This window comes from Oncorhynchus masou, chromosome 31, assembly GCF_036934945.1.
Source record: "Oncorhynchus masou masou isolate Uvic2021 chromosome 31, UVic_Omas_1.1, whole genome shotgun sequence".
Lineage (NCBI taxonomy): Eukaryota > Metazoa > Chordata > Actinopteri > Salmoniformes > Salmonidae > Oncorhynchus > Oncorhynchus masou.
Genome location: NC_088242.1, coordinates 15162653 through 15234741, shown reverse-complemented (window position 1 = coordinate 15234741; position 72089 = coordinate 15162653). Strand labels below are relative to the sequence as shown.

At 44.8% G+C, this 72089-nt stretch overlaps 2 protein-coding genes across 2 annotated transcripts; one reads left to right on the top strand and one right to left on the bottom strand.

Moving 5' to 3' along the window:
* Nucleotides 1-19087: 19087 nt before the first annotated feature.
* Nucleotides 19088-30695, top strand: LOC135523485 (aspartate aminotransferase, cytoplasmic-like). The gene is made up of 9 exons (XM_064950183.1): nt 19088-19310; nt 24492-24673; nt 24940-25063; nt 26790-26902; nt 27149-27253; nt 27380-27530; nt 27711-27876; nt 28176-28318; nt 28639-30695. Exons 1-9 carry the CDS (start codon nt 19202-19204, stop codon nt 28776-28778), a joined length of 1233 nt encoding a protein of 410 aa, XP_064806255.1. The 5' UTR covers nt 19088-19201; the 3' UTR covers nt 28779-30695.
* Nucleotides 30696-42534: 11839 nt separating this feature from the next.
* LOC135525115 (metal transporter CNNM4-like) lies at nt 42535-69691 on the bottom strand. Its single transcript, XM_064952862.1, has 11 exons — nt 69296-69691; nt 69090-69192; nt 67944-68942; nt 63227-63370; nt 61809-61943; nt 61442-61611; nt 61200-61299; nt 59686-59834; nt 55155-55386; nt 54263-54775; nt 42535-42803 (listed from the first exon to the last, which is right to left on the bottom strand). The coding sequence occupies exons 1-11, from the start codon at nt 69689-69691 to the stop codon at nt 42772-42774; spliced, it is 2973 nt and encodes a 990-aa protein (XP_064808934.1). The 3' UTR covers nt 42535-42771.
* Between the last annotated feature and the right edge of the window lie 2398 nt (nt 69692-72089).

Here is a 72089-nt window from a genome sequence, read left to right as displayed (position 1 = left end):
TACCTGCGTAATTGCGCACCCAACTCACTCAGGTGCTTCGCTATATCACATTTGACATAGTCTGTAAGCTTGAGTTCATTTCCACACAAAATATCATGATCAATGATGGAAAGACTTGTGTGTTGTCCTTGTTAATGAAGACAGAGAAGAGCTCCAACTTCTTAATCATAGCCTCAATTTTGTCCCGCACATTGAATTTAGTTGCAGGGAGTCCCTGTAATCCTAGATTCAGATCATTCAGGTGAGAAAATCATCACCCAGATAGGCCAGTCGTGTGAGAAACTCGTCATCATGCAAGCGGTCAGACAAGTGAAAATGATGTTCAGTAAAGAAAACTTTAAGCTCGTTCTCAATTTTAAAAAATGTCAATACTTTGTCCCTTGATAACCAGCGCACTTCTGTATGTTGTAAAATCATTACACGATCGCTGCCCATATCATACACAAGTGTTCAGGGGCCTTCACAAGTGTTCAGGGGCCTTCACAAGTGTTCAGGGGCCTTGCTTTAATAAAGTTAACCATTTTCACTGTAGTGTCCAAAACCTCTTTCAAGCTGTCAGGCATTCCCTTGGCAGCACAGGCTCTCGGTGGATGCTGCAGTGTACCAAGTGGCGTCGGGAGCAACTAAAGAGTATGTGGGGAAGTGTTCCATAGTCTGTTATAGAGAGAGTATTGTCTGCGTTGTCTTAGATGGAAATAGTACCATATACAGTAAGTGGTGTCTTTTCCCAGAAGAAGATGTAAAGAGCGTCAGGGTGATGGATTGTAGGATTGATGAGGAGGGAGAGGTATCTGGGTTGGAGGACAGGTCTGTAAGATACATTACACCTATGGAGAGTAGCTTGTTATCAAATATTAAACGCATTGGGAAATGTTCCCAAAATGTTCCTCAAAATAGCTTTCTTATTAAAGAGCAATACTCAAATTGTATGAAGTGCAAAGGTGGGCATTGATAGTTTGACATACATCACAAAACCTATCTTCTCCATAACCCTGACCGACCTTGTAAAGAGCTCCTAAGCAATTTTACCTTGGCATCATCCCAGTGAATATGCAGGCCAGAGACCGGACTGTATATCTGTTGTGGTTGAGACACTTCCAGTCCCCTTCCAAGGTGCCGGAAGCTGTGTGTTATCAGCAGGGTGTGTGAGAGGGGCTGAGCACTGGGTAAAAGGCCCAGGCCATTGTGTGTCTGCACGGGCCAGCATGACGGATGGCCTCCGTCTCTCTGGAGGAAAGGACGTGGCTGGAGGGGAACTCGGCCTGGGACCAGAGTTGCAATGCAACCCAGCTCTCGTCCACACTCCTGGGTTGCACTAGCCAGTGGTTCAACCGTTCTCCAATGGTGGGTAGGGAGTGTGGACCCACTGATGAGTTGCAGAACAATCCTGGCTTGGGGATTGGTTCCTGTAGGTTGTAGATTGGTGTCAATACAGTAGAAATACAGCAGAAATACAGTTTTCATTATTTGGTGGGTAAGAAGAAAGGTCAAAAGTTCATCTCATGGGCGAAGTTTACAAACCACAACCGGAACAGCATCAGGGCCGGAGGTCTGTCTGTGAACCAGAGGAGGAAGTGAGGTTAGGACTCCAGACCCCCCAGACCCCGCTGCCCCTGTGGAACTCATCACTCAGGCAGCTGTAGTCTCCAGGCGGCCTTGGTCCGGCAGGTGTGTGTTTGTATATATGACCCACTAGTAGGGGATGTGAGGCCTGTAAGGCTGTGATCTATGACACTGGGAATGAGACATGTTCAGTCTGTGTGTGGGGTTGGGTTGGGGGTCGGGGGTTGGGGGGTGGAATGCAGTAGTATAGGAGGAAGCATGCAACCTAAATATGCTTATCCTCCCCACTGCCTCGCTACAGGGCTATAGAGATACAGAAACTGCTGTGAAAAACACAGTAGAGTGTGTGTGGAAAACAAAAACAATTAACACCCAGAACTTTCCTGCGCTAGCATTTGGCTTATCTTACTAGCACAGACTTTTCACAGCTTTTTTGAGGAAAACATGTCATTACTGATGATATGTGGTGCCCGTACCTAGCTAGCTAACTTACTTTTTTTGTATCGCTTTGGTGCAGTTTTCACAAGTCTGTGATACATTTTCACAGCTCTTAGTACAACACTCAAAACAGATCATCAAAAAGGCAGCTGTTTCAGTCTAAGATCATTTTCAATTGACTAAGTTCAACACACAAAATCATACGGACACTTTTTCACCAAACTTAATAAGTGTTTCATCTAGAAATCCATGTTTCACATTGCAATGTTTATACATTGTAAAGTAATTGCCTTTTACAATGCAAGGCTCACATTACTTTTGATATGATTCTCTTTTCTTTTAAAATACATTTTACTATTACTTAATTCAGTGTTGACACTGCTTTACTAAAATTTAATCGGCTAATACAGCACTGTAGGCAGAGCTCCTCTGTCCAGTGTCTGTGTTCTTTTGCCCATCTTAATCTTTTCTTTTTGTTGGCCAGTCTGAGATATGGCTTTTTCTTTGCAACTCTGCCTAGAAGTCCAGCATCCCGGAGTCGCCTCTTCACTGTTGACGTTGAGACGGGTGTTTTGCAGGTACTATTTAATGTCTACACTGTATTTCTGATCAATGTGATGTTATTGTCATGGACAAAAATTTAGATTTTCTTTCAAAAACAAGGACATTTCTAAGTGACCGCAAACTTTTAAACGGTAATGTATATATAAAATATATAAATATTTTGTAATATATTTTCCTTTATTATTTTCCCCTGACCCCACCATCCCTCCCATAATTGGAGTAAACTAATGGACAACAACTCTTATGCTTCTACTTACAGCTTATACAAACTATATACATTTTACGGATACATATTTTACAATAGTTATCTTTTGTTTGTTTTTAGTCCCAGCCTTCAGCTCCACACAACCCCTCCCATCTATCTCTAAACACCACCCAGTCCCAGCCTTCAGCTCCACACAACCCCTCACATCTATCTCTAAACACCATCCAGTCCCAGCCTTCAGCTCCACACAACCCCTCACATCTATCTCTAAACACCATCCAGTCCCAGCCTTCAGCTCCACACAACCCCTCACATCTATCTCTAAACACCATCCAGTTTTGATTCCTATTTCCCATATATTTTTCTACTTTGCTGTGATGTTTCACAAAAGTTCTGAACCTTTCTATTCTCATAGTTTCTACAGATTGAAAATTAAAGAGAAACATTTTTGCTAAGAGTATTATTATATTATTGATCGATTGACTATGACTTTTTAAATCACCCAGCAGTGCTATTTGCAGAGTTAGCTCCAGTGCTATTTGCAGAATTAGCTCTACTGCTATTTGCAGAGTTAGCTCCAGTGCTATTTGCAGAATTAGCTCTACTGCTATTTGCAGAATTAGCTCCAGTGCTATTTGCAGAATTAGCTCTACTGCTATTTGCAGAATTAGCTCCAGTGCTATTTGCAGAATTAGCTCTACTGCTATTTGCAGAGTTAGCTCCAGTGCTATTTGCAGAATTAGCTCCAGTGCTATTTTCAGAGTTAGCTCTAGTGCTATTTTCAGAGTTAGCTCCAGTGCTATTTGCAGAATTAGCTCCAGTGCTATTTTCAGAGTTAGCTCTACTGCTATTTGCAGAGTTAGCTCCAGTGCTATTTGCAGAATTAGCTCCAGTGCTATTTTCAGAGTTAGCTCCAGTGCTATTTGCAGAATTAGCTCCAGTGCTATTTTCAGAGTTAGCTCTAGTGCTATTTTCAGAGTTAGCTCCAGTGCTATTTTCAGAGTTAGCTCCAGTGCTATTTGCAGAATTAGCTCTAGTGCTATTTTCAGAGTTAGCTCTAGTGCTATTTTCAGAGTTAGCTCCAGTGCTATTTTCAGAGTTAGCTCCAGTGCTATTTGCAGAGTTAGCTCTAGTGCTATTTTCAGAGTAAGCTCCAGTGCTATTTGCAGAGTAAGCTCCAGTGCTATTTGCAGAGTTAGCTCCAGTGCTATTTGCAGAGTTAGCTCCAGTGCTATTTGCAGAGTTAGCTCCCAGTGCTATTTGCAGAGTTAGCTCCAGGTAAATGTCGCAATTCTTTGGCCATACCTGAACCTGCGATCAAAAACAAGCTACATATTTATTTTTTATTTAACCTTTATTTAGCTAGGCAAGTCAGTTCAGAACAAATTATTATTTACAATGACGGCCTACCCCGCCCAAACCCTAACACGGTCGACGCTGGGCCAATTGTCCGCCACCCTATGGGACTCCCAATCACTCTAGCACTGAGATGCAGTGCCTTAGACCGCTGCGCCACTCAGGAGCCCCAAAAATGGACCGTACCAAAACAAACGATCTAATGATTCTGTCTCTTCGCAGCGAAATCTGCAGAGCTGGAATGGTTGTATCCTCCATTTATATAACATTATATTGGTTGCAAGAATTTTGTATAATCACAATTTTCTTTAGCCAATTTTGTTTTTTAATGCAAGGTCGATAGACAAGTTCCTTGCTTTCTCCCCCTTCCACTTGCCTCTTCCATTTTTGCGGTAATGCTGCAATGAGTTGGTTGTAATTTGAGTAGAGCAGACATTTACATATAGAGTGCATTTGAAATATTCACGCCCCTTGATTGTTCCCCACATTTTGTTACATTACAGCGTTATTCTAAAATGGATTCAATCATTTTTTTAAATTTATCAATCTACGCCCCTTAATGACAAAGCAAAAACTGTTTTAAAAAAAAACATTTTTGCAAATGTTTAAAAAATAAAATATCAGATTTACATAAGTATTCAGACCCTTTACTCAGTACTTTGTTGAAGCACTTTTGGCAGTGAATACAGCCTTGAGTCTTGGGTATGACTCTACAAACTTGACACACCTGCAATTGGGAAGTTTCTACGTCATTTTTCTCTGCAGATCCTCTCAAGCTCTGTCAGGTTGGATTGGGTTGAAATCCGGGCTTTGGCTGGGCCACTCAAGGACATTCAGGACCTTGTCCCGAAACCACTCCTGCATTGTCTTGGCAATTGCTTAGTATTGTTGTCCTGTTGGAAGGTGAACCTTCGCCCCAGTCTGAGGTCCTGAATGCTCTGGAGCAGGTTTTCATCAATGATCTCTCTTTACTCTGTACTTTGCTCATACTTTCCATATTTCCCTCGATCCTGACTAGTCTCCCAGTCCCTGTCGCTGAAAACATCCCCACAGCATGATGCTGCCACCATAATGCTTCACCGTAAGGATGCTGCCAGGTTGCTTAAAGACATGCCGCTTGGCATTCAGGCTAAAGAGTTTAATCTTGGTTTCATCAGACCAGACAATCTTGTTTCTCATGGTCTGAGAGTCCTTTAGGAGCCTTTTGGTAAAGTCCAAGCGAGCTGTCATGTGCCTTTTACTGAGGAGTGGCTTTCATCTGGCCACTCTACCATAAAGGCCTGATTGGTGGAGTGTTAATGGGTGTCCTTCTAAAAAGGTTCTCCCATCTGCACAGAGGAACTCTGGAACTGTCAGAGTGACCATCGGGTTCTTGGGCACCTTCATGACAAAAGCCCTTCTCCCCCGATTGCTCAGCTCTAGGAATAGTCTTGATGGAGCCAATGATGGAGGCCACTGTGTTCTTCGGGACCTTCAATGCTGCTTACATTTTTTGCTACCCTTCCCCAGATTTGTGCCTTGACACTTTCCTGTCTCGGAGGTCTACTGACAACTCCTTCGACCTCATGGCTTGGTTTTTGCTCTGACATGCAGAGCCGCCTCACCTGTTTAGCAAAATAATTATATACATTTAAAAATATATATATTGCCTGTTTTGCATATTATTTTGGCATTAACACATGTCACATATCAGTTTGCAAACAAAGTAAAATAACCGCATAAAAACATGGTCTCTTTTTAGCTTTCTTGAGTAAGGCAGCTCTGAAATGCAGGTGTTTCAGCCTATCTCAGTGCTTTCTGTGGTGGTGGGGCAGCCAGTGGACAATATGAATTGTAGGGGTTGGTAATGTTCTCTAGTTGATTGATTGATTGGCTCAGTGTTCTGTCACTCATGGGGACAATACGTCACTGCAAAATATATGGGGAGAGCTCAAAAATTCAACCCCTTGTGTGCTGCCATAACGTTACATTAGATGTGCCCATCCAAGAAGGCTCAAGGTCATTGGCCACAGATAAAATGATGTGAAATTGCATTTTGTCTACCATAGCTTGTATTGGACTGATCGTGTAAACATCATACTTTCAAAATCTTAGCTGGCAAGCTAAACAAGCAGTCATCATCATGAATGACGTCGACAATCTACTTTTCAATCCTTGTCATAAACTCAGCAAAAAAAGAAACGTCCTCTCACTGTCAACTGCGTTTATTTTCAGGAAACTTACCATGTGTAAATATTTGTATGAACATAACAAGATTCAACAACTGAGACATAAACTGAACAAGTTCCACAGGCATGTGACTAACAGAAATGGAATAATGTGTCCCTGAACAAAAGGGGGGGGGGGGGGTCAAAATCAAAAGTAACAGTCAGTATCTGCTGCATTAAGTACTGCAGTGCATCTCCTCCTCATGGACTGCACCAGATTTTCCAGTTCTTTCTGTGAGATGTTACCCCACTCTTCCACCAGGGCACCGGAAAGTTTCCCGGACTTTTCTAGGGGGAATGGCCCTAGCCCTCACCCTCGGATCCACCAGGTCACAGACATTTCTAGGGGGAATGGCCCTAGCCCTCACCCTCCGATCCAACAGGTCACAGACATTTCTGGGGGGAATGGCCCTAGCCCTCACCCTCCAATCCACCAGGTCACAGACATTTCTAGGGGGAATGGCCCTAGCCCTCACCCTCCGATCCAACAGGTCACAGACATTTCTGGGGGGAATGGCCCTAGCCCTCACCCTCCGATCCACCAGGTCCCAGACATTTCTATTGGGAATGGCCCTAGCCCTCACCCTCCAATCCACCAGGTCCCAGACATTTCTAGGGGGAATGGCCCTAGCCCTCACCCTCCGATCCAACAGGTCCCAGACATTTCGGGGTGAAATGGCCCTAGACCTCACCGTCCAATCCAACAGGTCACAGATGTGCTTATTGGGATTGTGATCCGGGCTCTTCGCTGGCCATGGCAGAACACTGACATTCCTGTCTTGCAGGAAATCATGCACAGAACCAGCAGTATGGCTGGTGGCATTGTCATGCTGGAGGGTCATGTCAGGATGAGCCTGCAGGATGAGTACCACATGAGGGAGGAGGATGTCTTCCATGTAACGCACAGCGGTGATATTGCCTGCAATGACAACAAGCTCAGTCCGATGATGCTGTGACACACCGCTCCAGACCATGATGGATCCTCTACCTTCAAATCGATCCCGCTCCAGAGTACAGGCCTCGGTGTAACGCTCATTCCTTCAACGATAAACGCGAATCCGACCATCACCCCTAGTGAGACAAAACTGTGAGACAAAACTGCGACTCATCAGTGAAGAGCACTTTTTGCCAGTCCTGTCTGGTCCAGCGACGGTGGGTTTGTGTCCATAGGCACGTTGTTACCATTGATGTCTGGTGAGGACCTGCCTTACAACAAGCCTACAGTCCCTCAGTCCAGCCTCTCTCAGCCCAATCCGGACAGTCTGAGCACTGAGTGAGGGATTGTGCATTCCTGGTGTTATTTGGGCAGTTGTTGTTGCCATCCTGTACCGTCCCACAGGTGTGATGTTCGGATGTACCGATCCTGTGCAGGTGTTGTTACACTTGGTCTGCCACTGCAAGGATGATCAGCTGTCCGTCCTGTCTCCCTGTAGCACCGTCTTAGGCGTCTCACAGTACGGACATTGCAATTTATTGTCCTGGTCACATCTGCAGTTCTCATGCCTCCTTGCAGCATGCCTAAGACAAGTTCACGCAGATTAACAGGGACCCTGGGCATCTTTCTTTTGGTGTTTTTCAGAGTCAGTAGAAAGGCCTCTTTAGTGTCCTAAGTTTTCATAACTGTGACCTTAACTTCCTACCGTCTGTAAGCTGTTAGTGTCTTAACGACTGTTCCACAGGTGCATGTTCATTAATTGTTTATGGTTCAAGCATGGGAAACAGTGTTTAAACCATGTGAAGGTCTGTGAAGGTTTGTGAAGGTCTGTGAAGTTATTTGGATTTTTACAAATTATCAGGGTCCTGAAAAAGGGACGTTTCTTTTTTTGCTGAGTTTATGAAGGAAATAGGATGCACCTGAGCTCAATTTCGAGTCTCATAGCAAAGGGTCTGAATACTTATGTATACATTTGCAAACATTTCTAAAAACCTGTTTTAGCTTTGCCATTATGGGGAATTGTGTGTAGATTGATGAGGAAAAAAAGATTTAATCAATTTTACAATAAGGCTGTAACAAAATGTCAAAAAAGCGAAGGGGTCTGAATACTTTCTGAATGTCCTGTATTTTTGTTTGCTGCATGTGTGACATAACTGCATCAGTCCTATTTATGATATAATTTACAAACATTGTACCTTTAAAAAAAAAAAATCCAAACATACTGTTTTTTTAACCAATTACTATATTTAAGATTAACCATAATATTTGTTGTAATATTTGATCTGTCTTTTCTGGTGGATTAAACTGAAATTGTAACCAACTTTCTAAGGCTTGTTTTAAAAATAGCAATATTTTGAAGATTATTTCATTTTCAAATAACCAAGGTTGTAATCAGAATGAAGGGAAAAAGTCCATTCTTGAACATGGGGTTCTCTAATCTGCTGGAGAACCAGTTCAGATTTAAGAACAAATTGTGTATGACTGAAGCCTTTAGTAAGAGGTCTAATGCTTTAATATTTAATAATTTCTGCCCTCTGAATTCATATTCATTTTATAAATAGGCCTGTTTAATTTCATCTGGCTTGCTGTTTCAAATAAAATGGAATACTTTTTACTCATATAATTTAAAAAACAAGTCACTAGGTGTAGGCAAGACCATAAGCAAATAGATAAACTGTGATATGACTAAAGAGTTAATCAGGGTGATCTTTCCACAAATATACAGGTATTTTTTTCCCACGGTAACAAGATCTTATCTATTTTTGCTAACTTTCTTAGATTTGTTTTGCAATGACATATTTTCTTTCTTTCGGGATATGGAAACCGAGTATGTCCACTTCGCCGTCAGACATTGCTATTGGTTAACTACACAGTACTGTAAATGTTTTTTGTTGTTGTGATCCAATACATAATATTGTGCATTTACTATAATTTGGTTGTAATCCAGAGAGGTTAGAAAAACTATCTAGATCCTCTATGAAGCTGTGGAGGAATCCAAGTTGTAGATTTAAAAGAAAAACTATCTAGATCCTCTATGAAGCTGTGGAGGGATCCAAGTTGTAGATTTAAAAGAAAAACTATCTAGATCCTCTATGAAGCTGTGGAGGAATCCAAGTTGTGGATTTAAAAGAAAAACTATCTAGATCCTCTATGAAGCTGTGGAGGGATCCAAGTTGTAGATTTAAAAGAAAAACTATCTAGATCCTCTATGAAGCTGTGGAGGGATCCAAGTTGTGGATTTAAAAGAAAACATGAATCATCAGCGTACTATGGCACCTTTGTTTTTAAGCCCTGTATTTCTAGGAACTTGATATTATTGTTGAATCTGATTTTAATAGCTAACATTTCGATGGCCATAATATATAAATTTAAGTCGATAGTGGACAACCCTGGTTTTTGTATTTTGTATTTATTATGGATCCCCATTAGATGCAGCAGCTACTCTTCCTGGGATTAAGGCAGTTTATACAATTTTCAAAACATTACAATACATTCACAGATTTCACAACACTCTGTGTCCCCTCGGGCCCCTACTCCACCTCTACCACATATCAACAGTACTAAATCCATGTGTATGTATAGTGCGTATGGTATCATGCATGTGTGTGTGTGTGTGTGTGTGTGTGTGTGTCTGTGCCAATGTTTGTGTTGCTTCACAGTCCCCCACTGTTCCATAAGGTGTTTTTTATCTGTTTTTTAAATCAAATGTTACTGCTTGCGTCAGTTACTTGATGTGGAATAGAGTTCCATGCAGTCATGGCTCTATGTAGTACTGTGTGCCTCCCATAGTCTGTTCTGGACTTGGGGACTGTGAAGAGACCTCTGGTGGCATGTCTTATGGGGTATGCATGGGTGTCCGAGCTGTTTGCCAGTAGTTTAGACAGACAGCTCGGTGCATTCAACATGTCAATAATACCTCTCATAAATAAAAGTAGTGATGAAGTCAATCTCCCCCCCACTTTCAGCCAGGAGAGATTGACATGCATATTATTAATATTAGCTCTCCGTGCACATCCAGCCATGTTGCCCTGTTCTGATGCAATAGCAATTTTCCGAAGTCCTTTTTTGTGGCACCTGACCACACAACTGAACAGTAGTCAAGGTGTGACAATACTAGAGCCTGTAGGACCTTCCTTGTTGATAGTGTTGTTAAAGAAGGCAGAGTAGCGCTTTATTATAGACAGACTTCTCCCTATATTAGATACTACTGCATTAATATGTTTTGACCATGACAGTTTACAATCTATGGTTACTCCAAGCAGTTTAGTCATCTCAACTTGCTCAATTTTCACATTATTTATTACAAGATTTAGTTGAGGTTCAGGGTTTAGGGAGAATTTTGCTCAAAATACAATGCTTTTAGTTTTAGAAATATTTAGAGTTAACTTATTCCTTGCCACTCACTCTGAAACTAACTGCAGCTCTTTGTTGAGTGTTGCAGTCATTTCAGTCGCTGTAGTAGCTGAAGTATATAGCGCTGAGTCATCCGCATAAATAGACACTCTGGCTTTACTCAAAGTCAGTGGCATGTCGTTAGTAAAAATGTAAAAAAGCAAGGGGCCTAAACAGCTACCCTGGGAAATTCCTGATTCTAACTGGATCATATTTGAGAGGCTGAACCTTTCTGGCGCAGGCATTCGGCTAGCGACCCACCTCGACAACATCCGGTGAAATTGCAGAGCGCCAAATTCAAATGACAGAAATAGAAATATTTAACATTCATGAAAATACAAGTGTCATACATCAAAATAAAGCTTAACTTCTTGTTAATCCAGCCGCTGTGTCAGATTTCAAAAATGCTTTATGGCGAAAGCACACCATGCGATTATCAGAGGACAGCGCCCCACTTACAAAAGCATGAAAAACGTTTTTCAACCGGGCAGGTGCTCCATGAAAGTCAGAAATAACGATATAATAAATGCCTTACCTTTGAAGATATTCTTCTGATGGTACTCCAAAAGGTCCCAGCTACATCACAAATGGTCCTTTTGTTCGATAAAGTTCTTCTTTATATCCCCAAAAACTCTTCATTCAATAATCCACCGGTTTCCCTCCTTCAAAATGCATACAAAAGGAATCCCAAATGTTACCAATAAACTTCTCCAAACAAGTCAAACAACGTTTATCATCAAACCTCAGGTACCATAATACGTGAATAAATTATACAATTTAAGACAGAGAATCGTTATTGTCTTTACCGGAGATAAACAACAAAGAACGTGCTCTCATCCACGCGCATGAAAACACTACAGCCAAAATGGGAGCCACTTCGAAAAACTACAAATTTTAGCTCATTTTTCCAAAACCAAGCCTGAAACTCCTTCTAAAGACTGTTGACATCTAGTGGAAGCCATAGGAACTTCAATCTGGGAGGATTTCACCTCATAATAAACATGACAGCCATTGGAAACAGTGGTAGGCTGAAATTATAATTTTCTGGGATGGTTTGTCCTCGGGGTTTCGCCTGCCATATCATTTCTGTTATACCCCAAGACATTATTTTAACAGTTTTAGAAACTTTTGAGCGTTTTCTATCCAAATCTACCAATACATGTTCTAGCTTCTGGGCCTGAGTAACAGGCAGTTTACTTTGGGAACACTTTTCATCCGTAAGTCAAAATACTGTCCCCTATCCTTAGTTAAATGTATTTAACCCAAAGAGGTTAAGAACACCCTCTGTGTCAGTTAGACAAGTAACTCTTTATCTACATTATAACAGGGGGTGTAAGCCATAACACATCAGATTTTCCAGCAGCAGACTGTGATCGATAATGTCAAAAGCTAAACAGAATTCTAACAAAGTCCCCAAAATAATTTTTTCATCAATTTATCTCAGCCAATCATTTGTGTAAATGCTGTGATTGTTGAATGTCCTTCCCTATAAGCATGCTGACATTCTGTTGTCAATTTGTTTACTGTGAAATAGCATTGCATCTGGTCAAACACAATTTTTTTCCGGAAGTTTACTAAGGGTTGGTAACAGGCTGATTGGACGGCTATTTGAGCCAGTAAAGGGGGCTTTACTATTCTTGGGTAGCAGAATGATTTTAGCTTCCCTCCAGGCCTGAGGGCACACGCTCTCTAGTCGGCTTAAATTGAAGATGTGGCAAATAGGAGTGGCAATATCATCTGCTATTATCCTCAGTAATTTTCCATCCAGATTGTCAGACCCCGGTGGCTTGTCATTGGTGATAGACAACAATCACTTTCTTTCACCTTTTCCACACTGACTTTATGGAATTCAAATGTACAGTTCTTGTCTTTCATAATTTGGTCCGATATACTTGGATGTGTAGTGTCAGCGTCACTCTTTGTCTTTCTTGAATAAGTTCCTCCATTTATTTTACCTCTAACGTATTCTGTGCCTCTATGGTTCAGTTTTTATTGCTATCTATCTGTACTTTTGGTCCCTCTATTTTCTTTCTTAAAATGGATTCTCTTGACTTGAATTGCTTCTGCTTTAAAGATGAGGCTTGAATTGCATGGGCTCTAAAGGCACATTTAAGTGTCCCATACAAGAAGGGGATCTGCTGTACCTACTGTATGTTATGTTGGAAAAAGTCAGTTATAAATACTTCTGTCCTTGTTAAAAACAAGTTGTCATCCAGTAGGCTTTGATTACGTTTCCAATATCCTCGCCCACGTGGAAATTCCGTAAGAGTAAAGTATATGCCAATTATGTGATGGTCCGATCGCATTCTGTCCCCTATCAACACTTATTCATTTTTTTAAACTTTTGGTGCCAGCGAGAATTACATAAGAAAGTATTCAAGACGACTAGCTTGATTGATTGAGCCTCCACCATGTATATCTCACTAGGTCTGGATATTTAAGCCTCCACCATGTATATCTCACGAGGTCAGGATATTTAAGCCTCCACCATGTATATCTCACTAGGTCAGGATATTTAAGCCTCCACCATGTATATCTCACTAGGTCAGGATATTTAAGCCTCCACCATGTATATCTCACTAGGACAGGATATTTAAGCCTCCACCATGTATATCTCACTAGGTCAGGATATTTAAGCCTCCACCATGTATATCTCACTAGGTCAGCATATTTAAGCCTCCACCATGTATATCTCACTAGGTCAGGATATTTAAGCCTCCAAATATCCACTAGCTTCATTATATATCCACCATATCCATGATCTTCGTTATTTGCATAATTCTTTGTTTGATTTCCTTTACTGTCCATTGAGGTATATAAAACCATATTATAATCTCCCACCATAATAATAGAGTCTGGTATTGCTTGTAGGCTTGATACATTGTTATATATATTTTCAAATAAGCGTGGATCATAATTATTTGGACTGTATGGATTAATTATCCAAATCTGTTTATGGTCAAATAACATATTTAAAACAGCTCTGGTTTTGCTAGTGCAATGCTCTTATGAACTGAGCTACATACAGGACCGCTTAAACATGTACAGTGCCTTCGAGAAGTATTCAGACCACTTGGCATTTTCCACATTTAGTTATGTTACATCCTTATTCTAAAATCTAAGATTACATTTGAAAAAAGTCCTCACTACACACAATACCCCAAAATGACAAAGCGAAAAATGCTCTGCCAAGCATCACGTCTAGAGGAAATCTGGCACCATCCCTACGGTGAAGCATGGTGGTGGCAGCATCACGTCTAGAGGAAATCTGGCACCATCCCTACGGTGAAGCATGGTTGTGGCAGCATCATGCTGTGTTTTTTTTTCAGTGGTAGGAACTGGGAGACTAGTCAGGATTGAGGGAAAGATGAACAGAGAAAAGTACAGAGAGATCCTTGATGAAAACCTGCTCCAGAGCGCTCAGGACCTCAGACAGGGGCGAAGGTTTACCTTCCAACAGAACAACGACCATAAGCACACAGCCAAGACAATGCAGGAGCGGCTTCAGGACAAGTCTCTGAATGTCCTTGATTGGCCCAGCCAGAAACCTGACTTGAACCTGATCGAACATCTCTGGAGAGACCTGAAAATAGCTGTGCAGCAACACTCCCCATCCAACCTGACAGAGCTTGAGAGGATCTGCAGAGAAGAATAGAAGAAACTCCCCAAGTACAGGTGTGCCAAGTTTGTAGCGTCATACCCAAGAAGACTTGAGACTGTAATTGCTGCCAAAGGTGCTTAAACAAAGTACTGAGTAAAGGGTCTGAATACTTATGTAAACGTGATATTTCAGTTTTTTATTTGTAATAAATTTGCAACAATTTCTAAAAACCTGTTTGCTTTGTCATTATGGGATATTGTGGGTAGATTAATGAGGGGGAAAAAAACGATTGAATCCATTTTAGAATCAGGCTGTAACTTGACAAAACGTAGAATAAGTCAAGGGGTCTGAATACTTTCTGAAGGTGATGTATATTCTACATTGAGAATATATAATTATGTTGTGTTTTGGTGATTAAATCAATGTACTCCTTTTATTTCATAGTCACATTTTTGATCAATGATTGTGTGGTGAAAGATGTCTAGAAACAAAATGAATGCACAATGAAAGGTTTTGAAGGTAAGACTGGCTGCGTTAAGTGTTTCCAGTTTGGATTTTTGTGCTAAGAGTTTTTAAAATTCACCACATAATTGTGAAAATAGTACCAAAGCGATTAAAAAAACTGTAAGATGAATACAAGTCGCTCTGGATAAGATGGTCTGCTAAATGTAAATGTTAAAATGTGTTCATAGGATGTGTGGACAGAGGTTCCCAGTCTTTGGCCTGCTGCTGCTGTGTTTCTGTATCAATAAAACATCTGTCTGGTCTGGACAGCAATGTTGGAACAAAATCGAAAGGTTGACTTGAGTTCATCTGGCCACAGGCATGTAGGACAGTTTATAGCAATGGTTGCACTCAAACACGGTTGTTATGAATCACACACACACACACACACACACACACACACACACACACACACACACACACACACACACACACACACACACACACACACACACACACACACACACAAGGTAAACATCTTGCTGAGAAAATGCTTGTGTTGCTCCATTACTATGACAGCTTATTTACTTTAAGTCATGACGTCCCATTCTTAAGTATTTAACTCTGTAAATAAATACCGAACTGGAAGAGAAGAACACAGTGCTCTCTCTCTCTCTCTGTAAATTTCAATACAGCAACGATGAGGCATTAACATCATTGTTCATTGTTTAAAATCGATCAGGTTGAATTATGAGCTGTTTGGAGTGAAAGGATGAATTGAAGACCATGGTTATAGGTCAAATATAATATAATTCATAGAGATGTACAGTCAAAGGATGGACGTAGAAACGCAGACATGATCCTACCACTTCCTCCTATTGTTACAGCAGTGCATAGCTACACTGATCTCAGGTCTGGTCACTCAGAGTCAGCTAAACTAAACACTACATCAATCAATTACTGTAGAAGTAAATTTAGTAGGAATCCACGCCTACTACTTTCCCACTTGTGGAGGTCAGGGCTAGTGTGACCGACTGGGTTCAAATCCAGGTTTCCTGCGTTCCACAAGACTATGTTCACTTGGGGACCTGAAGCCTAGACAATAGTTCAGGTAAAAAACATGTTTACGAAGGGTATTTGTTGAAGAGGGAGAAAAAGAGAGACAGTTATAGAAGTAGTGAGGGAGAGAAAGAGAGGCTTGCAGGCCAACATTACTGTATGCTACATTGAATATCCCTCTCAAAGCCATCCCAACCTTTGAAAAGTATTACAACATACATGTAAACATCCTATGTAAACCATTGTCATCTAATGTGGTTTGAAGCTATTGCAACAATGTGGTGAGTTTGTCAGAGTCACTTCCATATATTCTAATATACAAGCATCCCCTGGTCTATATTTGCATTGCAAATCATGTTAAATGGTGTGTTGTAAATGCGTGAGGTGATGTCTGGGATTTCTCAGGTGTGACGGAATGTGTAGACAACTAGGTTTGCATACCTTTGATCAATGGGCCCTGGAAGGGAAGACACGTCTAGCTACTGCATGGATGCAACATCCGTCACTGAACACACACACACACCCACACACACTGAGGCATGTCTGGCTACTGCATGGATGCAACATCCGTCACTGAACACACACACACACCCACACACACTGAGGCATGTCTGGCTACTGCATGGATGCACCATTATTCAGGATCGCTGCATACAAGGGAGGTCCCCGTGTCTCTGTTGTTGGTGTGTCTGATCCCTTGTTGCAGAATTGATGACACTGTCTCAGGAAAACAAACAGTGCGGGAAGCTGAAAGACAGTCACTCAACACAGATCACTGACCCACAGACACACAAGGGCAACACAACATGTGAGCCACGCCAAAAGGTCCCCGCTAGAATTCAGCAGTGTGTGTGTGTGTGTATTCTCGTGGTTGTGTTCTATACCTCCCGTGGAATGTGGTTGTGGCTGTGTGTGTTTGGGCACACGTTTGTGTGTGTGTGTGTTTGGGCACACGTTTGTGTGTGTGAGTGTTTGGTGTCATTGTCTGACATCCGACACAGTCCCTGATAACCTGAAACTCAAATAAAATCACTCTATGAAACAAACAATATTTTCTTCATAATTCTTTCTCTAAATGTTATTGGACTGAGTAGAAACGAAAACTCACTCACTCACTCACTCACCCACCCACTTCCACACGCCCACACCTGCACCCGCCCACGCCCATGCCCACAAGCAGACACACACACACCCAGTGACTGACAGGGGAGGGACTGACAGCCCAGACCTTGGCCCCCCTTGTCTTCTCGGTTGTTTCCAGGCTCCTCTTGGCCCCAGGCCTGAAGCCTGCTCTGCTCAGGGAGCTCAAATCCTATAATTGCTGGCCTGACAGTAACAGGTAACACACACACTGATACCTGGTCCCACCTGGTCGGAAATAATGAAAACATCTGTGTGGGGGGGGGGGGGGGGCCTTCACCATGGCCTTCGAAAAGCCAGACCTTCTTCTGGCAGGAAGGCCCACTGGGGTTACCCTGCACCTGCACCTGGCCTGGGAAGTGAGGTGAAGACCATAGAAATCCCTAAACCTAGAAGCCTTTTTGGGTCAGATGTTGCCTTTCAATAGTGGCCCCAAACAAATGTAATCCAGTATGCTAAGTAAGCTACAGTAAATGACCTTATACGGTACCATGAGTTGGTTAGTATACCATCAGACCAGCCTTCCAGATACCAATAATAACAGTACTGTCAATAGAATGTTATTTGAAGTAACCCACTAACAACACAGAGAGAGTATTGAAGCGTTGAAGCATGACACATGGTGACTCTTCTACTGAGACCTGAGAAATGTTCCGTTCTAGTCCAGGAGACCCGAGGGATGACAGAGCAGAGTAAAGTGGCCTTCATTTATCAACCACTTCACCTCAGACAGACAGCTGAGGGAGAGAGTACACACACACACACACACACACACACACACACACACACACACACACACACACACACACACACACACACACACACACACACACACACACACACACACACACACACACACACACACACACACACACACACGTGAGCGCACACACATGAACAAATACTGCTCTGGAATCAACACGGTTTGGGTTGGATTCAAATCTGCATTGGCATGTTTGCATTCAAACAGAGTTGAAACAGGGATTTTAAACCTGTCAATGGAGCCATGCTGGAAATGTGTCATCATTATTAAGGTGTACTACAGTAGGCTACCTGCACCTAAAGCTTATAGTTCAGTGAAGGTGGTACTTGGTGGAATGAGGAAGAAACAAAAAAACGTATTATGTTTCTCTGTTGAAGAAGTTGCCATAAACATGTTAATGTTGTGTTCCTTGACCAAGATATGATGTCCCTTGGACAACATATAGTAAGTACAAAGAGAGGCTGATGTGTGGCCCAGGGCAGAAATCATGGTGGATCACGAATAACAAGCTTAGGGTGCCACCTTGTGGTTAGATAGAGAAGTGATTTCAAAAGGTTGGGGTGTGTGACGTTACATTTTGACATAGCGTAGCAGAGGTCGTGTTCCCCTGTTCAGATCTCACAACGCCTAGAAAGGAATTTTACGTATCAGTTTACCACATGATATGTTATAGCAATCTGGTGCGCAACGGCGTCGTCGATTACGTGGCACGCAACCACTGATTGATGCATGCAACCCCTGAGCAGAGGAATACGACACAAATATTTTTGATTAAAATGCGAATTAACAAGTGAACACCTTTATCTACAGTGGATGTTATGAGGCGTTGTATTTCCCTGCAAAATGTAGAAACCTCTTAGAAATAAATGTTATTACATAACTATGCAATAACATTGTAGTTATTTTCTAGAGGTTTGTACATTGAAGGGAATCGATTAAATTGCCCCGGGTTGAACTAGTTTATGGCCCGTCATTTGACCGGGCGATACCAGCATCAAGGCATTTTTGTCAGAAAGTAAATCACTTTTACATATGAAAACACAGAATCCTATTAATTACTTTGCTTTTAATTGGCCAGAACTGGGTACCTTGCTCACGGTTCCAAATCAAACGCAATCAACGCTAACACGGTCACTGGGTCATGCCCGGGGTATTCATCGAATCCCCTCCTTTTTGAAGGAAAAAAACAAAACATCGTTAAACCCGTTTATTCATATTCATATTCATATTCAGCGACCGAGATTTGCATATGAACATGTCAATCTCCAATAATGTTTAGTCATTGACACAAACTGTCATTCACGTCACATTATTTCCCCCTTTTCAATCGTCGCTAAGATTGGCTGATGTTTTATCAGCTGGTTGCCCTCAATTTCTATTGGTCAAATCTCTCACACCCATTTTCCACTGACCAAATCCATCCAAATTGAAGGTGAAATTATTTTCCTACCTCGTCCATTAGACTGAACAGCGGGTTGTCACCGGTTGTTTTTCCGTTCTAGCTAACAATTCCGCCTCGGTAATATTCATCATCATGTCATTATTCGGTGAAGTTCCCCAAGCCACTCCAGTGGCGGTTTTCAAACTGTCGAATGATTTCAAAGAGGACCCGAACCCCATGAAGGTGAACCTCGGTGTTGGAGGTAAGAAATGTGATATGACCAGTCCCCCCCTCTTTCTAATTTCCTTAATTTTGTCACTAGAGTCAAATACTTTCTGTTGAAAGAATTTCAAGTAGACAACTGAAATTAATAATGAATGTATGTGTGTTATATTACAACATAGAGTAGGGAGTAAAATGTAGGCAAGCAATACACATTTCAGAACAACTACTAGTCGAATAAGACATGGGGGAGATTACGAATTTTGGGAAAGAATTTTATTTATAGACTAATACACTTCAAACAATTAGCCAAACCCAAAACTGCAGACATTACTATTGCCTCCCCCGCGATCAAACCGCCATAATAAAATTGTATTTATTTCACCTTTATTTAACCAGGTAGGCAAGTTGAGGACAAGTTCTCAATTACAATTGCGACCTGGCCAAGATAAAGCAAAGCAGTTCGACACATACAACAAAACAGAGTTACACATGGAGTAAAACAAACATACAGTCAATAATACAGTAGAAAAATAAGTCTATATACAATGTGAGCAAATGAGGTGAGATAAAGGGGGTAAAGGCAAAAAAAGGCCATGGTGGCGAAGTAAATACAATATAGCAAGTAAAACACTGGAATTGTAGATTTGCAGTGGAAGAATGTGGAAAGTAGAAATAATGGGGTGCGAAGGAGCTAAATAAATAAATACAGTAGGGGAAGAGGTTGTTGTTTCGGCTAAATTATAGATGGGCTATGTACAGGTGCAGTAATCTGTGAGCTGTTCTGACAGCTGGTGCTTAAAGCTAGTGAGGGAGATAAGTGTTTCCAGTTTTCAGAGATTTTTGAAGTTCGTTCCAGTCATTGGCAGCAGAGAACTGGAAGGAGAGGCAGCCAAAGGAGGAATTGGCTTTGGGGGTGACCAGAGAGATATATCTGCTGGAGCGCGTGCTACAGGTGGGTGCTGCAATGGTGACCAGTGAGCTAGGATAAGGGGGGATTTTACCAAGCAGGGTCTTGCAGATGACCTGGAGCCAGTGGTTTTGGCGACAAGTATGAAGCAAGGGCCAGCCAATGAGAGCGTACAGGTCGCAGTGGTGGGTAGTATATGGGGCTTTGGTGACAAAACGGATGGCACTGTGATAGACTGCATCCAATTTATTGAGTAGATTATTGGAGGCTATTTTTTTCAAATGACATCGCCGAAGTTGAGGATGGGTAGGATGGTCAGTTTTACAAGGGTATGTTTGGCAGCATGAGTGAAGGATGCTTTGTAGCGAAATAGGATGCCAATTCTAGATTTAACTTTGGATTGGAGATGTTTGATGTGAGTCTGGAAGGAGAGTTTACAGTCTAACCAGACACCTAGGTATTTGTAGTTGTCCACATATTCTAAGTCAGAACCGTCCAGAGTAGTGATGCTGGATGGGCGGGCAGGTGCAGGCAGCGATCGGTTGAAGAGCATGCATTTAATTTTACTTGTATTTAAGAGTAATTGGAGGCCACGGAAGGAGAGTTGTATGGCATTGAAGCTCATCTGGAGGTTAGTTAACACAGTGTCCAAAGAAGCGCCAGAAGTATACAGAATGGTGTCGTCTGCGTAGAGGTGTAATAGAGAATCACCAGCATCAAGAGCAACATCATTGATGTATACAGAGAAGAAGTCGGCCCAAGAATTGAACCCTGTGGCACCCCCATAGAGACTGCCAGAGGCCCGGACAACAGGCCCTCCGATTTGACACACTGAACTCTATCAGAGAAGTAGTTGGTGAAGCAATCATTTGAGAAACCAAGGCTAACGTTTTTTTATTTAAAAAATGAAATGCAGCCTAACGTGATCATTGATAGCTGCCTTGAAGGACACAAAAAAATGTTCTCTGCTACTAAGATCAGTGAATGTAGGCTAAACTGACAACGGAGTGAAGAGTAGAAATCTCAACTAGCAAGCAACTCATAGCGGTGAAAAAAGTAGTGCGTTCACGCGATGGGGGGGGGTATTCTGGGGGGGGGCGTATTCTGGGGGGGAGATTTTCGGCACAACAGTTATCAAGTAAACAGATGCTAAACAGTAACTAGCCATCTAACGCTACTAGTTGACTGTTAGCTAGCTAATCCTGTATGATTAACTACAATATCCGAAAGACCACCTGAGTTGTCTAGCGGTCTAAGACACTGCATCTCAGTGCTAGAGGCGTCACAACAGACGGGTTCGAAACCAGGCTGTATAACAACTGGCTGTGATTGGGAGTCCCATAGGGCGGCGCGTAATTGGCCCAGTGCCGTCCGGGTTTGACCGGTGTAGGCCTTCATTGTAAATAAGATTTTTTTTCTTAACTGATTTGCCTAGTTATATAAAAGTAAATAAAATGTTGCTGTGGTGCTGCTCCCTGTTTGAAAAAATGTGACCGAATGCATCATCCCTCATCCCTCCCTGTGACATGACTGGATCTGTTCTATGTGGTAAAACCTTTTCACCTATCCAATCAATCATGTTATCCAGATCAGTGTTTAGGCTAGCATACTTCTTCAAAGGAGAAGGTAAGGATGGACTCAGGCTGGACCTGACATGCATGATGTTCTTGCTTGCTCTGCTGATTGATTGTGCAGAATCTACTGTCAAATTTCAATCACATTTATTTTATAAAGCCCTTTTTACATCAGCAGTAGTCACAAAGTACTTGAAACACCAAATGGCAACCAATGCAGATGTAGAAGCACAGTTGCTAGGAAAAACTCTCGAGACAGCTAGGATCCTAGGAAGAAACCTAGAGAAACCAGGCTCTTAGAGGTGGCTGGTCCTCATCTGGCTGTGCCAGTTGTAGATTATAAGAGTACATGGCCATTAAGGCCATGTCATTCTTCAAGAAGTTCAAACGTCCATTGTTGACCAGCAGTGTCAAATAATAGTCTGTGGTTATAGAGGGTGCAACAGGTCAGCACCTCAGGAGTAAATGTCAGTTGACCTTTCATAGCTGAACATTCAGAGGTCGAAATAGCAGGTCCAGGACACGGTAGCACGTCCGATGAACAAGTCAGGGTTCCATAGCTGCAGGCAGAACAGCAGAAACTGGATCAGCAGCACGACCAGGTGGACTGGGGATGGGGACAGCCAAAGTTCATCAGGCCAGGTAGTCCTGAGGCAGGGTCCTATCTCTCAGGTCCTCCGAGAAGAGATGAAAGCGAGAGACAGATTGGAGAATTAGAGGGAGCATACTTAAGATCACACAGGACACCAGATAAGGCAGGAGAATTACACTAGATAGGACAGACTGACCTGAGCCGCCTGGCACATAGACTATTGCAGCATAGATACTGGAGACTGAGACAGGAAGGGTCGGCACAGATAGCATAGCAAGGTCTATAACCTGTAGTTGGCAGTCATCCAAGGAAGTGGCTCTGTCACTGGTGCAGGAACAGACTGGAACAGGCCGGTAGTTGTTGATGTAGATGAATGCGTCATGGTCATATCAGTATTAGTTGTAGCTAGATCAATGGACCGTGGTCATAGAGCAATTCACTCCCATTCACGCTCTCTACGCTGATCCTATGAGAACACTACCCAGAATACACCCCAGTAGTGCACTTTGGGGTGGAATGGAACCACTTCACACTTTGTGACTGTTCTTCTTTCTGGATGTGTGTGTGGAGTGCTGTTAATATGTAACACTGCAGGGCAGAGGCCAAAAGGCTGAAGTCCTGGTGTGTGTGCTGCCTGTGACTGCTTGCTTGGCCTCTCAGGACTACAGGGTTAGCATTGCGCTACGCTAGAGAAATACCATGACATATTCATCTCATAATTCCACTGTCCCGCAGCCCAGGCAGGAAATTCATAAACTTAATCTCCCTCAGGCCTCAGAACAACCAGGAGTTCCTGGGTTCTCAGGCATTATTGCTTAAGTAATCCCTTTCTGTAGTAGGCTAACACTGTGGCTGAAAATAGCCTAGATAACCTAGCTACACCATGTGTTAGCATGCTCAGATATCTTTTTATTTTACTAGGCAAGTCAGTTAAGAACAAATTCTTATTTTCATTGACGGCCTATAAACAGTGGGTTAAATGCCTTGTTCAGGGGCAGAACGACAGATTGCACCTTGTCAGCTCGGCTTGATCTTACAACCTTTCGGTTACTAGTCCAACGCTCTAACCACTAGGCTACCTGCCGCCCCAATAGAGGAGATGGACCCATGTCCACTTAGGAAAATATCTGTTTTCTCTTGAACTTCAGTCACAACTGATACAGTTAGGCCTCGTGCTCTGTTAGAAAGTGGATGTGAATGGAAGTATGTCTACAGACTATTGCTGTCAGTAAGTGAACAGATAAAAGCCTGTTAGACAGGAGTGCCCTGTCCTCATTAGCTCAACACTGTTCACTAGTAAGTTACTAGTGTTGCTGTCTTATCAGTGGTGGCTGGCTGGGGTTTAGGACCACAGGGGAAAGTGCAAGGCTATAGTCTGACATTTGTATCCGGTTGTATCCTGATCTGATAAAACCACTAAAACAAACCTTTGCAAAGTTGGAATTTTATTTCACTTTTATTTATACAGGTAAGTCAATTAGGAAACAAGTTGTTATTTACAATGTGGACCTGTCAGGTAGCGAGTGCAGCACGTATAACACACACAGGTTAAACAATATCATACAATTAACAGTCAAAAATACACATGAAGTTGCCCGCCAGAGACCGAAGGTAGGGAGAGACCGAAGGTAGGGAGAGACCGAAGGTAGGGAGAGACCGAAGGTAGGGAGAGACCGAAGGTAGGCCTAATTACCAATCAGTCTACTTGGGTCTTGCAGAGCAATAATGGGTACTAGTAATAGTGGGTTACTCAACAGGGCAGTAATGCTCCTCTTGGGTGGATTTCTCAACATGCCAGTAATTCTCCTCCTGGGTGGGTTTCTCAACAGGGCAGTAATTATTCTCCTGGGTGGGTTTCTCACCAGGGCAGTAATGCTCCTCCTGGGTGGGTTGCTCAACAGGGCAGCAATGCTCCTACTGAGTGGGTTGCTCAACAGGGCAGTAATGCTCCTCCTGGGTGGGTTGCTCAACAGGGCAGTAATGCCAGCTGCAGAGAAAGCCAGTGTTGGGTTACTGCAAAATGTACAACATCAAGTAAACACAACTCTAGTAAAAACACTTAGCTAGTAGGCTATATTAGGCCCAAATATTGGAAACACTGTATCCCTCCTCAGCCGCTATAGCTAGCCTGTCTCTCCCCTCCAGCCTACAGGACAGATGAGGGCCAGCCCTGGGTGCTGCCCGTGGTTAAGAAGGTGGAAAAGCTCATCGTAGCAGACAACCGTCTGAACCATGAGTACCTCCCCATCCTGGGTCTGCCTGAGTTTAGGTCCTCTGCATCCAAGATCGCCCTGGGAGAAGACAGCCCTGCCATCCAGGAGAACAGGGTAGGGTGGTTCATGAGTTTGTGTTGGTGGGTTGTGTGTGTGTGCTCGATCGTACATATATTGAGTTGAATTTGCATTTAAATTAGTACTGGTGAGCTACATTGCTCTTAAGCAGTTAAGTCATTTATCTAGTCTCTCTCCTCCTCTGTCGCTCTCTCTCTCACCTCTCCCTATCGCTCTCTCACTCTTTCCCGCTCTTCTCTCCCTATCCTCCTCTCTCTCGCTCACTTTCATTCTGTATGTCTGTCTCTCTCTCTCTTTGTCAGGTGGGAGCGGTGCAATGTCTGGGGGGTACAGGTGCTCTGAAGATGGGGGCTGAGTTTCTCAGACGCTGGTACAACGGGCACGACAACATGAAAACACCTGTCTACGTCTCAGCGCCAACCTGGGGTAGGCACACACTGGAACGACAGAACTTAAACAGCTGTCTACATCTCTGATCGTACAGTTGATCCGGAGCTGTATAATCAGACAGATATGACGTGGCAGGGCATGCAAACTATCACAGATTACAAAGGGAAACCCAGCCAACAACTGGAGCCCAGTGACTGGAGCCGACCAGACGAGCTAAATTCCAACACTGAATCATGCATGAGAGCACCAGCTGTAAGACCTTAAAATAGGTTAATATTCACAAGACCGCAGGACCAGGATGTGTATTCAGAACATGCGCTGACCAACTGGAAAACGTCTTCACTGACATTTTCAACCTCTTTCTGACCCAGCCTGTATTACCTACATGGTTCAAGCAGGCCACCATAGTTCATGTGTCCAAGAATGCCAAAGTAACCTGTCTAAATGACTATTGTCCCGTAGCACTCACATCTGTAGCCATGAAATGCTTTGAAAGGCTGGTCATGGCTCACATCAACACCATCATCCTGGCAACAACATATCTGCTACTCTGACCCTTAACCTCTTATTGCTGGATCCCTTTGTTCTCAATTTCCACCTGAAGACATACCCTAATCTAACTGCCTGTAGCTCAGCCCCAGAGGCAGGGATATGCATATTCTTGGTATCACTTGAATGGAAGCATTCTGAAGTTTGTGGAAATGTTAATTGAATGTAGGAGAATATAACACAGTAGATCTGGTGGAAGAAAAGAGACGTTTTCTGTTTTTTATTGTTGTCGCATCATCTTTCACATGTACTAGAATAGGATGCTGGAGATCATTTTGATGGATAACACAAGAGGGCAACTGTAGGTGTGCAATGTTTCAGACTGATAACTTCAGGAATGGGTGAGCTACATGATATTTAGCATGAAGTCACCCAGGTGTCCCACACAAGTTTCCCAAATGTACCCAAGTGGCCGAATTGGTGAAATTACCTAGGGGTGTGTGCTTAGTCCCCTCCTATACTTCTTGTTCACCCTCAACTGTGTGACTCCAACACCATCATTAAGTTTGCTGATGAGACAGCTTACAGGGAGGAGGTCAGTGACTAGCCAAGTTATTATTACTCATTGTGTATTTATTCTTTGTTTTATTCTATTATTATTGATCTTTTTGTCGAGAGCCGTGTGTCCTCCGAAAAACAACCCTGCCAAGCCACACTGCTTATTGACACGCTGCTCACTTAACCTGGAAGCCAGTCACACCAATGTGTTGGAGGAAACACCGTACAACTGGCGATCGAAGTCAGCGTGCATGTGCCCAGCCCGCCACAAGGAGTCGCTAGAGCACGATGGGACAAAAACATTCCGGGCCGGCCAAACCCTCCTCTAACCCGGACGACACTTGGCCAATTGTGTGCTGCCTCATGGGTCTCCCGGCTGTGGCAGGCTGCGACACAGCCTGGGAATAAACCTGGGTGTGTAGGGACGCCTCTAGCACTGCGATGCAGTGCCTTAGACCGCTGCACCACTCGAGAGGCCTTGATATGTTATGTTATCTGGAACTTATACTGCTGGGTTGTCCTCTTAACATTTAACTTTTAGGTGATTTACAAATACAGCATGTTACTTTTTATTTTGGTTCATGGCTCTGCAGTAGAGCCATCAAATAATTTCAGCTAATGTTACAAAGGAGGACTCAAGAAACATGATTTGGAAAATAATTATCTATTAGGGAAAAGGCAGAGTGTTGTAAAACCTGCTCTGTTTTGTTTCTAGAAAACCACAACTCTGTGTTTGCCAACGCTGGGTTTGAGGATGTCCGTCCCTATAAGTACTGGGACGCAGAGAAGCGGGGACTGGATCTTTCCGGTTTCCTAGGTGTCCTGGAGGTGAGCCGCTGACCTCTTAACAGGTGGTGTTGACATGGAGACCAGACCGGCTCCCGAACTCTGAGTTGACCTCACAATAGTGAATATTTAATATCAGAAATGGTCATGTCTACCTTGAAAGTAAATTAGCTTTTTACACACTGTTGAAAATATATGTTCAGCGATACCAACTTCCTGTATCTGCTCCCAGTACTCTGTCATTTAGCTGTCATGTAGTCTAACACTGACCTTTGACCCCGGTCCCAGACTGCACCAAAGCATTCCATCTTCGTTTTGCACGCTTGTGCCCACAACCCCACCGGCACAGACCCTACACACGTGGAGTGGATGCAGGTGGCTGAGGTCATGAAGGTAAAACTGTGTTTGTGTACACGTTATTATAAGAAAATACAATTTTTGTTTTTGGCATGACATCTTTTCTAATTTCTGAAGATTTTTTAAATCTTTGTCCTTTTTCCTTTCTCTCTCTCCCTCCAGAGGAGGAAGCTGTTTGTGTTCTTTGACTCTGCGTATCAGGGCTTTGCGTCAGGCTGTCTGGATAAGGATGCATGGGCAGTGCGCTACTTTGTCACCCAGGGCTTTGAGATGTTCTGTGCCCAGTCCTTCTCCAAGAACTTTGGCCTTTACAGTGAGACAGACCCCCCCCCCCCCACACACACACACACACTCAGTAAGATGCAGGGAAACATAAATGAAACCAAACTGCAGTATGTATTCCTACTCCCACCTCTCACGTTTCACATTACATTCTACATAATGCAATCTGTAAACTGCAGAGACCCGAAATGAAGATTCTGTCTCCTTTCAGATGAACGTGTGGGGAACCTGACCATCGTAGCTCGTGATGCTGACAACGTGAGGAGGGTTCTGTCTCAGATGGAGAAGATTGTCAGGGTAACCTGGTCCAACCCTCCCTCCCAGGGTGCCAGGCTAGTCGCCATTACACTCAACACAGCTGAACTCTTCGCTGAATGGTGGGAACACACACAGGTCCATAGTAGTGTATCCACTCCCAACAGTTCTACATGAGTGTTCAGAGTAATGGCTGGAAGACAATCAACGGATTGGCACTTAACACCTCAAACACATGGTTTGCACCTGTTTGATGCCATTCCAGACATTACTATGAGGCACCCACCCGCAACCTCCTGTAATTTGAAATATATCCTCTCTTAATCCCCTTCTCGTTCTCTCATCCCTTCCTCTCTCTCTCTCCCTCTCCCTCCATCTTCCTTCTCTCCTCCTCTATCCCTCCCCCCTCTCCCTGTTGTAGGAAGGATAATGTGAAGACCATGGCAGACCGTGTGTTGTTGATGAGGGCTTCACTCCAGGCTAAACTGCAGGCTCTGGGAACACCAGGAACATGGGACCACATCACACAGCAGATCGGCATGTTCAGCTTCACTGGCCTCAACCGTGAGTACACACGTACACACACACACACCTTTTGTCTCATCACATACGCTGCTGTTACTGTTTATTATCTGTCCTGTTGCCTGGTGACTCTACCTATATGTACAGTACCCGTCAAAAGTTTGGTCACACCTACTCATTCAATGGTTTTTCTTTATTTGTACTATTTTCTGCATTGTAGAATAATAGTGAAGACAAACTATGAAATAACATATGGAATCCTACAGTAAAGAGCCCTGCTAGTCTACACCTGTTGTTTATGAAGCATTTGATAAATACCATTTGATTTGTTCATACCTTTTTAATATTTTGTCTCTCTCCAGCTAAACAAGTGGAGTACATGATCAAGGAGAGGAGTATCTACCTAATGGCCAGCGGTCGTATCAACATGTGTGGTCTGACCACTAAGAACATCGACTATGTGGCCGAGTCTATCCACGAGACTGTTGTCAACGTCCAGTAGAAGACAACAATACCCTCAGCACTGGCCCCTGTCCACCACCAGCAGTGTGTGCGTATAATGTATTAGACCAAGGGGGAGCCAGCTACGGGCCACATCTGGCCTGCGAGACATTGAAAAAATAAATATATATTTTTTTATAAATCTTTTTTTTTTCTCCCCAATTTCATGGTATCCAATTGGTAGTTATAGTCTTGTCCCATCGCTGCAACTTCCGTACGGACTCGGGAGAGGCGAAGGTCGAGAGCTGTGCATCCTCCGAAACATGCCCCGACCGAGCCAACCGACCATGACCCGACCGACCCAGAAGCCAGCCGCACCAATGTGTCTGAAGAAACACTGAACACCTGGCGACAGTGTCAGTGCGCATGCGCCTGGCCCGCCAAACGAGTCGCTAGAGCGCGATGGGACAAGGAAATTTCGGGCCTGCCAAACCCTCTCCTAACCCGGACGACACTGGGCCAATGCCTCATGGGTCTCCCAGTCACTGCCAGCTGTGACACAGCCTGGGATCGAACCCAGGTCTGTAGTGGCGCCTCAGGCACTGTGATGCAGTGCCTTAGACCGCTGCATCACTCAATGTTAACAAACAATTGGTCCCCCAAAAAATGCGGCGTTCCGTTGAATTTCAAAATCCCAATTTGTCACTCGAGACAAAGTTTGCCCACCCCTGTGTTAGACCAAGCACACAGAAGCCCCCTTCCTAACTCCTAGCGCATCACTGTACGCTGAGCTGATAATGTCACTGCTTGTCTAAAGATATATTCTATTTTAACCCTTAAACTAATGCACAAGGCAGCGTAACAGTTAAAGAGAAGTCTTAATCATTTGTCTGTGTGTCTCTGTGTGTTTGTCATCCCTGTGTGTTTGTCATCCCTGTGTGTTTGTCATCCCTGTGTGTTTGTCATCCCTGTGTGTTTGTCATCCCTGTGTGTTTGTCATCCCTGTGTGTCTTCATCAATACTGCTCGCAGTGGAGAGGGGTGTCATTTCCTTTTGAGTGTTTGTGTTCAGTGGTGTCACGAATAAGCAGTCTGTGTCAGGACATTGTAGATGCTGTGTGGTTCCACACTAAGGCACTGACTGGGTGTCTCTCGACACTTTGAAATGGCTTCCTTTCCTCATCTCCTTCATTGAAACTGATGTTTCTTCCACCTGTCATGTTCAGCCAGATCAGTGATCACGGAGGGAAGGACACAAGGAAAGGAGATATGGAAAATAAGCTATAGTGTTTAAACTATTGAGACACAGGCCAAGTGTGTCTGGGTGTATTAGACTAGCTGGTAATGATGATCTTCCATTGCTTAATCATGTTATTAACATTACAATGTGATTAGTATTGCTGGAGTCGTTCTTGAATTGCTGTGGCATTGGGGACTGGCGTTTTGGCAAAAGAATCTACTTAATTATTCTGGATTGTTTGTTTATTTAAATGTGTTTTGGTATATCCTCCCATTCAACTAAGATGACTGCTTAATGACATTATGATAACATTGTGCCATCGGTAGGAGTAGTAACACCAATGACGGTAACACTAATAACACATTTTAGGTTATTTTCTTAAATTGATGCAACATATACTCAAATCTAAAGTCATTAGCTCTTTGAAAATAATTTTTGACATGATTAATCATTTAGCTCACGGTGTAATTTCCCCACATTTTAACTTGAATAACACAGAGGGACACTTTGGATTTCGACATACCAAAGTATCAATGGAATCTTTCAAATGTATGACATACTGGGTGTGATTAATTAACAATTCTCTTCAATATAGACCCCTCCCTGATAAGTTTACCACTGGAGGGAATGTTCAAGGTTCTTGTTTATATTTGCAATGAGTGATTGTCAAGGCAGGAACACCAAAGACAGACACTTGAGGGACAGACATACTATTTTAAAATAAATAGTTATTTTAATAGCCTCTTTTTGTTTTTATTGATGTATATGATACATTTTTTTTCTCACTTTCTAGCATTAAAAGTAATACATCTAAATCCCAAAAACATGTCTAAACAACTCTACACATCACTACTGGGACAAGCCAATGTCTAAACAACTCTACACATCACTACTGGGACAAGCCAATGTCCAAACAACTCTACACATCACTACTGGGACAAGCCAATGTCTGTACAACTCTACACATCACTACTGGGACAAGCCAATGTCTAAACAACTCTACACATCACTACTGGGACAAGCCAATGTCTAAACAACTCTACACATCACTACTGGGACAAGCCAATGTCCAAACAACTCTACACATCACTACTGGGACAAGCCAATGTCTAAACAACTCTACACATCACTACTGGGACAAGCCAACGTCCAAACAACTCTACACATCACTACTGGGACAAGCCAATGTCTAAACAACTCTACACATCACTACTGGGACAAGCCAATGTCTAAACAACTCTACACATCACTACTGGGACAAGCCAATGTCTGTACAACTCTACACATCACTACTGGGACAAGCCAATGTCTAAACAACTCTACAAATCACTACTGGGACAAGCCAATGTCTAAACAACTCTACACATCACTACTGGGACAAGACAATGTCTGTACAACTCTACACATCACTACTGGGACAAGCCAATGTCTAAACAACTCTACACATCACTACTGGGACAAGCCAATGTCTGTACAACTCTACACATCACTACTGGGACAAGACAATGTCTGTACAACTCTACACATCACTACTGGGACAAGCCAATGTCTAAACAACTCTACACATCACTACTGGGACAAGCCAATGTCTGTACAACTCTACACATCACTACTGGGACAAGCCAATGTCTGTACAACTCTACACATCACTACTGGGACAAGCCAATGTCTGTACAACTCTACACATCACTACTGGGACAAGCCAATGTCTGTACAACTCTACACATCACTACTGGGACAAGCCAATGTCTGTACAACTCTACACATCACTACTGGGACAAGCCAATGTCTGTACAACTCTACACATCACTACTGGGACAAGCCAATGTCTGTACAACTCTACACATCACTACTGGGACAAGCCAATTTGCTTACCCTAAATACTTTAAAAACAATGCATAAACAAAGTTCTGCAGTATAAAGGATAACATATATGTTTAATCATAGATAAACAGTTCAAAACGTTTTTGGTTACATTGATGTGTAACTATTTGTCATTTTAAAGTGATTTTCATGGTTGCAAGAGATGCAAGGATAAGTAATCCTTCTCACCCCCTCCCCCTTAATGATTTAGATGCACTATTGTAAAGTGGCTGCTCCACTGGATGTCAGAAGGTGAATTCACCAATTTGTAAGTCGCTCTGGATAAGAGCGTCTGCTAAATGACTTAAATGTAAATGTAATGCAAATACCACCACATTTCAAGAACGACCCGGTGAGGATGATTCCATTCCTATTGTAAAATGCACATTCCCTATTCTGTTTGACTTACCACCTGAATACGTTTTATAGGAGGAGTTGTTTGGGTCCACTTGAGAGTGAATGCCGCAAAATATTAACTGTGACCCCAAGTAAACAGTATTTGACTTGGAAAATTACTAGAGTGAAACAATCAATTGACCAAATCAGTCACACACTAAATATATGTAGGACGTTATATTTAAAATCCTGTTTGTTTTAGTGCAACGGGACTTGAAGTAAAAATCCTGTATTACCTCAGACCTTAGCTGTATGGAGCGCTCTGTTGAGGAAGCTGTTCTCAAAGTCCCGGGGTGCGTTCAATAGGGACAAATAGGACTGTTCTCAAAGTCCCGGGGTGCGTTCAATAGGGACAAATAGGACTGTTCTCAAAGTCCCGGGGTGCGTTCAATAGGGACAAATAGGACTGTTCTCAAAGTCCCGGGGTGCGTTCAATAGGGACAAATAGGACTGTTCTCAAAGTCCCGGGGTGCGTTCAATAGGGACAAATAGGACTGTTCTCAAAGTCCCGGGGTGCGTTCAATAGGGACAAATAGGACTGTTCTCAAAGTCCCGGGGTGCGTTCAATAGGGACAAATAGGACTGTTCTCAGAGAGCAATAATCCATTTTTTCTTTTTCTTTTCAGCATTTTAATTAAGGGTCTGCTCAATGTGGATGTGCAATCATTCTGTTCTGATGCTGTCTCTGTCTGTAGCATTATTATTGCACTATTATCAGTAGCTACCATCTCAATGATATACATGTAATGTTCAAAATTGCACAAATGAAAAGCGCTCACAGCTCGTGTCTGTAAGTGTATACCTATGTATCACAAGGGGCTTTGACTGAAGCCTTGAATAAACATCTACACACCACCATGTGTCATAGTCAGGGAATGCTGTTACAACATAGAAACAACCTGGAATCAAAACAGGGTTGTTATGTGGTTATCCGTGTGTGTAGTGTTTTGGCCCAGTCAGTATAGGTCACTGCCCTCCAGTTTCTCACAGTATGTTGTAATTCTGAGGAAAGTTCTTCTGAGAGCCAGGACAGAATATTTTGTTCGTGCAAGTTCTCTTTTTTTGAGTGTTTCTCATGACATTGGGAATGAAAGTGCAGGAAACAAAGAAAACTGTCAATACAGGAGTCCAGAATAATATTTTTATTGAGGAGTTTTTAAAACATTCATTGGGAGGTCTGATATCCTGAACCCTGATATTCTGAAGATCTTGTAAACTGTTGAACCATCGCTAAATTCCCACATAATCTATATAACAGAGAATTGGATATAATGATGAGAACTACAGTAACAGTCAATAGTTTGGATACACTTATTCAATGGCTGCATCACAACCGGCCGTGATTAGGAGTCCCATAGGGCGGCACACAATTGGCCCAGCGTCGTCCGGCTTAGGGTTTGACCGGGGTAGGCCGTCATTGTAAATAAGAATTTCTTCTTAGTTGACATGCCTAGTTCAATAAAGGTTAAATAAATAAAATAAAGATGTGTTATTTCATAGTTTTGTGGTGTTCAATATTATTCTACAATGTAGAAAAGAGTAAAAATCCAGAATAACCTTTGAATGAGTAGCTGTGTCCAAACCTTTGACTGATACTGTATGTCTCCATAACAATGGGATTTGTCCACAGAGTGGAACGACGGCTGAGCGTCTATTCCTCTCTTTGGATTGGTGGATACATCTCGTTACTTTAATACTTTTTAAAATATTTGATGAGGGTTGTTGATGTCAACCGCCTTATGTCATGAATAGGCATAGCCATCTCGAGACGACTGATATAAAGTGTTTTTTCTCAAAGTTGACCGGATTTCACGTATCCTACTTCTATCAGAACTCTCATAACAACATAAGCGTTACAAAACTTGATTAGATCAAGTAAACCTCAGGTAGAAAATAAGCCATACATTTTTTAGTTAACCAAATTCAACACACATTGACCTCCATACAAAAACTCTTTGCTTGGTGAGTGAAAGAAACAAAATAGCACCACCTGCTGGAGAACATAGATATTTGACCCAGTTATCCCTCCCGCTTCACCTCTTCATCTCTGATCTATATATATATACATCTATATCTGCTGAATCTCTGTCTCCCTCACCAATAAATATCTTCTCTGAGAGCATGAGACTGAGTTGCTTGGTTTCTCTGTTCTTTGATTTCTCCAGCTCAGTTATTTGTCAGGTCATAAGGATGTGTGTGGGAGGGGCAAAGCGGTTACAGGCAAAGTAAATCAATGCCACTGAGTCTCCCCATAGATCACCCCCGTGTTTGTGTGCGTCAAGGAAAGCACTGGCTTGAAGTCAGAGTGCATCACATCTCCACCCACCTTCCCTGCAGTGCAGCGCTGTGACGTAGGATCTCTCTTCATTTGTTTCTCTCTACTTCCCTATCACTCTCCCTCTGTATATGCTGTCTGTAAATCAGTCATCTGTCAGTATTAGACAATCCAGAGCAGCTCATTCTAAGCTCAGTCTAATAGCAGCTAACCAGTAGTGAATAGTGATGGCCCCAGGTCGGACTACCTATATATTAAAGTAAGGGCACTATAAAACCTCTTCCTCTCTCTATACATCTCTAACTCCAAACCCCTGTGTACATTGGCATACATTCCTATCAAACAACATCCATTCCTCTCATCTGAGCCTGTTTGACATTACAGGGGTGTCTGTCTGTCCTTGGAAATGTTACACTGTCCTGATATCCTGACTGTGCTCTTCAGCTGTCAGCTTATATTAGACAGGTCTTTTTCTCTCATGCTTATCTGATTTGTATAGACTATAACTCCTCCACTAAAAATACACATCCAATTCAGCCTGGCTTTTCATAAGCCCAGGTCTGTGTCCTGCTCCTCTCTGCATCAAGCTGAGTCCCATCCCAGTCTCCAAGGTAGGAGTTGTCCTTAAATACAGTGGCTTGTGATAGTATTCACCCTCCTTGGCATTTTTCCTATTTTGTTGCCTTACAACCTGGAATTAAAATATATTTTGGGGGGTTTGTATCATTTGATTTACACAACATGCCTACCACTTTGAAGATGCAAAATATTTTTTATTGTGAAACAAACATGAAACAAGACAAAAAAAACTGAAAACTTGACCATGCATAACTATTCCCCCCCAAAGTCAATACTTTGTAGAGCCACTTTTTGCAGAAATTACAGCTGCAAGTCCACTGGGAGTTTTGCCCATTCTTCAAGGCAAAACTGCTCCAGCTCCTTCAAGTTGGATGGGTTCTGCTGGTGTACTGCAATCTTTAAGTCATACCACAGATTTTCAATTGGATTGAGGTCTGGGCTTTGACGAGGCAATTCCAAGACATTTAAATGTTTCCCCTTAAACCACTCGAGTGTTGCTTTAGCAGTATGCTTAGGGTCATTGTCCTGCTGGAAGGTGAACCTCCGTCCCAGTCTCAAATCTCTGGAAGACTGAAACAGGTTTCACCTCAAGAATTTCCCTGTACTTAGCGCCATCCATCATTGGCTTGTCCCATCCATCATTCCTTTTTTTTTGATCAGTTTCCCAGTCCCTGCTGATGGAAAAACATCCCCACAGCATGATGCTGGAGATGTTGTTCTCGGGGTGATGAGAGGTGTTGGGTTTGCGCCAGACGTAGCGTTTTGCTTGATTTCCAAAAAGCTCCATTTTAGTCTCATCTGACCAGAGTACCTTCTTCCATATGTTTGGGGGAGGCTCCCACATAACTTGTTTGCTTATTTTTTCTTTAAAGCAATGGCTTTTTTTCTGGTCACTCTTCCGTAAAGCCCAGCTCTGAGGAGTGTACAGCTCCTTCAGGGTTATCTTTGGTCTCTTTGTTGCCTCTCTGATTAATGCCCTCTTTGACTGGTCCGTGAGTTTTGGTGGGTGGCCCTCTCTTGGCAGGTTTATTGTGGTGTCATATTCTTTCCATTTTTTTATAATGGATTTAATGGTGCCCCGTGGGATGTTCAAAGTTTCTGATATTTTTTTATAACCCAACCCTGTTCTGTACTTCTCCACAACTTTGTCCCTGACCTGTTTGGAGACCTCATTGGTCTTCATGGTGCTGCTTACTTGGTGTTTCAGACTCTGGGGTCTTTCAGAACAGGTGTATATATACTGAGATCATGTGACAGATCATGTGACACTTAGATTGCCCACTAACTGTGTGACTTCTGAAGGTAATTGGTTGCACCAGATCTTATTGAGGGGCTTCGATGCAAAGGGGGTGAATACATATGCAGGCACAACTTGTCCATTTAAAAAAATAAAATTATAGCAAGACATTGTTTTCATTTCACTTCACCAATTTGGACTATTTTGTGTGTCCATAGCATGAAATCCAAATAAAATCCATTTAAATCCCAGGTTGTAATGCAACAAAATAGGAAAAACTCCAATGGGGATGAATACTTTTGCAAGGCACTGTAGGCACAGATCGAGCATCAGCTTCCCAATACACAATCCTAACCTTACTATTTGGGGATAAAACGCAAAGTGACCTTTGATTAGTGTCTAGGGGAAACATCATTGTACACCAAGCTCTCTGATTCGTGCATGCAGATAGTTATAGCAGAACTAAGGGAATTTGGGCTAATATTCTACAGGGAAAGCAGTAAGCAGTGCATTCCATACACCCAGTCCATGTGCTCCTGTACAAACCCAACCCCCCTAGCCCCCAGCCCCCTGTATCCGCATCCTCTCAGCCCAGAAGCTAAACCCTCAGCCCCCTGTGTTCCTATGCCCTTGTGCGTCCCTGGATAGGTCACTTGACAGAGAATAGTTCAAGGGAAATTTCAAAAAGATTCAACTTCATCATCTCCAGAATCCCTCCACCATCAACAGTATATAAAATATGGAAAATGTCTGTGTTATGTAGTAAAAAGGATAGAGGAAGATAACTGTTTCCAATGACATCGTCAGTGTGCATTGTGTCATTTTAAACAATTATGAGTTGGCTTTGTTTACTAAATGTCTACTAATTGATTGATGATGTCATTGGAAACACGTATCGTCCTCTATAAAATTGTGAAATTTCCAATGAAACTGTCGTGTTGACATCTGCAGTAGTTCATGCATGTGGGAGTAACACTTCACTTTGGCATGGGGCTCTGCACAGACAGATAGGGTTTTACTACTGTAATGTCACAGTTCCATAGGATGGGACATTGCAGTAGTAGGTAACAGTTGTAACTATGGCAAGCCATTTTTAAATGCATTCCCTGGAACTAAGTCATGGTGATATGGAGATGACATACTGTACATGTCTCTGGTTTAAACCATGCAGGAACATATTGTGTGTGTTATGATGATATGGAGATGACAGCAAAGGGGCGGCAGGGTAGCCTAGTGGTTAGAGTGTTGGACTAGTAACCGGAAGGTTGCAAGTTCAAACCCCTGAGCTGACAAGGTACAAATCTGTCGTTCTGCCACTGAACAGGCAGTTAACCAACTGTTCCTAGGCCGTCATTGAAAATAAGAATTTGTTCTTAACTGACTTGCCAAGTTAAATAAAGGTTAATATATATATATATATATATATACTGTAAATGTCTCTGGTTTAAACCATGCAGGAACATATTGTGTGTGTTATGATATGATAGACGTGAGTTTCTCTATCATCCAGAAGCAGGCTGTTAAAACAGCCTATTCATTACACATAAAACCAAAGAATCACCATTTTATAAATCAAATCTGCTCATTAATGAATATCAAATCACCATTAATATATCATATTATCTATTCATAATAAAATGCCTTTGCAAATGTAGGTCAAACGTTGTGCCGTACGTTTTGGGGATTTTGTACATATTGCATATCCCCTGTTTCAGGTGGCAGGTTTGTTGGAACTCAGTTACAGTTATTATACATCTGGATTAAAGCTGCAATCTGCAGATTAACATCTGGTAACAAGTATAGATCCGGTAGGACTGGGAGTCCATTGACTTCAATGGAACTGTGTGTATGTGTGTATGTATGTATGTATGTATGTATGTGTGTATATGTATGTATGTATGTATGTGTGTGTGTGTATATGTATGTGTGTGTGTGTATATGTGTGTGTATATGTATGTGGGTGTGTGTATATGTATGTATGTGTATATGTATGTATGTGGGTGTGTGTGTGTATGTATGTGGGTGGGTGTGTATGTATGTGGGTATGTATGTATGTGGGTATGTATGTATGTATGTGGGTATGTATGTATGTATGTATGTATGGGTGTGTGTGTGTATGTATGTATGTATGTATGTATGTATGTGGGTGTGTGTGTGTATGTATGTATGTGGGTGTGTGTGTATGTATGTACAGTGCCTTGCGAAAGTATTCGGCCCCCTTGAACTTTGCGACCTTTTGCCACATTTCAGGCTTCAAACATAAAGATATAAAACTGTATTTTTTTGTGAAGAATCAACAACAAGTGGGACACAATCATGAAGTGGAACGACATTTATTGGATATTTCAAACTTTTTTAACAAATCAAAAACTGAAAAATTGGGCGTGCAAAATTATTCAGCCCCTTTACTTTCAGTGCAGCAAACTCTCTCCAGAAGTTCAGTGAGGATTTCTGAATGATCCAATGTTGGCCGAAATGACTTATGATGATAAATACAATCCACCTGTGTGTAATCAAGTCTCCGTATAAATGCACCTGCACTGTGATAGTCTCAGAGGTCTGTTAAAAGCACAGAGAGCATCATGAAGAACAAGGAACACACCAGGCAGGTCCGAGATACTGTTGTGTAGAAGTTTAAAGCCGGATTTGGATTCAAAAAGATTTCCCAAGCTTTAAACATCCCAAAGAGCACTGTGCAAGCGATAATATCGAGATGGAAGGAGTATCAGACCACTGCAAATCTACCAAGACCTGGCCGTCCCTCTAAACTTTCAGCTCATACAAGGAGAAGACTGATCAGAGATGCAGCCAAGAGGCCCATGATCACTCTGGATGAACTGCAGAGATCTACAGCTGAGGTGGGAGACTCTGTCCATAGGACAACAATCAGTCGTATATTGCACAAATCTAGCCTTTATGGAAGAGTGGCAAGAAGAAAGCCATTTCTTAAAGATAGCCATAAAAAGTGTTGTTTAAAGTTTGCCACAAGCCACCTGGGAGACACACCAAACATGTGCTCTGGTCAGATGAAACCAAAATTTTACTTTTTGGCAACAATGAAAAACGTTATGTTTGGCGTAAAAGCAACACAGCTCATCACCCTGAACACACCATGCCCACTGTCAAACATGGTGGTGGCAGCATCATGGTTTGGGCCTGGATTTCTTCAGCAGGGACAGGGAAGATGGTTAAAATTGATGGGAAGATGGATGGAGCCATATACAGGACCATTCTGGAAGAAAACCTGAAGGAGTCTGCAAAAGACCTGAGACTGGGACGGAGATTTGTCTTCCAACAAGACAATGATCCAAAACATAAAGCAAAATCTACAATGGAATGGTTCAAAAAATAAACATATCCAGGTGTTAGAATGGCCAAGTCAAAGTCCAGACCTGAATCCAATCGAGAATCTGTGGAAAGAACTGAAAACTGCTGTTCACAAATGCTCTCCATCCAACCTCACTGAGCTCGAGCTGTTTTGCAAGGAGGAATGGGAAAAAATGTCAGTCTCTCGATGTACAAAACTGATAGAGACATACCCCAAGCGACTTACAGCTGTAATCGCAGCAAAAGGTGGCGCTACAAAGTATTAACTTAAGGGGGCTGAATAATTTTGCACGCCCAATTTTTCAGTTTTTGATTTGTTAAAAAAGTTTGAAATATCCAATAAATGTTGTTCCACTTCATGATTGTGTCCCACTTGTTGTTGATTCTTCACAAAAAAATACAGTTTTATATCTTTATGTTTGAAGCCTGAAATGTGGCAAAAGGTCGCAAAGTTCAAGGGGGCCGAATACTTTTGCAAGGCACTGACTGTATGACTGTATGTATGACTGTATGACTGTATGTATGACTGTATGACTGTATGTATGACTGTATGTATGTATGTATGTATGACTGTATGTATGTATGTATGACTGTATGTATGTATGTATGACTGTATGACTGTATGTATGACTGTATGACTGTATGTATGACTGTATGTATGTATGACTGTATGTATGACTGTATGTATGACTGTATGTATGACTGTATGTATGACTGTATGTGTGTGTACGCGTGTGTATGCGTGTGTATGCGTGTACGTGTGTGTACGTGTATGTGTACGTGTGTGCGCATGTGTGTTGCCTGAGACTTGACTGTTTGTGCATTTCTTCCAGTGGCCACATGTGACAAAGAAAAGACAGACTGCTCCTTTGAATCAGTATAAAGTCCCTGTGGTTGTAGACATTGTGCTTGTTCTCATGGCTGGTGTGTGTTTCTTCCCTTTGTGTGGCCAGAACACTGGCAGTGAGGATGGCATTCACATGGCAGGACTCCTACCAGCCATCGGTGATTGACTGATAGAAATATTATATGATAAGGACAGTTCCCTTAAAAAACTGTCTGATGGTAGAACAGACATTTTCGTCTTCTTGGTTGACAAAACAAAATATTTCTAAGATGGCTCAGGTCTAGACATGCTATTTCCCTCTTTTGTTCCTCTTCATTTAGTTTCTTCTTCTTCCCCTGTAGAGATGGGTGGATGAAAGGTAACTTAACAGAAATATACAGAAAAGTACATCAATTAATTTAAGTCATAATGTTTCAGTAGTCTGTTACCCAGACAATTCAAAGGAGAGCGCCTCCAGGGTTAGGGGGTTGGGTCTGGGGAGTGGACAGAGGTTATCCAGGGTCTGGGGAGTGGACAGAGGTTATCCAGGGTCTGGGGAGTGGACAGAGGTTATCCAGGGTCTGGGGAGTGGACAGAGGTTATCCAGGGTCTGGGGAGTGGACAGAGGTTATCCAGGGTCTGGGGAGTGGACAGAGGTTGTCCAGGGTCTAGGGAGTGGACAGAGGTTGTCCAGGGTCTGGGGAGTGGACAGAGGTTATCCAGGGTCTGGGGAGTGGACAGAGGTTATACAGGGTCTAGGGAGTGGACAGAGGTTGTCCAGGGTTAGGGGGTTGGGTCTGGGGAGTGGACAGAGGTTGTCCAGGGTCTGGGGGGTGGACAGAGGTTATCCAGGGTCTGGGGAGTGGACAGAGGTTATCCAGGGTTAGTGGAGTGGACAGAGGTTATCCAGGGTTAGTGGAGTGGACAGAGGTTATCCAGGGTCTGGGGAGTGGACAGAGGTTATCCAGGGTTAGTGGAGTGGACAGAGGTTATCCAGGGTCTGGGGAGTGGACAGAGGTTATCCAGGGTCTGGGGAGTGGACAGAGGTTATCCAGGGTCTGGGGAGTGGACAGAGGTTATCCAGGGTCTGGGGAGTGGACAGAGGTTATCCAGGGTTAGTGGAGTGGACAGAGGTTATACAGGGTCTAGGGAGAGGACAGAGGTTATACAGGGTCTGGGGAGTGGACAGAGGTTATCCAGGGTCTGGGGAGTGGACAGAGGTTATACAGGGTCTGGGGAGTGGACAGAGGTTATCCAGGGTCTGGGGAGTGGACAGAGGTTATCCAGGGTCTGGGGAGTGGACAGAGGTTATCCAGGGTCTGGGGAGTGGACAGAGGTTATCCAGGGTTAGTGGAGTGGACAGAGGTTATACAGGGTCTAGGGAGAGGACAGAGGTTATACAGGGTCTGGGGAGTGGACAGAGGTTATCCAGGGTCTGGGGAGTGGACAGAGGTTATCCAGGGTCTGGGGAGTGGACAGAGGTTATCCAGGGTCTGGGGAGTGGACAGAGGTTATCCAGGGTCTGGGGAGAGGACAGAGGTTATACAGGGTCTGGGGAGTGGACAGAGGTTATCCAGGGTCTGGGGAGTGGACAGAGGTTATCCAGGGTCTGGGGAGTGGACAGAGGTTATCCAGGGTCTGGGGAGTGGACAGAGGTTATCCAGGGTCTGGGGAGTGGACAGAGGTTATCCAGGGTTAGTGGAGTGGACAGAGGTTATCCAGGGTCTGGGGAGTGGACAGAGGTTATCCAGGGTCTGGACAGAGGGGGAGTGGACAGAGGTTATCCAGGGTTAGTGGAGTGGACAGAGGTTATCCAGGGTCTGGGGAGTGGACAGAGGTTATCCAGGGTCTGGGGAGTGGACAGAGGTTATCCAGGGTCTGGGGAGTGGACAGAGGTTATCCAGGGTCTGGGGAGTGGACAGAGGTTATCCAGGGTCTGGGGAGTGGACAGAGGTTATCCAGGGTCTGGGGAGTGGACAGAGGTTATACAGGGTCTGGGGAGTGGACAGAGGTTATACAGGGTCTGGGGAGTGGACAGAGGTTATCCAGGGTCTGGACAGAGGTTATCCAGGGTTAGGGGGTTGGGTCTGGGGAGTGGACAGTTCAGATAAAGGTCTTGAGCTTCTGGATGTCTAAGTACTACAGTGTGATCCCAACTAAACGTCTACCCCAGTACCCAGTGGGTAGAAGACTGGGAGGAAGGGAAAAGAGAGAGAGACAGTTTATTATCTGTGCTAGATCTTCCCTGTTGTCTCTTCTCTCTGGCTTTGTGCTGGGTGGTCGACGATGACTGCTCCATGCCTTCCTCCACCTTATTCTCCCATCAAAGAACTCCTCTTGTTACCTGGAAGGGTAGGACACAGTGTCAATCTCTGCACATGACACATAATATTTTGATATTCTTATATTTACAATATAAAATATCATCTTTGATTGAATAATTACACAAATCTTAAAAACAAATTTGTCATTCAGAGACCCATGAGCCCTTTTGTCTTTAAACAATACATGCCAGGCCTCCCGGGTGGTGCAGTGGTCTAAGGTACTGCGTGCCACCAGAGAGTCTGGGTTCGCGCCCAGGCTCTGTCGTAACCGGCCGCGACCGGGGGGTCCATGGGGCGACGCACAATTGGCCTAGCGTCGTCCGGGTTGGGGAGGGTTTGGCCGGTAGGGATATCCTTGTCTCATCGCGCACTAGTGACTCCTGTGGCGTGCCGGGCGCAGTACACGCTGACCAGGACGCAAGGTGCACTGTGTTTCCTCCGACACATTGGTGCGGCTGGCTTCCGGGTTGGATGCGCGCTGTGTTAAGAAGCAGTGCGGCTTGGTTGGGTTGTGTTTCAGAGGATGCATGGCTCTCGACCTTCAGCTCTCCCGAGCCCTTATGGGAGTTGTAGCGATTAGACAAGATAGTAACTACTAACAATTGGACACCACAAAATTGGGGAGAAAAAGGGGGTAAAAGTGTGTAACGCAGGAAAGTGAGGAAATGTGACGCAGCGAAAGATAAAACACAAAGTTCTGTTGCTATGATATGCCTGCTGTCACTATAGTCTGGCACCTAAAACCCTCAAACTTATACAGATGCACAATTGAGAGCATCCTGTCAGGCTGTATCACATCACCTGGTATGGCAAACCCCGCAACCGCAAGGCTCTCCAGAGGGTGGTGCTGTCTGCCCAACGCATCACCGGGGGCAAACTACCTGTCCTCCAGGACACCTACAGCACTCGATGTCACAGGAAGACCAAAAAGATCATCAAGGATAACAACCACCCGAGCCACTGCCTGTTCACCCCGCTATCATTCAGAAGTCGAGGTAAGTACAGGTGCATCAAAGCTGGAACCAAGAGACTGAAAAACAACTTCTGTCTCAAGGCCATCAGACTGTTTAATAGCCATCACTAGGCGGCTTCCACCCGGTTATGTAACCCTGCACCTTAGAGGCTGCTGCCCCATTTACATAGATTTGAAATCACTGGCCACTTAATAATGGAACACGAGTCACTTTAATAATGATTTCATGTTTTCAGAGTAGAGGAGAGGGGTGTAGAGTAGAGGACAGAGAGAGAGGTGTAGAGTAAAGAGAGAGAGGTGTATAGTAAAGAGAGAAAGGTGTAGAGTAGAGGACAGAGAGAGAGATGTAGAGGAGAGGAGAGAGAGAGAGAGGTGTAGAGTAGAGGACAGAGAGAGGTGTAGAGTAAAGAGAGAGGTGTATAGTAAAGAGAGAAAGGTGTAGAGTAGAGGAGAGAGAGAGAAGTGTAGAGTAGAGGAGAGAGAGAGATGGAGAGGAGAGAGAGAGAGAGAGAGAGAGGTGTAGAGTAGACGACAGAGAGAGAGAGAGAGAGAGGTGTAGAGTAGAGGACAAAGAGAGAGGTGTAGAGGACAGAGAGAGGTGTAGAGTAGAGGAGAGAGAGGGGTGTAGAGTAGAGGACAGAGAGAGAGGTGTAGAGGAGAGAGAGAAGGGTGTAGAGTAGAGGACAGAGGGAGAGAGGTGTAGAGTAGAGGACAGAGGGAGAGAGGTGTAGAGTAGAGGACAGAGAGAGAGGTAGAGCAGAGGACAGAGGGAGAGAGGTAGAGCAGAGGACAGAGGGAGAGAGGTAGAGCAGAGGACAGAGGGAGAGAGGTGTAGAGCAGAGGACAGAGGGAGAGAGGTGTAGAGCAGAGGAGAGAGGTGTAGAGCAGAGGAGTGAGGGAGAGAGGTGTAGCGTAGAGGACAGAGGGAGAGAGGTGTAGAGGAGAGAGAGAGGTGTAGAGGAGAGGACAGAGAGAGAGGAGTAGAGGAGAGAGAGGTGTAGAGTAGAGGGCAGAGAGAGAGAGGTGTAGAGTAGAGGAGAGAGAGAGGTGTAGAGTAGAGGAGAGAGAGAGGTGTAGAGTAGAGGACAGAGAGAGATGTAGAGTAGAGGACAGAGAGAGATGTAGAGTAGAGGACAGAGAGAGATGTAGAGTAGAGGACAGAGAGAGATGTAGAGTAGAGGACAGAGAGAGAGGTGTAGAGGACAGTGAGAGAGGTGTAGAGGACAGGGAGAGAGAGGTGTAGAGTAGAGGAGAGAGAGAGGTGTAGAGTAGAGGAGAGAGAGGTGTAGAGTAGAGGACAGAGGGAGAGAGGTGTAGAGTAGAGGACAGAGGGAGAGAGGTGCAGAGTAGAGGACAGAGGGAGAGAGGTGCAGAGTAGAGGACAGAGGGAGAGAGGTGTAGAGTAGAGGACAGAGGGAGAGAGGTGTAGAGTAGAGGAGAGAGAGAGAGGTGTAGAGGACAGAGGGAGAGAGGTGTAGAATAGAGGACAGAGAGAGAGAAGGGTGTAGAGTAGAGGACAGAGGGAGAGAGGTGTAGAGTAGAGGAGAGAGAGAGGGAGACAGGTGTAGAGTAAAGAGAGAGGTGTAGAGTAGAGGATAGAGAGAGAGGTGTAGAGTAGAGGAGAGAGAGAGAGGTGTAGAGGAGAGAGAGAGTTATAGAGTAGAGGACAGAGAGAGAGGTGTAGAGTAAAGAGAAGAGTAGAGTAAAGAGAGAGGTGTAGAGTAGAGTAAAGAGAGAGGTGTAGAGTAGACAGAGAGAGAGAAGGGTGTAGAGTAGAGGACAGAGAGAGGTGTAGAGTAGAGGACAGTGGGAGAGAGGTGTAGAGGAGAGAGAGAGGTGTAGAGTAGAGGACAGAGGGAGATAGGTGTAGAGTAGAGGAGAGAGAGAGGGAGAGAGAGGTGTAGAGTAAAGAGAGAGGTGTAGAGTAGAGGACAGAGAGAGAGGCGTAGAGTAAAGAGAGAGGTGTAGAGGAGAGAGAGAGGTGTAGAGTAAAGAGAGAGGTGTAGAGTAGAGTAAAGAGAGAGGTGTAGAGTAGACAGAGAGAGAAGGGTGTAGAGTAGAGGACAGAGAGAGAGGTGTAGAGTAGAGGACAGAGGGAGAGAGGTGTAGAGTAGAGGACAGTGGGAGATAGGTGTAGAGGAGAGAGAGAGGTGTAGAGTAGAGGACAGAGGGAGATAGGTGTAGAGTAGAGGAGAGAGAGAGGGAGAGAGAGGTGTAGAGTAAAGAGAGAGGTGTAGAGTAGAGGACAGAGAGAGAGGCGTAGAGTAAAGAGAGAGGTGTAGAGGAGAGAGAGAGGTGTAGAGTAAAGAGAGAGGTGTAGAGTAGACAGAGAGAGAAGGGTGTAGAGTAGAGGACAGAGAGAGAGGTGTAGAGTAGAGGACAGAGGGAGAGAGGTGTAGAGTAGAGGACAGAGGGAGAGAGGTGTAGAGTAGAGGAGAGAGAGAGAGAGGTGGAGTAAAGAGAGAGGTGTAGAGTAAAGAGAGAGGTGTAGAGTAGAGGACAGAGAGAGAGGTGTAGAGTAAAGAGAGAGAGAGAGGTGTAGAGTAGAGGAGAGAGAGAGAGAGAGGTATAGAGTAGAGGACAGAGAGAGAGGTGTAAAGTAAAGAGAGAGGAGTAAAGAGAGAGGTGTAGAGTAGAGTAAAGAGAGAGGAGTAAAGAGAGAGGTGTAGAGTAGAGTAAAGAGAGAGGTGTAGAGTAGAGTAAAGAGAGAGAGGTATAGAGTAGAGGACAGAGAGAGAGGTGTAGAGTAGAGGAAAGAGAGAGAGAGAGGTGTAGAGGAGAGAGAGGTGTAGAGAGTAAAGAGAGAGAGTTGGAGAGGAGAGTAAAGAGAGAGAGGTGTAGAGTAGAGAGAGGTGGAGAGGAGAGAGAGGGAGCATAGAGTGTAGAGAAATGAGAAGTGTTTGAACAAAACCCATTACACAATCTGCTACAACCTTCAAGACTACAAATAAATACCATGCAACTATGCAAACCATGGCCTTGTTACTACACCTGACTTGTGAAGACTAAGTAAATACCTGGAGTCAACTTGTGCAATACTTAGGAGATGAAGCAGATTGCTTTCTTCATTTCAGCAGCTTACCGTACCGTAGATCCCCAGAACAGTTGAGCCAGTTGTTTGTTTGTAAAGAGCACAATGGGAGAAAGCAGGAGCAGGTGAGTCCAGTTGTTTGTTTGTAAAGAGCACAATGGGATAAAGCAGGAGCAGGTGAGTCCAGCTGTTTGTTTGTAAAGAGCACAATGGGAGAAAGCAGGAGCAGGTGAGTCCAGTTGTGTGTTTGTAAAGAGCACAATGGGAGAAAGCAGGAGCAGGTGAGTCCAGCTGTTTGTTTGTAAAGAGCACAATGGGAGCAAGCAGGAGCAGGTGAGTCCAGTTGTGTGTTTGTAAAGAGCACAATGGGAGAAAGCAGGAGCAGGTGAGTCCAGCTGTGTGTTTGTAAAGAGCACAATGGGAGAAAGCAGGAGCAGGTGAGTCCAGTTGTGTGTTTGTAAAGAGCACAATGGGAGAAAGCAGGAGCAGGTGAGTCCAGCTGTGTGTTTGTAAAGAGCACAATGGGAGAAAGCAGGAGCAGGTGAGTCCAGTTGTGTGTTTGTAAAGAGCACAATGGGAGAAAGCAGGAGCAGGTGAGTCCAGCTGTTTGTTTGTAAAGAGCACAATGGGAGAAAGCAGGAGCAGGTGAGTCCAGTTGTGTGTTTGTAAAGAGCACAATGGGAGAAAGCAGGAGCAGGTGAGTCCAGCTGTTTGTTTGTAACGAGCACAATGGGAGAAAGCAGGAGCAGGTGAGTCCAGCTGTGTGTTTGTAAAGAGCACAATGGGAGAAAGCAGGAGCAGGTGAGTCCAGTTGTGTGTTTGTAAAGAGCACAATGGGAGAAAGCAGGAGCAGGTGAGTCCAGCTGTTTGTTTGTAAAGAGCACAATGGGAGAAAGCAGGAGCAGGTGAGTCCAGTTGTGCGTTTGTAAAGAGCACAATGGGATAAAGCAGGAGCAGGTGAGTCCAGCTGTTTGTTTGTAAAGAGCACAATGGGAGAAAGCAGGAGCAGGTGAGTCCAGCTGTGCGTTTGTAAAGAGCACAATGGGAGAAAGCAGGAGCAGGTGAGTCCAGCTGTTTGTTTGTAAAGAGCACAATGGGATAAAGCAGGAGCAGGTGAGTCCAGCTGTGTGTTTGTAAAGAGCACAATGGGAGAAAGCAGGAGCAGGTGAGTCCAGCTGTTTGTTTGTAAAGAGCACAATGGGATAAAGCAGGAGCAGGTGAGTCCAGCTGTGTGTTTGTAAAGAGCACAATGGGAGAAAGCAGGAGCAGGTGAGTCCAGCTGTGTGTTTGTAAAGAGCACAATGGGAGAAAGCAGGAGCAGGTGAGTCCAGCTGTGTGTTTGTAAAGAGCACAATGGGAGATAGCAGGAGCAGGTGAGTCCAGCTGTTTGTTTGTAAAGAGCACAATGGGATAAAGCAGGAGCAGGTGAGTCCAGCTGTGTGTTTGTAAAGAGCACAATGGGAGAAAGCAGGAGCAAGTGAGTCCAGCTGTGTGTTTGTAAAGAGCACAATGGGAGAAAGCAGGAGCAGGTGAGTCCAGCTGTTTGTTTGTAAAGTGCACAATGGGAGAAAGCAGGAGCAGGTGAGTCCAGCTGTTTGTTTGTAAAGAGCACAATGGGAGAAAGCAGGAGCAGGTGAGTCCAGCTGTGTGTTTGTAAAGAGCACAATGGGAGAAAGCAGGAGCAGGTGAGTCCAGCTGTGTGTTTGTAAAGAGCACAATGGGAGAAAGCAGGAGCAGGTGAGTCCAGCTGTGTGTTTGTAAAGAGCACAATGGGAGAAAGCAGGAGCAGGTGAGTCCAGCTGTGTGTTTGTAAAGAGCACAATGGGAGAAAGCAGGAGCAGGTGAGTCCAGCTGTTTGTTTGTAAAGAGCACAATGGGAGAAAGCAGGAGCAGGTGAGTCCAGCTGTGTGTTTGTAAACAGCACAATGGGAGAAAGCAGGAGCAGGTGAGTCCAGCTGTTTGTTTGTAAAGAGCACAATGGGAGAAAGCAGGAGCAGGTGAGTCCAGCTGTGTGTTTGTAAAGAGCACAATGGGAGAAAGCAGGAGCAGGTGAGTCCAGCTGTGTGTTTGTAAAGAGCACAATGGGAGAAAGCAGGAGCAGGTGAGTCCAGCTGTTTGTTTGTAAAGAGCACAATGGGAGAAAGCAGGAGCAGGTGAGTCCAGCTGTGTGTTTGTAAAGAGCACAATGAGAGAAAGCAGGAGCAGGTGAGTCCAGCTGTTTGTTTGTAAAGAGCACAATGGGAGAAAGCAGGAGCAGGTGAGTCCAGCTGTTTGTTTGTAAAGAGCACAATGGGAGAAAGCAGGAGCAGGTGAGTCCAGTTGTTTGTTTGTAAAGAGCACAAAGTGAGAAAGCAGGAGCAGGTGAGTCCAGCTGTTTGTTTGTAAAGAGCACAATGGGAGAAAGCAGGAGCAGGTGAGTCCAGCTGTTTGTTTGTAAAGAGCACAATGGGAGAAAGCAGGAGCAGGTGAGTCCAGCTGTGTGTTGACAGGGGTCACATTTTATATTCAACGTCAAGTGTTTTGTTTTCTTCAATAGAGTGATCAGGGATGTGCAACTAGTTTTCCTTCACAGAAAATATATTAGTGCGACACATTTAGCAGAAAATAGCTTCATTTTCATCTGATGACAAAAGAAATGCAATGCTATTTGGCTGGCTGCCACACAAGTAAATCAGCTTAATGAAAAACCAAAGTATTTTTTTCAAAAACGATGCATGGCCATCATAAATATGTCTAATGTTTATCATAGAAAGAACGTAGCCAGCTACATTTCCTGATGTTTTGCTTGAATTTAATCTGGTATTTTACCAGAGAACTAGGCTGGCCACACTGAGAAGTACAGGAGAAACGTAGCTACACATCAGTCAGAGCTCTGTCTGCTGATAGAATGCCTGATCATGAATTCTCCTCTGAGTGGAGAAGTGCAACAGAAGCACAGAATTAGTCTGATGTTGAGCAGAAATTACAATGAGAAGCATTTTAAATCTGCGTTTACAAAACGCAGCAAGATATTTCTGCATTAACACGACCCTTAAATTTAATTTGCAAGTTAATCTAAGTGGCTGAATTAATAAAGTGATGGGGCATCATATTGTGTTAGCTTTCTTCCGTGTTTGAGAAGTAAACCCCTATGGAGTTATTTGTACAGCTGTCACCATCTTGACTTCCTTGCATTTTTTTGTCCACTCCACTCTCAGCCTCTCCTCTCCTCTCCTCCCTCCTCTCCTCTCCCTCTCCCCCTCCCCTCCTCTCCTCTCCTCTCCCTCTCCTCTCCCCCCCCCTCCTCTCCCTCCCCCCCTCCTCCTCTCCCCTCCTCTCCTCCCCCTCCCCTCTCCTCCCCTCCTCCGTCCTCTCCTCTCCTGTCCTCCCCCTCCTCTCCTCTCCTCTCCCCTCCCCCTCTCCCCCCTCCCCCTCCTCCCCCTCCTCCCTCTCCCCCTCTCCTCTCCCCCTCCTCTCCCTCTCCCTCGACCCCTCTCCTCTCCTCCCCTCTCCTCTCCTCTCCCCCTCCCTCTCCTCTCCTCCCTCCCTCTCCTCTCCCCCCTCCTCTCCCCCCCCCCCCCTCCTCTCCTCTCCCCTCCCTCCTCTCCTCTCCTCTCCTCTCCTCTCCTCTCCCTCTCCTCCACCTCTCCTCCCCCTCCTCTCCTCTCCCCTCCTCCCCCTCTCCCCCTCTCCTCTCCCCTCCCCCCTCCTCTCCCTCCCTCCTCCCCCTCCTCCCCTCTCCTCCTCCCCCCTCTCTCCTCCTCCCTGTCCTCCTCCCCCTCCTCCCTCCCTCCCCCCTCCCCTCCTCCCCTGTCCCTCCCCCCCCCCCCCCTCCCTCTCCCCCTCCTCCTCTCCTCCCCCCTCCCTCCTCCTCTTCCTCCCTCCCCCCTCCTCTCCCTCTCCCTCTCCCCTCCTCCTCCTCCCCCCTCCCCCTCCCTCCTCCTTCCCTCTCCCTCCCCCTCCTCTCAGTCTCCCCCTCCTCCTCCCTCCCCCCTCCTCTCCTCCTCTCCTCCCCCTCCCCCTCTCCCCCTCCTCCCTCCCCCTCCTCTCCCTCCCCCCTCCTCTCCTTTCCTCTCCCTCCCCCCTCCTCTCCCTCTCCCTCTCCCCCTCCTCCTCCTCTCCTCCCCCCTCCTCTCCTTTCCTCTCCCTCCCTCCTCTCAGTCTCCCCCTCCTCCTCCTCCCCCCTCCTCTCCTCTCCCTCCCCCTCCCCTCTCCCCCTCCTCTCCTCTCCCTCCTTTCCCTCCTCCCCCTCCTCTCCCCCTCCTCTCCTCTCCTCCCCCCTCCCTCTCCTCCCTCTCCTCTCCTCCCCCCTCTCCTCTCCCTCCTCCCCTCCTCCCTCCCCTCCTCCCCCTCTCCCCTCCCTCCCCCCCCTCTCCTCTCCCCCTCTCCCTCTCCCTCCTCTCCCCCTCTCCCCTCCCCCCCCCTCTCTCCTCTCCAGCTCCTCTCCCTCTCCCTCTCCCCCCCTCTCCCCCCCCTCTCCTCTCCTCCCCCCCTCTCCCCCTCCTCTCCTCCCCCCTCCTCTCCTCTCCTCCCCCCTCTCTCCTCTCTCCTCCCCCCCCTCTCCTCTCCTCTCCTCCCCCCCTCTCTCCTCCTCCCTCCCCCCTCTCTCCCTCCTCCCCCTCCTCTCCTGAGTCTCTCTCCTCTCCTCCCCCTCTCTCCTCTCCTCCCCCCCCATCCTCTCCTCCTCCCTCTCTCCCTCTCCCCCATCCTCTCCCTCCCCCCATCCTCTCCTCCCCCCATCCTCTCCTCCCCCCCTCTCCTCCTCTCTCCTCCTCCCCCTCCTCCTCTCCCTCCCCCTCTCCTCTCCCCTCTCCTCCCCCCCCTCTCCTCTCCTCCCCCTCCTCTCCCCTCCCCCTCTCCTTCCCCCTCTCCTCATCTCCCTCCTCCCTCTCCCCCTCTCCTCTCCCTCCTCCCCCCCCCCCCCCTCTCCTCCTCCTCCCCCCCTCTCCTCCTCCTCTCCTCCCCCCTCCCCTCTCCCCCTCCCCCCCTCCTCCCCCCCCCTCCTCTCCCCCTCATCTCATCTCCCTTCTCCTCTCCCCCCCCTCTCCTCTCCTCCTCTCCTCTCCCCCTCCCCCCCCCCCTCTCCTCTCCCTCCTCCCCTCCCCCCTCTCCCTCCCCCTCTCTCCTCCTCCCCCCTCCCCTCCCCCTCTCCTCCTCCCTCCTCCCTTCTCCCTCTCCCCCTCTCCTCTCCTCTCCCCCCTCTCCTCTCCCCCTCTCCTCATCTCCCTCCTCTCCCTCTCCCCCCCTCTCCCCTCTCCTCCCTCCCCCTCCTCCCTCCCCCCCCTCCCCCTCTCCCCCCTCCCCCTCTCCTCTCCTCTCCCTCTCCTCTCCTCCCCCCTCCCCTCTCCCCCCCTCCTCTCCTCTCCCCTCTCCCCCCTCTCCTCTCCTCCTCCTCTCCTCTCCCCCCCCCCCTCCCCCCCTCCCCTCTCCCCCCCCTCCCCCTCTCCCCCCCCCCCCCTCTCCCCCCTCCCCTCTCCCCCCCCTCCCCCTCTCCCTCCCCCCTCCCCCTCTCCCCCCCTCCCCCTCTCCCCCCCCCTCCCCCTCTCTCTCCCCCTCCCCCCCCCCCCCCCCTCTCCCCCCCTCCCCCTCTCCCTCCCCCCCCTCCCTCTCCTCTCCCCCCCTCCCCCCCCCCCCCCCCTCCCCCTCTCCCCCCCCTCCCCCTCTCCCTCCCCCCCTCCCCTCTCCTCTCCCCCCCCCTCCCCCCCCCCTCCCTCCCTCCCCCTCTCCCCCCCCCTCTCCTCTCCTCTCCTCTCCTCCCCCCCCTCTCCTCTTAGAACAGGGCAGGCAGGCCTGTTGCCCTAGCGACTCGACACAGACAACTTGTAGCCTACACATGCTGCTTCAGAGCCAGTACTGTTCTTCCTTCAGACAAGCATGAGTCTTGTATATTAGCACAATGTGTCTCGTTCACATTCGATTGTAAATGTTCAAACTCACCAAAAGGACATGTTGTATCTCCTGATATGTGTACAGCTTTATGAGCTGGATTGCCTGTTTTTGCAATTTGTTTTTCATTTATGTCCTTTATCATTTTAAGCAAACAGCCTCCATTGAGAATGTTGGCATCCCCCTTGTGTACTAAGCCAGTAATACCATATATCCTGGTTTGAGAGGAGGACGGTATGAACATCTGCATACAGCCAACCCTACTAGAGGGTGTTAGCACTCATGTACAGTTGAAGTTGGAAGTTGAGTCATTAAAACTAGTTTTTCAACCACTCCACACATTTCTTGTAAACAAACTGTAGTTTTGGCAAGTCAGATAGGACATCTACTTTGTGCATGACACAAGTCATTTTTCTAACAATTGTTTACAGACAGATTATTTCAATTATAATTCATTGTATCACAATCCCAGTGGGTCAGAAGTTTACATACACTAAGTTTACTGTGACTTTCAACAGCTTGGAAAATAAAATGATGTCATGGCTTTAGAAGCTTCTGATAGGCTAATTTACATAATTTGAGTCAAGGCCTACATTAAAACTCAGTGCCTCTTTCTTTGACATCGTGGGAAGATCAAAAGAAATCAGCCAAGACCTCAGAAAACTAATTGTAACCTCCATAAGTCTGGTTCATCCTTGGGAGCAATTTCCAAACGTCTGAAGGTACCACGTTCATCTGTACAAACAATAGTACGCAAGTATAAACACCATGTGACCACGCCGTCGTCATACTGCTCAGGAAGGAGACGGGTTCTGTCTCCTAGAGATGAACGTACTTTGGTGCGAAAAGTACAAATAAATCCCAGAACAACAGCAAAGGTCCTTGTGAAGATGATGGAGGAAACAGGTACAAAAGTATCTATGTCCACAGTAAAACGAGTCGTAAATCGACATAACCTGAAAGGCGGTTCAGCAACATCTCATGACATCAGTCAGGAAGTTGAAGCTTGGTCGCAAATGGGTCTTCCAAATGGACAATGACCCCAAGCTTACTTTCAAAGTTGTGGCAAAATGGCTTAAGGACAACAAAGTGAAGGTATTGGAATGTCCATCATAAGGCCCTGACCTCAATCCTATAGAAAATGTGTGGGCAGAACTGAAAAAGTGTGTGCGAGCAAGGAGGCCTACAAACCTGACTCAGTTACACCAGCTCTGTCAGGACGAATGGGCCAAAATTCACCCAACTTATTGTGGGAAGCTTGTGGAAGGCTACTCGAAACGTTTGAAGGCAATGCTACCAAATACAAATTGAGTGTATGTAAACTTCTATCCCACTGGGAATGTGATAAAAGAAATAAAAGCTGAAATAAATAATTATCTCGTTATTATTCTGACATTTTACATTCTTAAAATAAAGTGGTGATCCCAACTGACCTAAGACGGGAATTTTTACTCGGATTAAATGTCAGGAATTGTGAAAAACTGAGTTTAAATTTATTTGGCTAAAGTGTGTGTAAACTTCCGACTTCAACTGTATATAACAGCTATAGAAGTTTACAACTCACACTCACGGCTTGTAAGTTGGGTGTAATATAACACAGGTCTCCTCACCTTTCCCTTCTTGGATTTCCAGTTGGTATTTCAGACGGTCTTCTTGCCTGTCTTCCAGCCGGTCTTCTTGCCTGTCTTCCAGCTGGTCTTCTTGCCTGTCTTCCAGCTGGTCTTCTTGCCTGTCTTCCAGCTGGTCTTCTTGCCTGTCTTCCAGCTGGTCTTCTTGCCTGTCTTCCAGCTGGTCTTCTTGCCTGTCTTCCAGCTGGTCTTCTTGCCTGTCTTCCAGCTGGTCTTCTTGCCTGTCTTCCTGCTGGTCTTCTGGACATTCTACCTGCTGGTCTTCTGGACATTCTACTAGCCATTTTCCCGGATGGCCTTCCAGACAATCTGTCAGACGGTCTTCTGGACAGTCTTTTGTTCGATCTTCCGGGAGGTCTCCCGGTTCCTTCTCTGGTGGGTCCTCTGGTTGGTCTTCCTGACAGTCTTCCGGTCGGTCCTCTCGGATGTAGGGAATGTCATCCATCCGTAGAAACACTGAGTCACTGGGGCTCCTCTGTCCATCTGACTTACTGCCTGGAGAGGGAGACATAGTACTATTGTGAGAATCAGGACAGAGGCTGCATCTCAGTGAAGTGGTAACCCGTTTTCAGTCTCCAAATCTCCCCCCTTGTCCCCTCCTTCCAACCCCTGTGCATAGAAGTGATCTATCTTCAGATAGAAGATTTCTCAAATGACCCATTAGCTGCAAACAGTGAGGTATTGAGCATGAGGGAAGCGGCTAGAGATGGTTATCATGCTGGACACGTCTGCATCATGATCGATTCCCTCCATGGTTTAACTCAATAACAGAGAGGATAGACCAATTCAATGAGAGGTCTCTCTCACACACACACACACACACACACACACACACACACACACACACACACACACACACACACACACCACTTACGGACTATGTGACTCCTTTCATTGAGCTGTGAGGTGAGCGGTCCAGTGTTGTCCTCTGTGTGCGTGTGTCGTTCCAGGACAGGTTGCAGATGAGTGTATGTGTGTGTCAGGGGCAGGGCGATGCTGTGGGAGCGGGTCTCAGGGAGGGTGGGTCTCCCCTCAGGATCGGGGGTCTGGGGTACACTGTCCATAAGACTGGCTGTTACTGCATTCTGGTAGTGGTTCCTCGAGATCTAGGAGACAGGAACACAGTCCACAAATACAATATCAACACATCATCATCACACTCCACAAATACAGTATTAATAGATTATCATCATCACACTCCACAAATACAGTATCAACACATCAACACACTCCACAAATACAGTATCAACACATCATCATCACACTCCACAAATACAGTATCAACACATCATCACACTCCACAAATACAGTATTAATAGATTATCATCACACTCCACAAATACAGTATCAACACATCATCATCATCACACTCCACAAATACAGTATCAACACATCATCATCATCACACTCCACAAATACAGTATCAACACATCAACACCACACTCCACAAATACAGTATCAACACATCAACACACTCCACAAATACAGTATCAACACATCATCAACACACTCCACAAATACTGTATCAACACATCAACACACTCCACAAATACAGTATTAATGGATTATCATCAACACACTCCACAAATACTGTATCAACACATCATCAACACACTCCACAAATACAGTATTAATGGATTATCATCAACACACTCCACAAATACAGTATCAACACATCATCAACACACTCCACAAATACAGTATTAATGGATTATCATCAACACACTCCACAAATACTGTATCAACACACTCCACAAATACAGTATTAATGGATTATCATCAACACACTCCACAAATACAGTATCAACACATCATCATCACACTCCACAAATACAGTATCAACACATCATCACACTCCACAAATACAGTATTAATGGATTATCATCAACACACTCCACAAATACAGTATCAACACATCATCAACACACTCCACAAATACAGTATTAATGGATTATCATCAACACACTCCACAAATACTGTATCAACACACTCCACAAATACAGTATTAATGGATTATCATCAACACACTCCACAAATACAGTATCAACACATCATCATCACACTCCACAAATACAGTATCAACACATCATCATCACACTCCACAAATACAGTATTAATAGATTATCATCAACACACTCCACAAATACTGTATCAACACATCAACACACTCCACAAATACAGTATTAATGGATTATCATCAACACACTCCACAAATACAGTATTAATAGATTATCATCACACTCCACAAATACAGTATCAACACATCATCATCATCACACTCCACAAATACAGTATCAACACATCATCATCATCACACTCCACAAATACAGTATCAACACATCATCATCATCACACTCCACAAATACAGTATCAACACATCATCAACACACTCCACAAATACTGTATCAACACATCAACACACTCCACAAATACAGTATTATTGGATTATCATCAACACACTCCACAAATACTGTATCAACACATCATCAACACACTCCACAAATACAGTATTAATGGATTATCATCAACACACTCCACAAATACAGTATCAACACATCATCAACACACTCCACAAATACAGTATTAATGGATTATCATCAACACACTCCACAAATACTGTATCAACACATCATCATCACACTCCACAAATACAGTATTAATAGATTATCATCAACACACTCCACAAATACTGTATCAACACATCATCAACACACTCCACAAATACAGTATTAATGGATTATCATCAACACACTCCACAAATACAGTATCAACACATCATCATCATCACACTCCACAAATACAGTATCAACACATCATCACACTCCACAAATACAGTATTAATGGATTATCATCAACACACTCCACAAATACAGTATCAACACATCATCAACACACTCCACAAATACAGTATTAATGGATTATCATCAACACACTCCACAAATACTGTATCAACACATCATCATCACACTCCACAAATACAGTATCAACACATCATCAACACACTCCACAAATACAGTATTAATGGATTATCATCAACACACTCCACAAATACTGTATCAACACATCATCAACACACTCCACAAATACAGTATTAATGGATTATCATCAACACACTCCACAAATACAGTATCAACACATCATCATCACACTCCACAAATACAGTATCAACACATCATCACACTCCACAAATACAGTATTAATGGATTATCATCAACACACTCCACAAATACAGTATCAACACATCATCAACACACTCCACAAATACAGTATTAATGGATTATCATCAACACACTCCACAAATACTGTATCAACACACTCTACAAATACAGTATTAATGGATTATCATCAACACACTCCACAAATACTGTATCAACACATCAACACACTCCACAAATACAGTATCAACACATCATCATCACACTCCACAAATACAGTATTAATAGATTATCATCAACACACTCCACAAATACTGTATCAACACATCATCAACACACTCCACAAATACAGTATTAATGGATTATCATCAACACACTCCACAAATACAGTATCAACACATCATCATCATCAACACACTCCACAAATACAGTATTAACACATCATCATCACATCATCATTAACACACAATATAAACTAATATAAGCAAATGGCAATATATAGACACACACACACACACACCACCCAGTTGTTTCTCTATGTAGATGCTACGTTTGTGTGTGTCTGTGCGTGCTAGTGATCTTTCTTTCTCAAACTATATCTATAACCTGGGGGAGGGGTGAGTGAGTTCTCAGGATCTACATCCATCACTGTAAGTCTAAATTATTCATACTGAAAATGGAGGTCATTTATCCCCAATGATTAAAGTTAAACTAAGAGAGATTAAAAGGAAAACGAGGGAAGAAGGGAGAGAGGGAAGGAAGGATAGAGGGAGAGGGAGAGAGGATGTGTCTGTGTTTAGTCAAAATCAGGGATTAAGACGTTTTAAAGGGAAATGAAAAATGAGAAGCAGTATGGTTCTGGGTAGTTAGAATTGTAGGTCTATTTTAAGTGTTGTGCGTGCACGTCAGTGGTGGTCGGTGACGTTAAAGATGAGGGAGGCCTTCTTTCTACTACATGATACTCTAATTTTCCCTATACACATCATGAGGTTGCTACAACCTAGCCTACCCATGAACATTTACAATGTAGGTACGCACAGGTCGAGATATAGATTTGTGTAATCAATGTGACAGAGTGACACATTCAATACCGCCTTGCACACTCTTGCCTGCATCTAGGGTGTAATCATTAGTCGAATGGATGCAAACAAGAGTTTCTATTGGACAAATTCAGGTATGTTCATCCCCATTTCGTTCCATTTGCTTCCGTTTAGAAATGTTTTTCAACAGAATCGGCGGAATGAATACACCCCTGATCACCCGCAAACACAGATAACTTTCATAGCAGCCAGATACAAACAGCATGATCACTTTGCTCATTGTATAATTCCTACTCGCATTTACACACGCTTCTCCTCTCCCATTACTTGTGGACTCCATTGCACAACACCACAGCTGTCTGTGACCAGGCGAAAACACCTTTCCAAGCCAAACCTTTATACCATAACCGCTAACCACTACACAGCCTACATCTTTGTCACCATATTAGCTAATGTCAAAGTAGTCAACATAGCTACTAGAACTAACGCATTAGTAAACCCGCTACAATCATGCAGTACAGTGTACAGCTAGCAGTTTAGCAGTTACACCGGTAGGCCCTGGTGGCAATACATTTATAAAACCAAAAGCTTACCTTGACTTGGAAGGGTTCCAGTGTTGGATAGCCATAGCCAGATAGCTAACATAGCATCCCTCTGTTTGAGCCAGGTTTTTGAGTAGGCTAAACTAGCGAGCTTCATTCTCTAACTAAGTAAGTGAAAGCTAAAAAAAAATGCTATGAAAAATAGCTAGCACTGTCTCTCTCTTGCTTCTCCTTCATTTTTGAAGAGATTAATTTATTAAAAACTGTTCAACTATTGTCTTTCTCTGAGTCAACTACTCACCACATTTCATGCACTGCAGTGCTAACTAGCTGTAGCTTATGCTTTCGGAACTAAATTCACTCTCTGATGCTTTGATTTGGTGGACAACATGTCAGTTCATGCTGCAAGAACTCTGATAGGTTGGAGGACGTCCTCTGGAAGTTGTCATAATTACTATGTAAGTCTATGGAAGGTGGTGAGAAGTCAGTGTACCCGGAGGAGAATGTAAACTCGCTGTCCTCCGGCTACACCATGGTGCTACCCTACAGGGTTCTGTTGAGGATACTGTAGACCTTCATTGCAAAACTGTGTGTTTCAATTATATGGTCACATGAATATATTTAGTGTAATTTTGTGGATGTTGCAGGTGTGTGTGGGTATGTGTTACCTTTATAATCTGTAGGTCAGTGAGTTGTCTGACAGAGAAGTCAGGTAGGTAGACTCCTCCCCCTCCTATACTCAGCTGACCCACACTGCCTTCTGATAGGACAGAGTCTGACTGGTTCAACCCACTGCTACCAGAACCAAACCTGTTGACTGGAGATGAGTTTGATTAGATTCTGTCCCTTTTTTTCTCTTACTCACTCTCTTCTTGCTCTTTCTGTCTCTCTCTTTCTCTATTTTAGACCAGAACAAACACATGCATGTACACACACACACACACACACACACTGTGACGGCCCTGAATTTTTCTGAACCGTCTCAGTGCAGCTCCGTCCAATAGGTCGCTTTCCCTTTAATTCCCAATTAAATAGCCAGCATCAGCTGCGCAAAAGTGGGGTTGTGATGGAGACGTGAATGAGGATGTGTTCAAACCTCAGTTCCCGACGCTTCGCTATTCCGTTGTTTTGTAGCCTAATAGAGTTTACGCAGGATGGGTCCACTCTTTGCGTCCGTGGACTACACCTCTCAGTTCTTCGTGGCCTTTCTCCGCTGGAGATCTATTGGCGGATTGGATTGTCTGACTGACCACCACCTTTTTGTATACGGTATTTCATTTGTTTTGATGTCATGTATACGGTGATGATTTATGTAGTTAGTTGTAGTTGAGGACTTTTAAGAGTTGATACGCTTTAAAGTTCTGTGGTAAAATAATTGTTATATTGATTGTATGATTAATACTGGGTTTACGCTACACTTGAATGAACGGACAAACATTGCGTGACTAAGGTCACGGGAGTTCCCTGAACTCCTTTACCGGGCTGGACTCTTTAAGCCCGAGGTACAGGACATTTCTAGAAGAACCAGAACTCATTGTGATATAATAATGTGTGTGTAATCATTGATGTTGCTAATACAACCCACGCAAAATAGTTGTTTTTGAAGTTCTTTCCAATGTTTTAAGGGTTCATTAAAAGTTTATTTCCATCCTGACTTTTGCATAAGTCCTTTGTATTGGTGTAGACTTGACGGACCAGATGGGACTCATACCCTCCCAAACTAAAAGGAGAAACCAATGTTTTCTCTGGTAGACACAACCTACCTGGCACCCCTATAAATAATAACCTCAAGTCAAAACCGTTACAACCCACACACACACACTGGGCTGGCCCTTTTGTGTCTGCTTCTCAGTGTAAACTGGGTGTTATATAACCCAGGTCAGGACATGTCTTTCTATAGAACCATCTCCTTAAACAGCTTTAATCACTGCAGTTACATAGGTTCCACTGCAGCCATCTTACCCCACGGATTCCAGGGAAATCGACTGGATTTCACGCACACACATAACATAGAAACACTGTGCCACTGTAGCATTTAGCACAGGGGAAGCTGGGGTAAGAATGTCCTATTCAATAAATCCTCTTCATCAACGTCATCACCATTATCATCAACAACATTCTAATCACTAACACCAACTGATAAAATCCCATTGTGTGTTGTTGGGGCCGGGGGTGTATTTACCTATGGATGATGGTGGTATGAGGGCTGGCATTCCATAATAGGAGAAGGCTTCGTTCTCAAAACGAAGAGCCTCCTTACCAATCTCCACCTCAACTTTACCCTGCAATGACATAACATACAGACAGACTATTAAAACAGCAAAGTTTTCATAGATTTCCAAACTTTGGTAAAATACTGGTTTTGCAACCCTAGGTGTATCTGTAGAACCAAGACAGTGTAGTATCAGTGTGTATGGTGTGTACCTGTAAAATCAGGACAAAGTAGTCGACAGGTTTGTTCCTCATATACAGGAAGTGCTGTGGTGCTCCTTTGTTCGTCCTGTCAAACTTAAGTTCCTGAACGACACTGGGGTGTTTGATCAGACAAAGGAGAATCTTCTCTGAGAGATGACATGGCTTGAAGGGCTCCACTTCTACACACACACACACACACACACACCACACACACCACACACACACACACACACACACACACACACAGAGAGAGAGACAGAGACAGACAGACAAAGAAGAAAGATTGAGAGTAGAAAAAGAGAAGTGTAAACACACACCCACCCACACACATCCATCCACCCAACCATACACACACATCCATACACAGAGGTCTTACCTGTGGCCAGGAAACGGTGTGTAGCTAGCAGCAGTTGAGGAGATATCTTCATCTCATTCTCTGACATTTTAAAGATAGAGAAGTCGTGTTGCTTCCTCTCATGGTGAGACACACGCCTCTTAGTCCTTTTATCAGCTACGGAACAATCAATTAACCAATCAATCAATCCATCCAGCACCAAAACGTTTGTCTCTCTCTTTGTCAGACACACACACACACACACACACACACACACACACACTGCAGAGAGAGCGTTAAGCCCTGATTAAGCCAGTGGTAATTATTTATGGGATAAGTTAATTACTTCTGATTAATTATGCATCAGATCACATTATGGGAGCAGCAGAGGGGGGGGGATAAGGGGCGATCAATAGCTTAGAGGGTGATAGGAAGAGAGAGCGAAAGATGCACTATATATACAAAAGTATATGGACACTTCTTCAAATGAGTGAATCAGGCTATTTCAGCCACATCAGTTGCTGACAGGTGTATAAAATCTAACACACATCCATGAAATCTCCATAGACAGCAAACGTTGGCAGTAGAATGGCCTTAATGAAGAGCTCAGTGACTTTCGTCACAGGATGCCACCTTTCCAACAAGTCTGTTCGTCAACTTTCTACCCTGCTAGAGCTGCCCAGGTCAACTGTAACTACTGTTATTGGGAAGTGGAAACGTCTAGGAGCAACAACGGCTCAGCCGCGAAGTGGTAGGCCACACAAGCTCACAGAACGGAAGCGCCGAGTGCTGCAACGCGTAGCATGTAAACATCGTCTGTCCTTGGTTGCAACACTCACTACCTCATTCCAAACTGCCTCTGGAAGCAACGTCAGCACAATAACTGTTCGTCGGGAGCTTCATGAAATGGGTTTCAATGGCCGAGTAACAGCACACAAGCCTAAGATCACCAGCCACAATGCCAAGCTTCGGGTGGAGTGAAGTAAAGATCGCCGCTATTGGACTGGAGTAGTGGAAACGCGTTCCCTGGAGTGATGAATCACGCTTCACCATCTGGCAGTCCGATGGGCGAATCTGGTTTTGGCAGATGCCAGGAGAACGCTACCTGCCTGAATGCATAGTGCCAACTGTAATGTTTTGGTGGAGGAGGAATAATGGTCTGGGGCTGTTTTTCATGGTCCGGGCCCCTTAGTTCCAGTGAAGGGAAATCTTAACGTTACAGCATATTCTAGACGATTCTGTGCGTCTAACTTTGTGGCAACAGTTTGGAGAAGGCCGTTTCCCGTTTCAGCCGACTGCGAGCCAGGCGGGAAGTGGAAAGTCTTCCCAGAAGAGTGGAGGCTGTTATAACTACTCCATATTAACGCCCATGATTTTGGAATGAGATGTTGGACGAGTGTCCACATACTTTTGGTCATGTAGTGTATCTATAAAGAGAGAAGGAGAGTTGTTATACATACTGTAGAGGTCTGTCTCGTCCACAATCTCAGACTTGATGATTTCTTCGATAACGTCCTCCAAAGTAACAATTCCCAGGACCTCATAAAAGGGGTCCCCCTCCCCCTCACTGTTCACCCTGTGGACTATAGCCAGGTGGGATTTACCTGGGAGAGAGATTAGGAGGAGAAAAATAGGGAGGGAGCGGGGAAGGAGGGGGGAGGAGTGAGAGGTTATAGAAATCAGCATTTATGTTCCGTGATTATGCTGTTATCAAAGCAGATTAAAAATCAACACCATCCAGGAGACTCTTACTGAAAGTAGCCATTAAACCAGAGATTGATTCTCTCCCCAGATGAAATGAGTCATACATAGATAAGTCATATTTCTGTGTTAGTATTACTGACAACTGGCCAGATCCCAATGGAAAATACCCTCAGTGGCAACTGTGTGTGCGTGCGTGCGCTTTTTTTGTTGTTGCTTTTTGGATTTTGTTTTGTTGCTTTTTGTGCTGTCTGTCTGCTATGTGTTGCTTGTCCGGTCTGTCTGTCTGTCTGTCTGCTACGTGTTGCTTGTCCTATGTTGTTCTGTCTGTCTGTCTGTCTGTCTGTCTGTCTGTCTGCTACGTGTTGCTTGTCCACTATGAAAGGCAGTGACAATGCCAGCATCTTAGATAACAATTGATAAATGACACTGCTAAAACAACATCGGAGACACTGTGGTTTCCTTCCATGGTTTGTGAAAAATGTCGTCATCTTTACAGTTTCATTTTAGTAATTTAGCAGATGCTCTTATCCAGAGTGACTTACAGGAGCAATTAGGTTTAGGTGCCTTGCTCAAGGGCACATCAAAATATGTTTCACCTAGTCGCTTGGGGATTCAAACCAACAGCCTTTCGGTTACTGGCCAAACGCTTAACAGCTAGGCTACCTGCTTACATTTCATGTAAGACTCCTCACCTCCCAACTCCCCCTAACACCCTTGCCTTCCTGAATCAGCCTCCATCACAGGGGGGAGAGGGGGAGAAGAGGAGGAGAGGGGGATGGGGAGGAGAGGGGGAGAGGAGGAGAGGGGATGGGGAGAAGAGGAGAGGGGGAGAAGAGGAGAGGGGGAGAAGAGGAGAGGGGGGAGAGGAGGACAGGGGGAGAAGGGGAGAGGGGGAAGAGGAGGAGGAGGAGGGGGAGAAGGGGAAAGGAGGAGAGGGGGAGAAGGGGAGAGGGGAGGATGGGGGGAGGGGGGAGAAGGGAGGAGGAGAGGAGATGGGGAGGGGGAGGAGAGGAGATGGGGAGGGGAGGGGGAGAAAGGGAGAGGAGGAGATGAGGAGAGGGGGGAGAGGAGGATAAGGGGGAGAGGGGAGAATGGGAGGAGAGGGGATAAGGAGGAGAGGGGGATAAGGGGGGGGAGAGGGGGAGAATGGGAGGAGAGGGGATAAGGAGGAGAGGGGGATAAGGGGGGGGAGGAGAGGGGGAGAGGTGTGGAGGAGAGGAGATGGGGAGAAAGGGAGGGAGAGGATGAGAAGGGGAGAGTGGAGAGGAGAGGAGAGTAGGAGAGGGGGAGAAGGAGAGGAGAGGGGGAGAAGGCGAGGAGAGCGTGCAACGTGTTGGTTGTCAAATGTTTCTCTGCGTGCTCATTGTCTGTCTGCATTGGATTTGGAATTGTGTTTAATAACCTGCCCAGGGACTATGGTTGAAAATGAGCCCTATGGCTAAAACCGGCACTTTTAATAAAACATTAATTAATGTGCACTGTCCCTGTAAAAATACAAATAATCTGAAACTCAAACAAAATATGAGTGTACAAAAAAATGTGGAACAAATGCTCTTTCCATGACATAGACTGACCAGGTGGATCCAGGTGAAAGCTATGATCCCTTATTGATGTCAGTTGTTAAATCCACTTCAATCAGTGTAGATGAAGGAGAGGAGACAGGTTAAAGAAGGATTTTTAAGCCTTGAGACAATTGAGACATGGATTGTGTACGTACAGTGTGCCATTCAGAGGGTGAATGGACAAGACAAGAAACGGGGAATGGTAGTAGGTGCCAGGCGCACCGGTTTGAGTAAAGAACTGCAACAGTGCTGGGTTTTTCACACTCAACAGTTTCCTGTTTGCACCAAGAATGGTCTACCACCCAAAGGACATCCAGCCAACTTGACTCAACTTTGTGAAGCATTGGAGTCAACATGGGCCAGCATCCCTGCTCTCCTCTCTGCTCTCCTCTCTGCTCTCCTCTCTGCTCTCCTCTCTGCTCTCCTCTCTGCTCTCCTCTCTGCTCTCCTCTCTGCTCTCCTCTCTGCTCTCCTCTCTGCTCTCCTCAGACGCTCTTACAGACAATAGAACATATCTGCCAGTGAACTGATCCTCTGGCAACCACAGCAAGGGAACCAGCAGCAGGGGCAACCCAGTAATCATGTGTGTGGACCAGCTTAAATGTGACACCGGCCTGGAGGAGGAGGAGACTGCGTCTGCAATGGTGGACAGGCAGCTCTGGAAGTTCCACTTCTACTGCTGTCGACCACAGACAACCAGATGATGAAGAATGTGCTAAACATACATTTCATTGAAACCGTGACTGTTACTTTGAGTCACTCCACACAAATAATGTTGATTGAATAAGGCCTTCTTATCCAACTCATTTCCATAATTAAACCGTTCAGATGACCATCTCTGAGCCCTCACGGACAAGCCAACCGTGTCAATCTGAATAGCATATGAAAGAAGCCCTAGTCCTTTTAAATAAGCTCTCGTCCTAGTGGACACTGCTGTCTCCGTCCCAAAGCCTCCAGTGTGATTCCTGCTAACTGTCAGAGCACATGAAATCTACTTATATTTACCATGCAACACACAAGAGAGAAACCATGCCTGTTCATGTCATCCACTCAACAATCTAAATTATATAGCTGCTAAGAATGTACTGAGTATAAACACAAACCCTTCACACACACACACACACACACACACATGCGCATTCCCCTGGCTGACGGCTGAACACGATGATTCATACTCTGGTTGTCATGGTAATTAGAAGAGATTATTCCAGCCTCCAGCTTCCTTCAACATTCTTACATGGATGGAGACACGAAGGACCGTTTACAGTCACTTTGTGACGTCTCTTCTGGTAGCCTAGCAACTAGAACACTAGGGCAAGTAACTGAAAGGTCGCTGGTTTGAATACCCGAGCCGACAAGGTGAAAAATCTGTCAATGTGCCCTTCAGCAAGGCACTTAACCCTAATTTGCTCCAGGGGCGATGTTCTTCTATGGCTGACCCTGTAAAACAACATGCACTGCACCTATATTATTATACATTTTTATAGCTTCAAGGAAGTTGTTAAATGGATTATGAATATGGATAATAACTTTCTGTGACATACAGCAGCCTATACCATCACCTCCACTTGGACCTGCTGAGCCTGTGTCATCTTATATGACTGACTGTCCAGAGCATAACTGGATTTATATACACCCTGGATTCTCTGCTTTTCAGGACGAGGGAAGTGGCGTAATGGAACGGGTAATGGCTAACTTGAACACTGCACTTATCTATAGATCACTTCTGTCAAACCGGCCAGCAGCTGCTGAACAATATCATTGTTTTTTCTCATAGACCATGTGATACAGCGTGGAGGTGACTGAAAGGCAATAATCATGTGATTTATAAACGGTGAGCTCATTAGTCTGTGTGCTCTGATTGGTAACATGTATGCATTTTCTTACCAAATGATGGTGCATTTCCTACATATTTACTTGATTTTGCATTACATTTTTTCTCTATACAACAGTGTATACTGAGCTCAGGTGTGAGTGGGATCTACCTGGCCCAGGGGCGGACTGGGACCAGAAATCTGCCTTGGAGAAAATGTTTTCCTTGAGGCCCCCACATCGGACCATTTTTTTTGTTTTACTCCCATTATTATCCAGATAATTATTGAAATGCCAGATGGCCAGTCCGCCCCTAGCCCAGTCTGAAATGCCAGATGGCCCGTCTGCCCCTACCCGGTCTGAAATGCCAGATGGCCAGTCTGCCCCTACCCGGTCTGAAATGCCAGATGGCCCGTCCGCCCCTAGCCCGGTCTGAAATGCCAGATGGCCCGTCTGCCCCTACCCGGTCTGAAATGCCAGATGGCCCGTCCGCCCCTAGCCCGGTCTGAAATGCCAGATGGCCCGTCTGCCCCTAGCCCGGTCTGAAATGCCAGATGGCCCATCTGCCCCTAGCCCGGTCTGAAATGCCAGATGGCCCGTCTGCCCCTAGCCCGGTCTGAAATGCCAGATGGCCCGTCCGCACCTAGCCCGTTCTGAAATGCCAGATGGCCTGTCCGCCCCTAGCCCGGTCTGAAATGCCAGATGGCCCGTCCGCCCCTAGCCCGGTCTGAAATGCCAGATGGCCCGTCTGCCCTTAGCCCGTCTGAAATTCCAGGTAGCCTGTCCTCCCCTAGCCCGGTCTGAAATGCCAGATGGCCCGTCCGCCCCTAGCCCGGTCTGAAATGCCAGATGGCCCATCCGCCCCTAGCCCGGTCTGAAATGCCAGATGGCCCGTCTGCCCCTAGCCGGTCTGAAATGCCAGATGGCCCGTCTGCCCCTAGCCGGTCTGAAATGCCAGATGGCCCATCTGCCCCTAGCCGGTCTGAAATGCCAGATGGCCCGTCTGCCCCTAGCCGGTCTGAAATGCCGGATGGCCCATCTGCCCCTAGCCCGGTCTGAAATGCCGGATGGCCCGTCCGCCCCTAGCCCGTCCTATTACCTCTCTTGAACTCCTCCAGCATCACATCCAGTTTGGTGTCTCTGAACACACAGTGCATGGGGTGTTTGTAGAACTGGGTGATGGTCTTCAGCGGGGTGCAGTCATCTGGGTCCACGAACGCCAGGTCTTTGACGAATAGAATATCAACGATGTTGGACCTGTCGTTCTCATAGACCGGGATCCGGGTGAACCCACTCTGCATGACGTCAGACATAGTACAGAAGTCTAGAACAGCATCTGAAGAGAGCATATAACAGTCCGCCAGAGGGGTGTGAACTTGTTCTACGGTCTTGGTGCGTAACTCCAGGGCGCCCTGGATGATGTTGAGTTCCTCTTTGACCAGGTCGTGGTAGGGGTCTGTGACGCGCAGCATGGCCACCAGTTTCTCTCGGGTGTAGAAGTTACTGATCTCCTGGTGAAGCATGATGTCTAGGAGCTTGGAGATGGGGTAGGAGATGGGGAAGGAGACCAGCATTAGAAGCCGGGTGGCCCAGATGGTTTTGGAGGCGATGGCGAGGCTGTGTCTGGACGCCACAGAGTGAGGCAGGATCTCTCCTATGAAGAATATCCCGAAAGTGCAGGTAGCAAGGGAGGTGGGAGTCATCCCTATAATCTGGCACATCCACACCACGAAACAGGTGTTGGTCAGCACGTTTCCCAGTACCACAGTACATAGGATGTAGTTGCCATGTTTACGCACGGATTCGATCTTGTGTGCGTATTTTTGTTCCTTTTCGGTGCCGCTGTTTTGGAGAACGCGGAGCTCGACGGGATCCATGGCTAGCATACTGATGTTCAGCCCGCTGCAGAGCGCAGAGAGCCCCAGTAGCATTACTGACACCCCCAACTGGAGCCACACATCCGCATGCGGGGGTCGCTCCACCACGGCTAGCCAGAAGTCTCTGGTGCTGAAATGCTCCCACTTCACCCCGTCAAACGCGCACATGGAGTAATATTTGATCCGCTCATCTTTGCGCAGGTCTTTGGCGAGCAGCTCCACTATAGAATCAGAATCAAAATCCAAGAAGGTCATCATCAGACAAAAGAAAAACGCACAATAACATGTAAGATTGTTATTATTGTTATTTAAATGTAATCTGAGATTGAACAACGATAAAAACGTAACTCTAGACTAAATAAACGGACCTAGAACAGAGTTGTGGCTGGACGCAGACCTGAAGGAACCCAGGAGCTCGATGTCAGAACTCCGAGCATGCTCGTCCACGCACGGGTTCTGTTTGGGAGGAACCTAAATTCAAATGGATATTTTATCACGATATGTAGGTTATTTCATAAAACCTATTTAATACATAGTTTTAATGGTAAATGGTCAATACACTCAATAAACTGACCAGTCTCTCCCCCTCTCCTCGCTTTCGCTCTCCACCTGGTTCTTCTACGAAGGCGATCCATGGTGCGGCAGCGGCAGCTTCTGGTCTCCTACTCCCAGAGTGGTTGTTGGCTCTCTGTGTAACCGAGGATGCTGCGTAGTAAACCCGCAGCATGAAGCGCGTACCCTCGGTCGCCTGGAGCAGCCCGTCCTGCACTGACAGCTCCCCGGCTTTAGTGTCCTCTGGGCGGACGCCAAGCAATCCCTTCGCCTGGGCTGGGAGAAAGAAGAGGATGATGAGAAGGGTGTAGAGGTGAAACGAAAGCTGGCGGTAGGGATGAGGTGAGATGCGATGAGGTGAGGAGGAAGCTACCGCAGCATCAGCAGCCATCATGCTGAATAAACTACGGAGGGACATTGGCCGAGGTTGGGTCACGTGGTAACTATTTTTACGCTGGCTCTGCTTGAATCAGCATAACAGCTGGACAGCCACACACCGAGGAAAGAGAGAAGAGAGGGTTGGCCGAGAGAGAGAGAGAGAGAGCGAGCGAGATATCGGGCATGTGTGGGCCTTACAAAATCCCATGCAGTACAATGGCGTAATGTTATTTTGCGTGCCATTACCATCTAAAAATAGAAGACAGGAAATGCCCCATCATCTGTCTGTCGCTCCGTGTAGAGACCACAATCATAGAAACACACCAAATAGTCTACTCTACTCTACCCTACTGTGTGTGTGAATGTGTGTGTGTGTGTGTGTCGTTTTGGGGGGGTTATTTACTTTACTTTACTGTTGATATTTTTCACTACTTTTACTTTTACTCCACTACATTCCTAAAAAATAGATGTACTTTTTACTCCCAATCATTTCCCCTGAAACCCAAAAGTACTGTAACATTTCGAATGCTCAGGTAGGACAACAACATGGTCAAATTCACGCAATTGTCAATATAACGTTTGTCATCCCTACTGCCTCTGTTCTGGCAGACTCACTTAACACGAATACTGTGTTAGTAAATGATGTCTGAGTGTTGGAGTTCGACCCTGTCTGTCTGTAAATGGTGCTGTCTAGTTTGCTTAATATAAGGAATTTGATGTATAGCATTTACTTGTGCTTTTTACTTTTTCTCAAGTATTACAGTTGAGTACGTTTTCCACTTTTTTTTTCTACTTTTTCCAATATACTGAAGTATATTTAAAACCAGATACTTTTACTCAATCATTATTTTACTGGGTGACTTACTTTTACTTGAGTGATTTTCTATTAAGGTATGTTTACTTTTACTAAAGTATGACAATTGAGTACATTTTCCACCGCTGTATGTATAGTCTCGTTAACACCAGACTGAGGCACAGCATGCTCTGTAGTCACGTGGGTCGTGCATCAGCCAGGCTAGTGCGTACGTGTGCGTTTGTTCATTTCGTATCCCTGTTTGTCTATAAAGGCTATTTTTTTCACAATCGGCATCCTCATCATCCGATTCATTACCATCACAATCATCCTCATCATAATTACCAGAATAATTATCATCCTAATCATAATTATCATCATCAGCATCATTATCATATTGGGTCAGTCGATTTGTTCTAGAAACTATTACAGAGTATTCCATGAGATGGCAGTGTAGACTCTCCACCAGCTCTGGAATCAAATTCCGCAGAAAGGGCTCTTCAACTGAAGTAGAGCTGTTCATTTAGCCTCCTGATGTGAGTATTGGCATTTCATTTCTCATTATAGGTTATAGACATTAAAGTGATTTAATTAGTATAGTATTAAATGCATAGTTGCTTTTTAAAGCCAATAATAGTTTATGGGTCAATGTTTTGGGCCTTATTTCTACTGTTCTAATTAATTATAACCACAATTATTATGTATATATTATTTAGACTTTTCAGGAACCAATCAGATTTAGGCAAACGACATTTTCTTAATTGTAGGCCTGGTGCCAAAGTCCATTTAAAATATATTTTCAGATTTTAGTATAGCCTACATGTTAAACTAATGTACGCCATACAACGAGAAATGTGGGCAGATTTAGCAAAGCACGCCATTCATTTGGTTTAATACTATGATAAATCAAAACACAGACAAGAACACGCAGGGACTTGGGCCATGTTCATTTGATTAACAGTGATGAAAAAATGCCATGAATAGAAACCATAGAGACGACAATATTCCTTGTTCCAAAACGTTGTGTCCTGCTGAGCCGGCCCTTGGTTGCTCTTTCGTCCAGTGGTCGGCCAACCTCTCTGCCTCTGCTATTCTCCTCCGAACCCAGCAGATTTCACACAAAAGCACGCTTCCCCTCTTCAGGTCCTCATACGTCGTCAATATTAGTACGAGCGAGCGTCAACAACGCCTTTTAAGCCGTGACCCTTTCCTCACCTGTTTGAGACAGTTTGTCTAAAATCCTGCTTGTGGTGTGTCCGTAAAAAGCCTATTCTCACTCCTTCGCCCCCGCTCCCTCTCTGCTACCATGCTCCAAAATCACTTTTATTTGCCAAAATATATTTTCATTTGGAGGCATAATCGAAGTCAGATATTAATAATTTTAAAGAAATAATAAGCCATATAACCACAAAACATGTATAGGTCTTATTGATCTCTTAAATTCTGTTCAAATCTTAAAGCCACATACATTTCAACAATATACCCTTTCATATCGGCTATAATTGCTTCACAGACGAAATGGCTTTTACATGTAGAGATGTGTTCGTTGTTCTACTGTCTGTTGCACTTTCTCCCATGTAAATTACTATTTTTCGTTTATAATATAATATTATTGGGCTATTAGGGCTGTTGTTGTTGTTATTAT

Excerpts from the sequence above, each read along its gene's own strand:
- LOC135523485 (XM_064950183.1), top strand. The coding sequence starts at position 19,202 with ATGTCATTATTCGGTGAAGTTCCCCAAGCCACTCCAGTGGCGGTTTTC. Across the intron at positions 27,254-27,379 it reads AGGTGGCTGAGGTCATGAAG|AGGAGGAAGCTGTTTGTGTT; the intron begins GTAAAACTGTGT and ends CTCTCCCTCCAG. Across the intron at positions 27,531-27,710 it reads CAAGAACTTTGGCCTTTACA|ATGAACGTGTGGGGAACCTG; the intron begins GTGAGACAGACC and ends GTCTCCTTTCAG.
- LOC135525115 (XM_064952862.1), bottom strand. The coding sequence starts at position 69,691 with ATGTCCCTCCGTAGTTTATTCAGCATGATGGCTGCTGATGCTGCGGTA. Across the intron at positions 63,371-67,943 it reads GCTGGAGGAGTTCAAGAGAG|GTAAATCCCACCTGGCTATA; the intron begins GTAATAGGACGG and ends TCTCTCTCCCAG. Across the intron at positions 61,944-63,226 it reads GGACGAGACAGACCTCTACA|CTGATAAAAGGACTAAGAGG; the intron begins GTATGTATAACA and ends ATTGTTCCGTAG.